General features: G+C 36.9%; 5 protein-coding genes across 6 annotated transcripts; 3 read left to right on the forward strand and 2 right to left on the reverse strand.

Moving 5' to 3' along the window:
• Positions 1–4835: 4835 nt before the first annotated feature.
• LOC126787776 (40S ribosomal protein S23-like) lies at positions 4836–6502 on the forward strand. Its single transcript, XM_050513675.1, has 4 exons — positions 4836–4928; positions 5732–5887; positions 5992–6118; positions 6203–6502. Exons 1-4 carry the CDS (start codon positions 4924–4926, stop codon positions 6341–6343), a joined length of 429 nt encoding a protein of 142 aa, XP_050369632.1. The 5' UTR covers positions 4836–4923; the 3' UTR covers positions 6344–6502.
• A 2431-nt stretch (positions 6503–8933) lies between these two features.
• On the reverse strand, positions 8934–11021 carry LOC126786095 (dof zinc finger protein DOF2.1-like). Its single transcript, XM_050511807.1, has 2 exons — positions 10608–11021; positions 8934–9999 (listed from the first exon to the last, which is right to left on the reverse strand). The coding sequence occupies exons 1-2, from the start codon at positions 10635–10637 to the stop codon at positions 9100–9102; spliced, it is 930 nt and encodes a 309-aa protein (XP_050367764.1). The 5' UTR covers positions 10638–11021; the 3' UTR covers positions 8934–9099.
• Positions 11022–32006: 20985 nt separating this feature from the next.
• LOC126789499 (arogenate dehydratase/prephenate dehydratase 2, chloroplastic) lies at positions 32007–37409 on the forward strand. Of its 2 annotated transcripts, XM_050515662.1 has the most exons (12): positions 32007–32349; positions 32450–32517; positions 33455–33547; positions 34358–34558; positions 34647–34727; positions 35097–35192; positions 35269–35346; positions 35434–35523; positions 35603–35676; positions 35836–35917; positions 36009–36083; positions 37035–37409. In XM_050515662.1, exons 1-11 carry the CDS (start codon positions 32097–32099, stop codon positions 36066–36068), a joined length of 1176 nt encoding a protein of 391 aa, XP_050371619.1. In that variant the 5' UTR covers positions 32007–32096; the 3' UTR covers positions 36069–36083; positions 37035–37409. The 2 variants fall into 2 exon arrangements, 1 of the variants encoding a protein (XP_050371619.1); XR_007671530.1 differs by lacking the exon at positions 37035–37409 and having other exon boundaries at positions 35603–35685; positions 36009–36072.
• Positions 37410–45461: 8052 nt separating this feature from the next.
• On the forward strand, positions 45462–52058 carry LOC126787358 (uncharacterized). Its single transcript, XM_050513257.1, has 3 exons — positions 45462–45543; positions 50967–51245; positions 51940–52058. The coding sequence occupies exons 1-3, from the start codon at positions 45462–45464 to the stop codon at positions 51960–51962; spliced, it is 384 nt and encodes a 127-aa protein (XP_050369214.1). The 3' UTR covers positions 51963–52058.
• A 4149-nt stretch (positions 52059–56207) lies between these two features.
• On the reverse strand, positions 56208–57328 carry LOC126787359 (histidine-containing phosphotransfer protein 1-like). Its single transcript, XM_050513258.1, has 5 exons — positions 57269–57328; positions 56981–57111; positions 56821–56886; positions 56382–56454; positions 56208–56240 (listed from the first exon to the last, which is right to left on the reverse strand). Exons 1-5 carry the CDS (start codon positions 57326–57328, stop codon positions 56208–56210), a joined length of 363 nt encoding a protein of 120 aa, XP_050369215.1.
• Between the last annotated feature and the right edge of the window lie 12259 nt (positions 57329–69587).

Below are 69587 nucleotides of genomic sequence, written 5' to 3' on the forward strand. Positions count from 1 at the left end.
GACGTATCAGACAACCACAAATGCTACACCTTATTCTCTCGTCTATGGTGTCGAAGTCATGTTACCATTAGAGAAAGAAATTCCGTCATTGAGAATCGCTTTGCAAGAAGGTCTCACAAATGAGAAATATGTCAAGTTGCGCCTGCAAGAGTTAGAAATTTGGACGAGAAGAGGCTTGATGCACAACAACACCTGGAATGCTACCATGCTCAGATGTCACACGCCTTCAATAAAGGTGTTCGACCACGGTCATTTCAAGTTGATGATTTAGTTCTTGTTGTTCGAAGACCCATCATTATGACGCACAAGTCTGGCTCCAATGGAAGTGGGATGGTCCTTATGTCGTCAGAGAAGTATACACCAATGGAGCTTACAAAATTATGGCGGAAGACGGTCTGAGGATCAGTCCCATTAACGACAAGTTCTTGAAGAAGTATCATGCTTGAAAACGTCAAAGTATGCTTCAAGTCTGCACGAGTGACGAGCCTAAACAGCATAAGACAAGAAAAAAATAGAAGAAAAAAAACAAAAACAAAAAATGATCCACGCTTGCATGAGCTTAAACTGCACAAGGCACAGAAAAAAACTCTTGAACTACGTGATGACTTGATTCCTTCTTTAGAAGGATACGTAGGCAGCTTGAGAATAACAACCTTAAGTTCAGTCACATCAAAATAATAAAAAGGGTTTGATTGAAAAAAAAAATCCTGATCATTCAAGTCAGCTATCACATCCATGTCAAATCCTTGAAGCTTTGAAACTGGCTCGCAACTTCTTTGCCTCTTCAATCTTTGATGCAGTCAGTTCTAGAATCTCTCGAATTTGGCACTTCTTCTGTTCTAGATCAACAAGTCTTGCATCGTGAAAAAGAAGGTCTGCATCTAGCGAGTCCAACGTCTGCTCTAGCTTCTGTTGTTCTTTCTTCTAGTTCTCAAGGGACTCAAGTATAGACTAACGCTGATCAAAAGTATTTTGTCGAATTTCTCGGGCTGTTGTGATCAAGAAAATTTCTATAAACGTCTAAACTTAGTTCCTTGTTGCCTGACTTTGGCGGTTAGAAGCTGGTTACTTGGCGATTCACTACGTAAGTCCACTGCGAGACGGGAGTTGAGCTGCCATAGAATGGAGCTTTAAAGGCGAATGGCCCGGTAAGAGAGTGAAATATGGTTAAGGTGGTACCATCATCTTGCTCATCTTCACCATCGTTGAGGATAGTGATTGTCCTGTCTTTGAAATTCTTGAAAGTCGTCATGTTGAATGTGATGCGTAAAGCCTAAAACGCTTTTATTGAGTGCTATCAAGTCTATGAAATGAAAGCAGTCAAGCGATTAGGTCGTTTACGTTCTTCAAACCCTTGAAAGCCGTCATGCTGAATGTGATGCGTAAAGCCTAAAACGCTTTTATTGAGTGCTGTCAAGTGTATGAAATGAAAGCAGTCAAGCGATTAGGTCATTTACGTTCTTCAAACCCCTGAAAACCGTCATGCTGAATGTGATGCGTAAAGCTTAAAACGCTTTTATTGAGTGCTGTCAAGTCTATGAATTGATAACAGTTAAGCGATTAGGTCGTTTACGTTCTTCAAACTCCTGCAAAACCGTCATGCTAAATGTGATGCGTAAAGCCTAAAACGCTTTTATTGAGTGATGTCAAGACTATGAAATGAAAGCAGTCAAGCGATTAGGTCATTTATGTTCTTCAAATCCGCCAGAAATCAACGCATTTCGAAAGTAGCCGAATGACTAGATTGACCGCGACTCTCAAATTGCTGTCAAAATCCTACAAAAAAAAAGAGGGTTAAAGTCAGACAAAAAAATCATAAGTCAAAGTCAGACTTTAAAAAAAACAATTGCACGAAAGCACAACCACACTCAATCATTCAATGATTCAATTATACAATTGAATCCACCCTCCTCGTCTGCTACTCTTCTTCTAAAACCATAACCTCCATGGCTTGACCGCACCTCCTGCCTCACTGCTACAGGTGGTGCTGCACATACAGGAATCACTGATCTTATTTGAACTGCTAGGGCAACCTTATGACTGTAAGGATTAAACCCTTGAGGGTACACGGTTCTTCTACCCAAGAGGGAACTCAAACTCGAACTCGGACTCGAACTTGCAATAATTTGTGCTTTTATTGGATTTTTAGACATTGCAAATTGCCTGCTGTACGCACAACTGGAACCAAAAACATGACTGATTGTATTTGAAAAATAGTTACTGTGTTTGGGACTATGGCCTTCCTTTTCACTATTGAACTTCTTACTGATCAAGATATCAGACTTCATACCAAGCCATTCTTCTTCATCCTTTTGGTGCTCTTCCAATGGAGGTGGAACAACCTCCGATCTACTAGGACCTCTCATTTGGATAGGAATAGGCCTATTATAATTGGAATTGTAGCACGAGGACCAAGTGTCATATTTGTTGAGCGTGGTTGTTGGCGGCTCCGCCGTCTGGTCTGGCTCATCGTCCACCGCCAAGGAGGTCTCCGCTTGCGTCGCCAGGTCTCGGAGTCACTGGCGCGGTAGGGGAGGAGCCGGAACAACAGCAGTGGCGGAGGCGGTAGGAAGAACCATAGAGAAGGCTACTAGGTGCTCGAGGCTTGAGGATTTTGAAGATGAGAGAGTTGAAACAGAGACGCATATAGTCTCACATATAGATGAGGAGATCACTGTGATCACCTGAAACTACAACTATTTGACTGAGGGAGGACTGAGTTCCATTTCCAAAGCAGATCCATGGAGTCGTGGCAAGAGTTACAAATATTTGGCTATCTCGAGATTAAATATGGGCAGTTCTCTTATTAGCAGATGTGGTGCGCCTGAGTTGCATAAAGATTCAGATGAGATGTAACGACCTTGCTAGCATTGAAATTTGAAAGTAGACTGCATGAAGTATGTCTCCAAAGCCCAAAGGATTGCGCATGAGTTATACTATCTATGGCCGAAAGAGCCACACATGTTGCTTTGCAGGCTATACAATGCTTAGGTGGTAATGCCTATGTAAATGAGTACCCAACTGGTCATCTCCTTCGAGATTGGAGCATGGACTAGTGAGATCAGAAGGATGATCATTGGCCGGGGGCTATTTAAGGAGCAATAAAAAAGGCATGAAACACATTTTCGGTTGCTGGATCGAGATATATGCTCTAACCCCGTTAGAGTTCAACCTTTCTGACAATACTTCACTCACGTATTCCAGAACACAGTATCACGTCACCCTGAGGAAAATGCTTTCAGTGTTCATGTCTAGCTTTCGGTGTTTAAACAATAGTTCCAATTACAAGAAAACATGCTCAAGTAGACAAGCATGCAGCTACATTAATGCAAGCAGGAAAAAAAAAAAACAACACTACTAAGCAATTAATGCTAGAGAAGCAATTTGTCAATAATCATCAATAAATGCCAACACTCCCAAGCAATTAATGCTAAAGAAGAAATTTGTCAATGATCATCAATAAATACCAACACTCCCAAGCAATTAATGTTAGAGAAGAAATTTGTCAACGATCATCAATAAATGCTCAAGCCATACCGAATCAACACCAAATCAATTAAATCGACGGGAAAGTCAGTAATTTCTCTTTGTGACGAACTAAATCTCGGAAGTCATAAGGAAAGATTACTACAAAATTTGCGGAGCCCCGGAAGCTAGCTCCACAAATTCTCCAAATCAAAGTGCATACTTCAAGCTGCGCTTTCGGCACGTGACGACGACATGTCTGCAACACGACTTGAAGTGGGGGCATTTGTAGACACAAGAAATTTAATGAAGTAAATCATTTTTATTAAATAATTAAATCGACCAAGAACCCGAAAAAATTGCACACGTGGCCCAAAAGTTAATAAAGTCAGTACAAATCCGAATAAAATTTGCGTTAGCACATAAACGGATGATCGTAATCGAAGCTATGTGATTCTGACTTTAATTGGAAATTGAATGTCATTGACGATCGAAATGGTAATCGGACATTTGATTAAATTAATAAATTTCTTTACGGTTATAATTAAATCAATTTGAGCGCAGTGCACCCTCAGAGACTCACAGCCGTCATACGCGCACTACGCTCAAAGAACGCATTTGTCCTCAGTGGCTCAAAGCTGTCCAAGGCACATTGCGCTCAAAGATCGCAACATTATCTTTGATGCGCACTCCAACATTCTGACACCCCACAGTTGAGAGAGTCAACATAAAGAGATGGGGGATTTTTACATTGGAAAAGAAGAGAGAAAATCACTTGAGCAAGATCACTCTCGAGAAATCCCGAAGTCTCCCAAGTCTACAAAGAATCATCATGCTACCAAATCGCTAGTTCTTCCTTAAATCCAAATCCAAATCAAACTCAAATTCTCAAGATCAAGTGCACGTCACCCTTGAGTCAAGTTACATACAGAGGAGTTCACAAAGATTGTAACCCCGCGTTTAATTATTAATAAATTAAATTTTATTTGTATACGTGTCTGCACTCTTATTTATTTTCAAATCGATCGTTCTACACTCCCTTAGTCTAAGTATATTGTACCTTACAAATACGTTACAAATGTGCTATATGTTAAAATAGTGAACTCATTAATATCCCAAGCGATACAAATGTATCTTGGGATTCGATCTCTACAAATTCATAAATTTTTCCTTTTTATTACTGAAAATAGACAACACGTACCCTGGTGACAAATCTGATTGTATCAATAATTAAGAACAAGGGTTTATTCAAAAAAAAAAAACAAGAGTAAACAACAATAAAGAGAAAATTTGACAAACAACCGATCCAATGACAAATGCAATGGCCCATTTTATAGGCCCAAACAGAGGGGTTTTATTTATAAGGGGCACACTAGGGTTTCATTCGTCGCTCTCCTGCCGCGCCGAAGCTTTCAACTTCCCCAGTCGTAGCTCGAGGCCTCTTCGCGTTCTTCAATCATGGGGTCAGTCTCCTCCTCCTCTCAGATCTCTCTCTCTCTCTCTCTCTCTCTCTCTCTCTAATTTCATCGTTTTTGAATTTCTCGTCTAGGATCTCCTTAGTCTCAGACATTGAACTGATGAGATAGTTTAAGAATGTGTAGAGGAAAAACCGCAATTGAGTTAATGAATAAGTTTCTGGAAACTAGTGCAGTTTTGCTTTGTTGAACTGCAATCTGTGATAAGTTGTTATATTTCTCTTCATCGTTTTTGTGTAGCTCAATTAGGAACTGGCTAGGTTGCTAGATTTTTCATTGTTGAAAATTTTATTCCATTGAGTTCATGTATGACATTGCAGTGTTATATAAACTTATTTTACTTGTTGAGGAACCATTCATACCAACTGTGAAGTCATGTATTTTTCATTGTTTAAAGAATTAGAACATTTTAACACTTTTGATTGACCATGTTCCTCTGTAGTTTAACATTCGGCTATTTGGTTTACTGGAATTATGTACAAAGGCGAACGCTATTAGAAACTGCTCTAATAAAAATGCAAAATGTACAAGGATTTCATAATGCATGTTTATGTGCGCAAGATAAAAAGCATTATATTTAAGGCCATATAGATTTTGGTCTTATTTTCAAAGTTTGTTTGTGGTTAGCAGCAGATCTAGACTTTATTCTGACATTTTAGGGGTTCAATGACTTGGATATCATCATTCATCTGTTGAAGGAGGAAGTATTAACCATGAATTTTGTGGGGGGTTTTGTGTTGGTTCTTGTTCTTTGAAATGATTTCTTTAACATTGCCGGCCAATATTCACAGGAAAACACGTGGAATGGGAGCAGCTCGCAAGCTGAAGAACCACCGTAGAAGGCAAAGGTGGGCTGACAAGTCATACAAGAAGTCGCATCTTGGAAACGGGTGGAAGAAGCCATTTGCCGGATCTTCCCATGCTAAAGGCATTGTCCTGGAGAAGATGTATGTCAAATAGCCTCGATTCAATTTTCTTTTTGTAATACCATTCATTTGTGTTGGAATACTTGGAGATATAGTTCTAACTGATTTTGGATATTGCTTTCCAGTGGTATTGAGGCTAAGCAGCCTAACTCTGCCATTAGAAAGTGTGCCAGAGTTCAGCTCATCAAGAATGGAAAGAAGATTGCTGCCTTTGTGCCCAATGATGGTTGCTTGAACTACATTGAGGAGAATGTGAGTATAGTCAAGAAGTTTCTCTTGTTTAACCAGTACTGAGTCTTGTATTGTTGCTTTACTGACTATTTTTTCTGCATGCAGGACGAGGTGTTGATTGCCGGATTTGGACGGAAGGGTCATGCTGTTGGTGATATTCCCGGAGTTAGGTTCAAGGTTGTGAAGGTCTCAGGTGTGTCACTCTTGGCCCTCTTCAAAGAGAAGAAAGAGAAGCCAAGATCTTAAGTGATTTTTCATCTGCTCTGTTACAAACATGTTTTGGTCTTAGATACAATTTGTGATCACTTTTAAGACCATGCTTGGTAATCAGATGCGTTTGTTTAATTCCTTGAAATTTCCATGGATGCTTAGGTTCTTAATCTATTCTGTAATGTTGTACTCTTATATCTGTCCTTTTTTTTTATCGCATCTGTGATAGTTTTTTCATTGGAAGATTAAACTTATTATCAGCTATGCTGTATCCCAAATCGGAAGTTGTGTTAATTCTTGTGCGCTGCTAAACAGTGTTGGTCAAAAGAAGTTTGCCATGGGCTCAGCTATCCTTTTTGCAATACTATCTCACTTGGTAACAAAATATTACTCGTTTAACTTCTCATTGGTTAATACGAGTTAAGTTCATATTTATAGAGGCACCGAACTTCTCAGAAATGATAGGTGTCCCAAACGTCATTACATACAATAGCAAATTATCAACTAAATCCAAGCTCATTCTTCCTGATCTTTAGTACTCATTTGTAGCTCTATAAGTACAATAAGATCTACTTTCAGCTACTGCAGATCGAAAAAGCCTCTTGTTCAGAACTTCCGTTATGATAGCCATTGTTTCCTACTACAGATTTGATTTTATATGTTGTATATGTCTTTGTTGTTAAATAGCGACAAGTGTGGCTTGTGCTATATTGTACCTCTATAGGCATAGCTAATGTTATATACCTTAGGGCATCTCCAAAAGACTAGCTACTTCAAAAAAATTTTGAATTTTTTGCTAGTTTTTTTGCTAATTTTGATCTCCAACAGAATAGTTAAAAGGTACTTAAGTTTAGATTTAGCTAAAATATATAGCTAAATTAAACTAGAGTTGAGAAAAAAAGTTTTTTATTAAATTTTCTAACTTTAAATTTATAGCTCAATTTAAATATCTGCTGGAGACCACCTCGAGCATAACTCTAAATAAGTAGCTATAGTTCATTCTTAACCATTTATAGCTACTAAGACAACTCTCACTGTTTGAGATGCACTTATGCCTATTCTTGCTTATCTTACTAGGTAAAGTCCTGTTTGATGTACATATGGTTTTCAGGCTTATGTTGGCTTTGCGTCTTCATTGTTCGTTTGTTCTTGAAACCTGGGTTCAAAAGCCTTCATTCCTTGTTATTTTAACTATGAGAAAACTGGCTTATCTGATACGGCCATAATATCACTCTAGCTGCTTACAACGCCACCCTCACCCTTAGTTCGAATTTGCATAAATCGCCTTGATTCGCATTTGTTTAAAGCCGGTTTATGCCTATTTTTCTTTTTTTTTCCCCCATTTTCTTCTCTTTTTTCCTCTTGTCATGAGCTACTCTAAAATTTACAAATTACAATTCGGATCACTGTTGATTCATTGTGAAAAGTTACTCATTTTGTAGTTCTCTACACTTTGGAAGAACGGGTCCAAACACTTTAAATATAATAAGGAAAAATGTTATACAAGATTTCTAAATAATAATAAGCACATTATAAATTAAAAATTAGACTCATCTAACTTCATCTTCTCAAATTCAAATTTATGATAAATACATGAAAATTAAATACAGAAACAAAAGACAATGTCTAATCTAATAGATTTGGTTTAGTTAAAGCATGCTAGATTATAAGTAGAGCGGACGGTGCAAGTGGGCAAACGGTTCTCCAGATAATTAGATGCACTTGGTTTCGAATACCATCTTGTGAAATACATCCTTTGGGGATGTACCATACTTAAATTACTCCAATTCGTAGGGATAACTCACCCGGCCACTATTTGTTGCAAAAAGAAATAGCAAGTCTCATCGACTAAGGCAAATAGATTGATTTCCTAATCTGAAGTTACAATCTTGGAATATCTCCAAGCACCCAACCACCAATCCATCTGGTCCAAAACTATTTGGCATGGACTGTCTTTTTCCATAGGACATATTGTCACATCCAGAATTTAGTACCATACGATATAAAATTAAAGTATGCAATTCCATATTTTCGTATATTCTATTAGTCTATTGGTAACACACCCATTGAAAATTTTGGTGCCACTTAAATTCAAATGTCAGTCCAAATTTTTCAAATTTGCCATTAAACAAACCAGACAGAGCAGATTTCCAAAACAGAAACTGCTGACTATTCTCCCACGCCTAAATCCTAACTTGGATTTGGTCTGCTACAACAAAGAAAATAGAAAAAATCCACCATGGAACTTGTGCTCATGCAGTCATGCTTCACTGAAATTTTCATCCTTGGGGAGAAGAAAACACATCAACCACCCCAATTATATTATAATTATTCCTTTGTGATTTGGCACTCCCAAATTAAAAATTCTGCAGCCTGAGAAATCTAAGAGGTAATCATAACAGAATATGTTGCTATCATCCAAAGCCTGCAGTAAACAACAAAGCAGTCAAAGAGTTCAGACTTCAGACTGCCCAAACCATGAAACATCTCTCTTCCCCTTTAAAATCTGTATGGATTTGATTCATTTGAATGAGGGACCTTGAATGAATGGGAATTCTATGGCAACCTCTGCAAGTTTCTTGTCTTGGTTAGCAAACAAACATAGATAGGGATTTCAGAAGAAGAATTAAGAAGAAGTGATCATATCATTACATATCTTAATACAAAACTTAATTAGAGGACTGCAACATTACATTTTGAGTCTCTGATGATGATAACTAAGTGAACAAATTAAATTTAAAGTACACTATGCTTTTAGTTTTGGTAATATTCTGGGTGAGTACCACTTGATTTTAAACTAGGGGAAGAAGTCCATGCCAAGATGGATTTGCAAGTCCATTCCAGCTCTCCCTTCCTGAATTATCATACTCAAGATGACCACCACCACCACCACCCATGTTTAAGCTGTGATGATCGCCATTGTTCATCTGCCATGGAAATCCCCACAAAACTTTGTTGTTGTTGGTCTCAATGTCCCTGCTCAGCTCTTGCTTCATTGTTGTGACTGTCACAGCTGTTGTGGTTGCTACATTGCTCAATTCCTCATATGGGTGCAGCCCCATTTCTCCACAAACCCCATCCACCTCACCCACCATGTTGTGATTCCCCCCATTTGATCCAAACCCATAGTACAAATTGTTCGGGTAGCCGTTGCTGTTGTGAGTTTCCAAGAACCCGGTCCGGAGAGCATCCAGAAACCCTGGCGATTGCGATGCACAAGAACTGTTCGACAAAATGTCACTCTGGGAATTGGTGGTTGGGTTTCCTAACATAGATAGGTGATTATCGAAACCCAGCTGCTCACATGACCTCTGGAGCCTAGCAAAGGCGAGGCTGAGATCACTTGAGTCGTAGGAGAGCGATGGCAGGTGCGGGTTGGAGTTGGGGGTGAGTGGTTGCTGAGGGTCTTGCGAAGATCGCTTCGATGAGGATCTCTTGTTCTTGCGGCAGCCACCGCCAACCGGAACGTTGCGCAGCGTGCCGCCTTTGGTCCAGTACCTCCTGCAGGACTTGCAGAAGTACCTGGGCTGGGTGAGGCTGTAGTTGTTGTAGTAGCAGAACTTGGTGTTGGTGGAGTCACATCTGGGGCACTTGAGGGCTTGATCTGGCTGTGGCCTTGGTTTTCTCGGGTCTGATTGCTGCTGGGATTTTGAGCAGACCAACATGTCTAGTGAATTGTGAGCTTGCATTTCCTGATAGTGGATCACAGAAGTAAATTAATAGACTACAAAATGATAATGAATTATATTCTAAACTTGGCTTTTAAGTCACAAGATTGAACACCTCATATAGTTCATGATTCATGTGTTGGAAGTCATAACTGACATAATGACATGTAATGCTCATCATCATGATATATACTCAGCCCAGAGATTCAGCTATGTTATGATCACAACACATTTAATTTCATGTTTTGTTCCTTCTTTTCATTAACAGCCAGATCCGGTTTGTAACAAGTTAGAGAAGTTACTACCAAAGTTTAATTACAAATTAGTACAAGGGATCGTTTAATCAAGTGTAAATACACATATAGACCAAAACTAGAATCTTGGGAAAATTGAAAGCTCGAGCACAAACAGAACTGGAGAAGGAGAGGGGTAATAATCATAATATTATGCGTTATAATATATAGGTTAACGAAACTCGAACATCATCACTTCCTCTTGTGGAAGATGGATAGTTCTTCAAATTGAACCAAAGAGCCAGAATCTGAATCATAAACAAAACCAGGTACAGACTAAAGAAGTGACGAGAGCTTCTCAACAAAAACGCACACAAGAAGCTTGTAATTATATCCTACCTGGTGTTGTTGTCCATTTGAAGGATCCATAAGCTCATGCACTGAGTCAAACACTCCCGCAGAATTGAAAGAGAGAATGGTAAGCTTAGTTTGTGTACCAAGCAGGAAGTGAAAGATGGAAGAGTAAAGAAGAGATCGAGTTCTGGGTTTTTAAGAAAAGTAAAAGCAGTAGTCACATGCAAAGCGAGGAGGAAATATATAAAGCAAAGCAAACCACAGGTGACTGACACAGAGAGAGAGAGACTTAGGTAAGAATTAACAAAAATGATGGGTTCTGCCGTACGGAAGATGATAATGGATATGAGAGGAGGTTTTCGAGGTTCAGGCTAGGTAGCTTGCACGCAGAGAAAGAATGAAACAAAGTTTGATGATCAGAGAGTATAGTAGAAGCAGAGGAAGAAGAAGAAGATGAAGAAGTAGCTGAGTCCCACAAGTCCCTCTTCTCTTCCGCAACGGTTTCTTTATATAATGGAGCCGAGCAAACCCCGCCAGATGATGATGATGATGATGATGCAGATAGAGAGAGTGAGAGGGGGGGGGGGCGCAAAAACTTAGCTCGCTGTGCTACGCATGTGGGTCCCTTTCTCGCGTGGATTGCAACTATTTTGCGTGGTCCCCACCGCTGACCCCTCCCGCCACTACCACCACCATTGTCGTCCCCCACCACCGCTCGCCTCCAATCCTTAGCCTACTTCGTGTTCCCAGAGAAACAAAGAATTAAGAAAATAATAAGACAAAGGAAAACAGAGATTTGGTCTAACTAATCAAAGCAAATAGGATAGAGGAAGAAGAAGAAGATGTTGGAACTTGGTTTTGGACTGTAGAGGGGGGTGACCCAGTGGAGAACTGGGTGAAATTATTTGGATTCAATGGTTGTTGTTACTGGGATTGCTGATGTGGACAGGGTGATGATGGTTGGGGACAGGGTTTGATTGGGACACAAGACAGAGGAATATTTCTTCCCACGGTTATCTTGCATTGCTTCATTCTTAATTGGTTATTATTATTCGTAGAGAAAAGCACGTCTGCAATTCTTTGCTTTGGTGTTTGCTGGGTACAGTCATGCTTCGTGGTCCATCTATGGGAACATTTTGTGACCAGTCTTAATCGTCCTCAGTGCAATACTACTACCAGTCTACCATTATTCACATCTCATCGTCTTTGTAATTGTACCAGGTTTCGGGTACCAAAACCTGGCTGTGTTTGTTCGAAGAGTTATTGGATTTGATTACTACATTATGTGCTGTAATATTTATGTATCTTCATACGTCCCAACTTATACATAAGTTGTTGTTAGGTATTTTGAGTGCAAGGGATGTAGAAATTCAATTATGTAGTGTAAATGTGACATGCATGCATGAAGCAACTAGGGTTCAATATCAAAACCTTTAGTTTGAATAAAGTACCAATTTACCGATCCCTTCGATAAAATTAGAATGATACAGAGAACTAATTGACATGAATTCCCTTCTTTAATTACTAAAAAAATTACAGTCTCTGTAGCGAACTAAATTGAAGTACAACAATGGAGTAGAACACAATCTTGTTGCAAGTAATATATCAGAAAATGAGATTCGAAGACAACTTGATGCTTCAACCAAGACAGTTATTAATATTTTCACCATTTGCTTCACTAAACGAGGAAAGTTCATAATAGCATCTTCATCAAATTAATCACTTCGTAGATGTACTGTGTTCCTACAGTGCTATGACTTAGAGACATAGACTAATCCCACTAACAACAAGATGCTTCATGCTTCTCCTAAAGTACACGTCCGATTTTCTTTCATTTTCCCGGTAAAAGAGTGCCTACTCACCCGAGAAAGCAAAGGCTAGCTAGCTTAATTAGAAATCTAATCCATCATGTACAAAGACCAAGACCAAGAACAAATTAACAATCATGATTCACATTTTGTTTTCTTGCATAAATTGGTGGCCTGTCTTCTTTTTAACTTAATTAAACATCAAAATCAACAGATGACCTAGGCAGTGTTTTCATTATCGCCAAGAAAACGAAGTGATTTTGTCGTCTTAAAAGGTCTATTACTTAATCATTCACACTATGTCATATCATCAACACCAACTTTTCCTAGTTCTCTATGTGATTAAAATTAGCACAATTAGTTAATTAGTCAATAAAAATAACAAAAATTCTATTTACATATCAAAACTAATCCGAAAATAATCACAATAAAAAATAAAATAATAACATTAAAATATATGACACATAAAATATATAAAAATGACGAATATATATAATAATTTCTTTTTTTTTCTTTCTTAATAGAATTAAGCAGCATCATTACTTTGTTATCCACATGCAACCCATTATGGGTGTCGATAGGCTCAATCAAATCGGGATCCGACGTCTCAGATTTTTGAGCTTCTTTACAAGTGTTTAAGATATTACCTTATATGGAACAAGATTCTTGGAGTAGCTAGCGGGAAACACAATGTAGCAACCACATATTTCTAGTTGCATGTTATAGTTGTCAGAAATATATGACATATATCGGGGAAAATGATAAAGAGACAATGATTGAGACCACCATGATGGATCACATTTTTGGATCCTATGAGAACTTTGTCTTAGACTCCAATAAGCCAAGAAAGATCATGAATGATCGATTAATTTAAAACAATTAACCACAGGTGAGACAAAACTTAATACTTCGAAGAAATTCGAGTGGTGTGGGCTAAATTTATGAATAATAGTGATGGAATGAATCGATCGACCGATTGTTAGGAGCTGATTTATCAAAACATGCGAGACTTCGAAATTTTTCGATAGAGGAAGAAGAGGCTAGGGTATTGGCTCTTTGTTACATCAAGAGTTCAAAACCAAATGTAATCGATGCAAAAATAGTTTGGCCAGTTTCGGTTATCGTTTGTGCGAAATTGGACACCAATATAGAACAAAATAACTAATAAACAAGGATATATCAAACTCGTACGTAAATCAATTGTCGGTTAAATTAGTATCTTCCAATATTGATACAACTCATAAATAATTTATAGCGAGATGATTAAGATGAATTATCAGAATTCACAAGTAAGAACACAGAGCACATCGGGAGCACAATAATGGTGACCAGAATTCCGTTGGGTCCTTTGCAGAGATGATGAATCAATGTGGGGACAATGGAATGATATGGGGATGGGAATTGATGGGTCAAAGTTAGTTGACTGGTCAAAATGGATCAGTCAAAGACAATAGTGGGGGGATCCAGGGCCCCAATTTTAAAGCCTGAATGAGGTGGGAAACCGTGCCGGGAAAATAATATGATAGGCCTGACTGGGACTACAGGGAGGGAATAGAGAAGAAGAAGAAGAAGAAGAAGAAGAATATCAGAGTAGGCGTCTTGTGTTGTGTCAAGTAAAGAATATTAGCATGCATTCTGGTTCTCACTGTTGGAGAGAATCCCTTGGGATTTTGGCCAACTATTCACACCTAAGATTTGGTTGGGATTTCATACTAATGCGGCATGCTACGGCTTATTAATTAGAGAAGACCACCAAATTGCAAGTGGACAAATAACTGATATCAGTGATATGCAATCCTAGCCAATCATTTGATCCAGCTATCTACATGCACCAATATCTATGCTAACACCGTTAAAACAAAAAAAGCTGCTAAATTAAGTAAAATTGTAAAACAACTCAACTCGAGTAAAAATTCAATTACATAATTAAATTAGGTAAAATCTGGGAGTTGTAAAGTTGAAAATGTTGCTGCGTAGTCGAGGAAGGTTCTCTGATACGGGCTTAATCCGATCGAATCAAGAATTGAAAGGGTAAGAAGGAACTTGGGGAATGCAGCGTTTACCCTTTTCTCCACAATTCGAATCGATATAACTCCCTCGACCTCCGGCGTTGCTACCATCACTTCCATAATTCCATTGCCGCCCGAAACCTAAAGATCATGTTGTCTGTCTCAATTGGGTCTGGCCGTCTGGGAACTAATAGTAGAGCACCATCATGGGATTTGTAATAGTGTAAAGCAACATGTGAGACAGTGTAAAACTAAAGATCACTAGTCATGGCTGCCATGGTTTGAAGTTTGAATTTATCGATTTATAACATGAGATCTGGGCTTCTGGGTTTTCACCCTCAAATCTGTAATCAAGCAATTTATCGGATATAAGGAAGTGGATAAGTGATGGGTGAAGGGTGATGAAGAATATTATGAAGATTATGGAAGAAGAGATCAAACAGAAGACGCTTACAAAGAATATTATATGCCTCTCACGAACAAGAGATACAATCCATCGAAGACTCAGATCGAGATGAATATTTGAAGACTCATATCGTAAAAATGGTAAAATTGAACTTTACTGTGAGTATTTCTTTTTTGGGGAAATTAGAAAAAAAAGTGCAATCTCACATAAGAAATTAGAAAAATGTCACTACTGTTGGAGAAGAAACGAAACAAAATAATAACAACATAATAGAACATAAAGTAACTGTTTATTGATTAATAATAAGACATATATATATATGCATTACATACCCACAATCTCGTAGGATTCAGAGTCTTAATTTATTACAGAGATACGAATATATCTCTAACTAAAAACCTAATAAGGCTAAGACACACACAAGTATAGAATAATAATTCTCCCGGAACACTCCACATTATGTCGCATGCCTAGATTGCATGGTGCACACATCGTTGCCTCGGTAAAAACCTTGTCAAGCAATTTAAAAACCTCTTGAGTGAAAAACAAAATCTTAATCGAAGGGAAAAAGAGCTTGACGCACCATCTACATTTGATAGCATCATGTGAGGTAGACTCCCCATGAAGTCTACAAAACAATTCCCCCATATTAGTGTCATAATCATGGAGTACAAAGAACAACGTATACAACATTCATTACATGCTTCTCAAACGTAATCTTGGGCTAATGATTAATTATTAATCTCACCACATATCCTTAGATCATACATGATATACATAGCCAATCTTAGATCTTAGGAAACAAGATTGCATAACAACTCAAAACAAGAGTTTGCAATGAATATCAGATTCCCAGTTAGAATAACCTTCACTCACTTCAACGGCCATAACTTCTTCGTCATAATAGGTATAAGCAAATCGTAAAATGTTCTGGAAAGTAAACACCCGTGGATTTCTAGTGACATAAAGTTTACAATCTAACTCGACCGGAGCAGTTCACAGTGCTCTGTCGAAGTTGAATGACTTGAAAATTGTCGGACAGAACTGTTATACTTTGCTAAAACGGCCATAACTCACTCAATACGATATCTATGAACAAATGATTGGTGTCCCTGGAAAGTAGACACATAGACCTTTCCAAATGTACCAAATTCACCATATTTCAATGAGCGAGCTATCTTGTATGTCTCATTGAAGTTGACATATGAAATTGGACATATTCTGATTTGTCACATTCAATGTGTCTTTCACAAAGGAATATGGGAATTGACCAATGAATGACTGATTTTAATCTGAGACGGAATTATCCGTATCATCTATGCTACCAGTGTCAACATCAACACAAACGCGTACGCTAGTGTGTATGAGCTACTGGTGGCGTTAGTATGTGAGGAATGTATTGATTCGCTAAATGTAGAACTAGACTCATGTCAATGGAACAAATTAAGTCCAATGACGATACATAGACGCATAGTTAATCACATCATGATGAAAGCAATAGTGTCCCAACAACACTTACATATATGAATCCATAACTCATTGAGTCTCTTCATCATCTATACTTAGACGGAATAAAGTCCAAAATTGGCTTTCATATGAACACATATGGATAAAAGTTCTTGCAACCGATTGTACTACGTTCTCTGGAACGTCGTAATCTGACTTCATAAGCTCTTTGTGGTCTTGAGGTATTTAATCAAATAATTAAGGTCCTTCGGGCACTTTCATATCTGTTAACATCCATTTACATATATTCTATGACCATTATCATATGCTGCAAATCACTTTCCATGGACACTACTACTGATCTAATAGGGGAAAAAAATTATGTCCATAACGAGAGAATATAACTCATTGTAGTCAATACTAGGATAATGAGACAATATTTGTGTTATAAGTCCTACAAGTATCACATGACTTCATCTTTCTCATTACACTTACAAACAATGACTAATATAACAAGTCTAGTTCAGCATGTATTCATTCTTTCCACTTCGGTCAAGTTGCTCATCTTTGGTACTTTATAACAGAATAAGAGCATAAGTGAATACATCATCAATCATGGGAGATCAATTTATTAAACACACACACGCGCGCTTTATACGATCAATTTGAGAGTTTTCTATTATTCTCTAACATCAACAAAAGGAGTATGTAGCGTCCCACAGAAACTTTGTTGATACACATGCTTAGAAAATATCTCTTGATGATGGGCGAAATACTTGTGCCTACGCACCTCGCTTCTTTCTGGTTTTTGATTCCAGAAAATAATAGTCTCCCCTCATCTAGGTAGGAACCAAGATCGAAGCTATGAACCTCACTAGTCCATCTTTGAGTTTTCCGCCCTTGTTTTATGGAGCAATACCACGGGCATTGACAACACCACAACGTACAATGGTGCCATCGCCGGCTTCCTTCCCACTGTCAGGGATGGTGCCAACGGTGCTAGGACCAGTTCAAATGAAATTCTCTGATATTCTGAAAGTTCCAACCTTACCGGCACATCACAACATTTATGTGCGATCTCGTCACTTTTGCAATATCGGTAAAATCTTTAAGCATCGAATCTTTGACTTTCTGGAGGTCGATAATGCTTTGCACTTCTTGCTAACTCAGAGCAGTGCGGGATCTTAATGAGACATAGTACCACACTACGTCAATTCCTGGCGTTAAAACCGAAATGAGAGCATTCTATATCTCCCACTAACAACGGGAAGTATGTCTCATCAAAGTGACCGTCTGCTAATATCGCAGGATAGAGATCCACAGTTATAGATTGGAAATAGCGGACAAGTGTTGGTGATTCATAAATCATAACCAACCAAAATACTTAATCGTTTCATGTAGATCTATTGAGATTACAACAAGAGAGGCACATAAACAACTTAACCAAATATGCGTTAGTGAAAAGAACGTTAGGATCATATCCAGTGACCATCTGGTACGCACTAAACGCTTGGTGAGTTGTGGGTTTGAAACGAATAAGTGTCGTTGCATGCAATATCATTACATATCCCCATGCAAAGACCGGTAGGTTGGTACCAATAACCAAGTCTGAGCTCTACTATATCGTGCAATGAATGGACATGAGAGATAATATGTTCAACGACGATCCGAGTAGACATGCAAAATGAAATAATCAAAAGTCATGAAGGTGAACTCTCCAACGGTGTCCAATCAAATAGATTTGAGAGGATGGTAGGGTGGTGAGCTCTTAGTATGATGATCATAGCTAAAACCTTTAGCAAATGCAGTGATCCTTGTGGAAAGCAAATCAACGTGTGACCAACGCGTCGATGCTGTTAACCTATACCAGAAAAATACCGAAAAATGTCTGCATTCGGTTGGATAGGGTTTACTAATGTCACCTTAAAACTTTGTATGAATGAAATGTTCTCGGTTGGAGCCTTAGCAAATGAAGGACTTCCTTGAAATCTATCAAGAGAACAAACTTTACAAAATGAGCGATGGGCATCAGAGATTACCATGGAGTCATTAGAAAACATGGGAGGCATCACAAGCTCTTATGAAGGAGGAGATGCCGCCATTGACGGCCTAAATGCCATGGAGCCGCCTCGGCCTCACCGTGTGAAGCACTGGTGAGGTGGTCCTCCAATCGCTTCGTGAACATGAAAAATAGATGATCATGTTAATTTCAAAGAACTTGAATCATCATATCTCGTTCAAAATGACAAAAAATGATCATGTCAAAACCGAGAAGACAGTTGTCAACCCATGATTCAAAGAAACTTGAGTTACATAAAACTACTGCTGCTGGAAAGCAAAGCTATGTCTGTAAGCTAACAAAGTTACTGTCAGTGAAATCTGACAGATTTATTCATCTCCATTCTTAACACAAATATCAAGATGAAAATTCATCATCGGCATATAGGGCCTTTTAAAACTTAGCAAGACACGAAAATATAAAACACAATCTCCGCACAAGATCTGTAAAACAACTACCTATCCCGTAGGACATTGTGGGTGTTTACGCAATCACCAAGACACTCGACTTCGCCGCAGGACATCATCAAAATAAATTAAGAGAGTCGACAACACAGGGAACAATTCCAAGCAATACCCCGTAGGACATTGTCAGAAACAGGATTGAAAATAAATATTACAATCTTATCAAATGTATCACATGACAACAGAACTACATTCTTCAACTTAAAAGTTAGAAAAACATGGTATTGGAGTAGTTGAATACCAAAAATTAGGGTGGTAAAAACCATCCAATTGGTGCGGGTGGTCACCAATAATAATAAAATCGTTTGAGCTATGAGACGACTTGGAGAAAAACCGGAAAATTAACTGGAAAACCATGTCAAAAGAACTTAAAACCGGGTGAAATTTGGACTGAGAAAACTTAGAAGCAAAAACTGCGGCAAATATGTCAGAAAATTTTGGCGAGAAACGACGTCCGGCGATGAATTTGAGCGTGGTTGGTACCATTGGAAAGATCTCTATCCCCTCTTTCATTTGATACCATAGCCACTCCAAACTGACTACCGTACAAGGTGCATCTACCCTCGCAAGGGGCTGCCGCCTTCCATAGTGGTGCTCCAAGTTATTCCGACGAAATCAAAGCTCAAAGCTCCTTAATTCTAGTTATTCTCTTCATTTTGAACATACTCATACCAATCTCCTTTGAATTATAACATCATTTCGTATATTTAGACATTTTATCTCGGTATGTCACACCCGCTGTCACACTACCTGTCACACTACTTATCACATCCGCTGCCACACATGTTGTCAAACTACATGTCACACCTCTCTCACAGTACCTGTCATAATCTCTGTCACACTATCTATCACACTCGTTGTCATACCCCATGTTACATTACCTATCACACTAACTGGCACACCCATGTCATACTACATGTCACAACCACGGTCACCCTACTTGTCACACTACCTGTCACAACCCTTGTCACACTACCTATCACACCCTCTGTTACACTAGGGCTCGTCCGGCCCAGCCCATTAGTGGCGTGGCCGGGCCTCAGTACATTTAAATAAGTGACGGGCCAGGCAGGATCAAGTATTTTCACAAATATGAAGATCCAATCCCGACCACCTAAAGCGGGACTTACGGGCTTATATTAGAAAAAAACATAATGCTCTTATTTAAGGGTTTGGAATAATAAAAGAACTATTAGAAAAAACTGAAGTTAGAAATAAATTCTAGTTTTGAATATTGTCGATCAACACCGATAGATGTGATCGATATATATATTTAGGGACGCAGTAAACATTTCGTCAGTTTTGAACATGGTTTGACCGTTTGTACCTATGGTCAACCAAAAAAAAAGATGTTTGACATAATAAAACTCTATTGACCGGGGTTTTGCCAAATGAGTTTCCTCATTGCGACCACGCACGATTGATAACAAAAATAGGTAATTTCAAATATGTAAACAGCTTTCGGCATTCACATCTTCGTAATAGGTCATCTCTTATGACATATTAGTGGTATTTTCGTTTTACCGGAAATTATGACGCTCAGATGAGATCCGAATTAGTTGAAGTTTTAACATAGTCTCTAAATATTAGTACCGATTACAACAACTGGTGTCGATCAATCCCTAGAGGTTTACTTCATATACTTCATATAGTTATTTCATAATGCTATAATTTTATTTTAAATCTAGTATTATTAACATATATAATATTTATGTATAATTATTACCAAAAAAGACATATTATTGATATATATTTAATATATTATATGCATGTATCATATTTTATTTATGGTGGGATTTTGGCCGGCCGGACCCACGATCTGGGTCGGGTTTCACACATCTAAACTAAGCCCGGCCCTCTACTCACGGAAGCGGGCTTTCTCGCCGGCTGGGTCGGGTAAAAGCTCATCGGGCTTACGAGCCTCCTCGGTCTTTTCGGATCCGCGGGCTAAATGATGAGGCCTATGTCACACCCGCTATCACAACTCATGTCACACTACCTATCACACTCTATGTGACACTACCTATCACACTAACTGTTACATTATTTTTCTGTGACTATATTGTGACAAGAAGAAGAAGAAGAAGAAAAAGAAGATGACGATGATGATGATGATGATGACTAGAAATAAAGAACCTTTGTTTATTGTTATGTAATCTTGAACTTCTTAAATCAACTATTACGATCTAAATATTGAAACTCATGTTGTCGTACAGAACACTACCAGTCACATTACCTATGACACTGTCTGTCACACTACCTATTACACTACATGTCACACTATATACCACACTACATGTCACAACACAAAGTTAATGTGATTAGTAGTGTGACAGGTGATAGAGCGTGAATTAAAACGTCTATAATAAATCATGTAAAACATCATCGTTGGTATAGAATAAGCAGGGATCGTTCAGTCGGGGGAATTGAAGCGAACTCTAAAGTTTTAGTGTTAACAAATAATGAGGGGTTTGAGATTGATTATTAACTACTAAAATAAAACCGAAATTACTATTTACATTATCGACTTCTTTTTAACAAACTTAAACCAAATTTACCATTACACCACATAATTACAAGTTCAAACCTATCATGTATTCTAATTCGACCAATTACATATTTTTTAGACACCAATACAATTAGAGCCTTAGGGGATCATCTAATCATGCAAGATTTCATTTAACATTTAGATTGACTTAGGACCTAATCTAAATATGCAATCGAATTCAATAACACTTAGAGTAGAAACCAAATAAGATTACATTTAAGCACCAAATCTTTATTGGAGACATGTTTCATGTGTGACGTCACTCACCATGGTTTCACATGCAAATTTCCATAATTTTTACCACTTTTAATTAACATAAACCGAACCTACTTAGGGCATGATTCGATTTGTGTCAATATGGTTGATGAATCTAGCACTCAAACACAATCTTAGGGACTGCATCCAAGCACTAAATTCATATGCACATATCTGAAAATTATCTAAAAGTATGAGAAAGATGATTAGAAGACAATAATATACACACAAAACTTCAATAATTATAAGAACATAGATTCGGCATAGTCTCAAAAACATATTAAATACAATTTGAAAATTCTAAAACAAATACAAAACCAATATTTCAACATAAACAAAACTTACAATCTTCATAGACAAATAATCGTAGATTAACACAAATAGACGAAGTCATGGAGATGAGTTGCGAGAATCACACGTTGTATGAACCTTAGAGGTATGGCTGCACTAAGTGAAACTCGGTGGAGATGATGATGGTTTTGGGGTGGACGGCTTGGCTAATTTGTGAGGGAAGTTTTTGGTGGTGTTTTGGTAGAGTTTTGGCTCTGGAATGCTAATGAGAAGTGATATTATTTGAAAGGTGAAACCATATATATATAGAGGAAAGAGGGAGGGTAGGCTTGGTTTGAACTTGCTTATTTCTTCCTATTATAATGACATGTTTTAATCCCTTAAATCATGTCATGCTTTATTCTCTTAATGATCATCTTCTAGTTTTTAGGTTGCGTATGCATGGCTCAATCTCTCTTCTTCTCACTTAATTAATCTTCACATTTATTTCTTCATTCTTCTTTTATTCTTCCTACTGCAAGGACTCCATCTCTTAATTCTCTCAACTTTTTTTATCTCTTCTATTTAATTGTTGCATGACTTGTTGATGATAGGACTCCATGTGCATGACTTCTCTTTGTTTTCCTCTAGTATCATCTCTTAAATCTAATCTGAAAATAAGAAAATAAAGTCATAAGTAAGAGATAATTAGTTTCGAAACCTAACAAGGATTCCTAGTGCAAGAAGGACTCTCAAAAATATCGTCAATGCGACCAAAACGTAGAAACATGAAGGCTCCTAATCCAATTAGGTTTCTTAGTTTTACAAGGATTCCTACTCAAACTAGGACTCTAGACCAATTTTGCATTTTTAACTCAGCACAAAAATGCATCTAATACCGCCCAAGACTCTTACTACGACTCAATTACTCAATAGTATAACAATAAGGGCTAAGAAAAGTACAAATGGAGGTTAAAACATGTTAAGAACGTCGCACAAAGTGCTCTTATCAACAGGTAAAACTGATACACACTAACTTTGGTATGTAAAGGGTAGTGTGACTATTATTGTGAATGATATTATGATTGAATCAACTTCATCGACGTACTTGGTAGCTTTTATAGAACTCGGTACTCGGTAGCTTTTCACGGAAGCCAGCAAACTGAAATTGAAAAAAAAAACTGAATTTTTGTCGTGGTCACCAAGAAGACTACTTTGGGCACCATGTCACCATCTTTAGATCTATGTTTAATTCGGCGAGCTTTGCATCACCACCAGACGCACCGATCATGACCACTACCACGATTAGCCACCAGCGCCACCATATAAGAGGCTCGTACATGAAGAGCATATCGAGGTTCTCACTCATGATGAGTATGTTAACTCTGTTCTGATCTAAATTGGATCCGGGTTATGGCCTCATGCGCCCTCAAGGACCTCACTGGTTCGTTCAAGGTCGACATGTATGTGACTCAACAACGAGGTTGTGCAGGACAACGGGATCATATCCTCTCTGTCGGCGTCGTTGTCCAAGTTTGATGCCACAATAGCTGTCATCGTCACCATATTCGCTCCCACAGGCGCCTCCTGCTTCGCCTTCTAACTTATCTGAATGACGTCGGCCTCTGCCGATGCGTCGACGTCGTGGATCTTCTCAATCTTCGTTGGAAAACCCAGGGAATACGATGGCGAGTCAGTCCATCTCAACGACTGAGTTCTGACGTCAGGATGTGGATCTGGGTTTGGGACGCCGTCATCGTGAACCAGAGATAGGAGTGAAGTTGCGCTGGAGAGTTTTAGAACACAGAAGCAAGAATTGTAATTCTTAAAATTTTTATAGGCAACGCTACAAGAGAAATAGGAATATGAATTTTTTCTAATTTTGATATCTTACTGTACTTTTTTCTAATTTCATGTATCAAATGTGACTTTTTTATAAGACACCCTTGTTTTTTTCTTTTTATTGATCAACATTAGACCAGTTAACGCTGAGATTTATTTAATGGAAAACGTGTCTTGGTGCAACATCACTTGCTGCCTGTAATAAGCTTCCATTAATTAGTTTATAGGGTAAATTCAACAGTACCCTAAGTATTGGTCATTCTAACTTTTAGTACCTCACATTTAAAAACTATCGCATTAGTACCTCAAGTTTCTATTTCAGATTAATTTTAGTTTATTCCATTAATTAACAGCGTTAGTGGCTTTATTTCCTACCAATTTTTAAAGGCATTTTCGTCAGTTTATTTTCTACTGATTTCACTTAGTTTATAGCCAACATTTTATACTATTCAAATTAACTAATTGTTATATAAGCATTTTCTTTTGCTTTTGAAACATTTAAATTCCTATGAGGCTATGATATAGTTTTTGAGCATATTATTATAACAATATGGATGTTGGTTGATGAACATATACAATATGAAATATATGCGGATTTATTCTGTAATTACAAACTTTAGCTTGTTTGTAATAATTGTGGTTTATGAAGAATGCTTATTAATTTTATAATGAAATGGTGTAAATTAATTAACTTAGTTTTTTTATATATAAAAAATAGAAGTTAAAATTGGAGGAAAATGAAAGATGAAATCGAAAAATAATGAAGTCACAAAAATGCCCTTAACAATTGGTGGGATTGAAGCCATAAACGGTGTTAATTGATGGAAGGCTGAAATAGAAACTCGAGGTACCAATGCGATAGTTTTCAAATGTGAGGTACTAAAAGTTAGAATGACTAATAGTTGGGTACCGTTTGTTGAATTCTCCCTAATTTATACTACTACATGGTTTCCAACAACTAATTTCGTAGTGAATTTGTGATGTTTGAAAATGATAGCTAGGGGGGCATGCATTGAGATCGAGGAATTACTCTACTCTTATTTTTTCAGTTAGTCACTTAGTCGTGTATATATGTATGGTTCGTGTATACTGTGCAGGCGCAAAGCGTTGCATAGTATGCGGTTGTGCAAACACCACGTGTGTCGTTTATATATGTATGGTTCGTGTATACTGTGCAGGTGCAGGCGTTGCATAGTATGCGGCAGTGCAAACACCACGTGTGTCGTTTATATATGTATGGTTCGTGTATCCTGTGCAGGCGCAGGCGTTGCATAGTATGTGGCGGTATCCACAACACACGTGGTGTTTACACCGCTGCATACTTATGTATTGTTCGTCTATTGTGCAACGTTACATAGCATTGTATGCGGCCAGATGCACAAAGTACATGATGTTTGCAACGATGCACAATAGATTTTCTTTTACTGTGTCTGTTTAGAATCAAATAAATAATCGATCATGACTTAGAATCAATTTTGATATATAAACATCATTTTGGTGGTTTTCCCATGTCATGTACGAAAACATTGTCGTTTTATAGTCACGTACAGTGTCATGTTTGATGAGAACAAGTATTTTAAACATACATTATTCGATTTGGATGGTCATGTCTTGATGGCTAAGTTAAGTAGCATGATATGCATTTCTTGTAGTTTTAGTAGTGGGACGAGTCAATTCGTCAGTAGCTATTTGGAATTGTTGTATTGTCCAGCACTAGTCGATTATGATAGAGATATATGATACAAAATCTCAAGTCCAGACGACTTCGGGTTGCCATCTACTGTGGCACCAATTATTTATGCGTATGATTTCAGTAAATCTTATTGTCAGGTAATATGGAAATATATTATCATGACTTCAGTTGATCAGATATTTAGTATATATATTCATTTGATAAGCGAACTCACTGAAGTACTTAAATATGTATTTAGATTAGTTCTTATCCATGCATGTTATAATTTAAACGTGACATGTCTGCAGGACCAATATTCCTGATTCTTGAAGGGTGCATAATAAGAGAAGCTAGTATGAATGTCCTGAAAGGCTGAAACTAATATATAATGTCACCCTTTTGCTCGATTCATCGAAAATTGACAAACTTTGTATTATTATAAAATAAAAAATGTAAATACTCGAGCATTGAAGCTTGAGTGTGAACGAAGGAAACCATAGTTAGCAAACCTTGAACCCTAGAAGTCGATTACAGTTGAAAAAGAAACAACTCAAACAAGCAGGGAGCTGATCTGCTGATATTGGTCGGTCCAGGGTGGGACCCAGGCTGATGATTCCCTGACCCCAACACGTGGCAGCCACAATGCGGCTCACCGAGACGAATATCTCAGTTCACGAGGCTCTGCGGGCTTTTCTCCTGGGCTCCACGAAAAATTCTTCCCTCTCTTCTCAAGGGATCACTTCCCCCTCGATCTGACATTTTTGTCGAGTATTTTAATAGGGACAGATGACGAAGACGAAGACGAAGACGAAGACGAAGACGAAGAGAGAGAGAGGAGGTTGGTTGGTTATAATTGCGGCACGTGGGAATGATGATGGAAGGTCACGCCGGAATATAACGGAACGGGGACACGTATACGTAATACGTAAGAGAGTTTTTGGTAACGCATTTTGGGTTGTGGCGTTCCCGTTATGAAATGCTACGTACACTTCAAGTTGAATTTATACCACACGTCAACGTATCAGTACAAACTCATTGACGTATTAATTCGTATGTATCCATGCATACGTATGTTTGCTGGACTCATGGCGGATCTCTTTGGAGGCCAGAGAGGGACACGGCCCTCCAGCAAAAATTAATTCTCCCCTTAATTAGGTTTTAATTACACAGTTAGTGATATGTTTAGTATAAATTTCCTCTCCAGCAAAAAAATTTGCCAATCCGAGATTATTTTTCAGGTTCCGCCACTGGCTGGACTCAACTCCTTAGAACTCGAATATGTTTTTTTGTTGCATCGACCAAGATGAAATGTTGTCTCGTAGTATCAGTTAATAAACTCCCACTTTTGTAAGTCGAAAGGTTATGAATTGGACGTGTTGTGTAGTACACTTTTATAATGGTAATATTTTTTTCTTTTTCCGACAAACAGAAGAGAATTTCAACATAAACTTGTAATACAATTAGGTCATCTCCAACTCAAGAATGTTAGGTGCTAATTCTTAATATTGAGGTGCTAAAGTGTTATGTTAGGTGCTAAATTTAGCACTTAACATAGCACTTTGTGTTGAGACTTTATTTTATGAAAAATATGAATTAAAATAATTTTTTAAAGGGGGAGAATTGTATTAAAACTTAACCAAGAAGGTTACAATCAAAATCAAGTACATCCAAAATTGTACACTTGGAGCCTGGTCAAGCCATGTATTAGCATACACTGAATCAAAACCTATGGATGCAAGCCTATGAGCAACAGAGTTGCAATTTTCTAAAATAATGCTGAAGATCAACAACAATATTGCTGAATTAAAATAAGTATTATTTATCATAAAATAATTTAATTATAAATAAAAAACACAATACATGTTGAAAAAAGTCTTAAAAAATTAAAATATAATTTAGAGTTACAATATTGTCATATTGGTATTGGTGTCTCAACGAAATGAAAATAAATAAATATGAAAATATCAGAATAATTTTTTAATTGAAAAAAAAAAGATTAAGTTGCTAAACATGAAAATATAATGGAAATGTATATATAACACTTTAATGTGTGTGTGTGTATATATATATATATGCATACTAAACATATTAACAACCTTAAAATATAATAAAAAGTTATAATTTAGCTCTAACAGGTTGAAGACGGTTGATATAATGAATAATGCACACTTTTAAGGTGCTAAAATTTAGCACTTTAGCTATTTTAGCACATTGGGTTGGAGATTACCTTACCCTAACAGAATCAAAGTAAAAAGCCGAAAAGGCAGAGAGAGAGAGGGAGACAGTTTGCATTTGAATTTACTTAGCTATTGTTTCTGCCACAAAGTTTCATTCACAATATTTTATGAATAATTTATAAACGTGTATATTCTAAAATGAATAATTATATGCCTATTATTCATTTTATTTTTGATCAATTTACACTGATATCCAGAAAGTGAGGCGAAATTTTTGCATGCAATTCTAGAATTCATTGCACGTACGTGTAGAGGTAATGATAATGAAATTGCACTATCTCTCTTATGCAATAAGCAGGTAAAGGCTTACAACTTACTCAAGAAACTAGAGTACTAGACCCATTAACCCAATACATTTGTCCAAAAAAAAGAAAACCAACCCAAGTTGATGAAGTTGGTGCCAGAATTGAAAACGGACATCACGCACTATGTGCGTCCCAATGTCTCCCACCTTCATTTTTTTTCTTCTACTTTTTAATTTTCAATTTACTATTATATTTCATAATTTTAGAGCGTTAAATCATTCTAGGGAAATTTTGATAGTTTGGGTATGACAATTTAATATAAGTATAACTATCTACCCAAACCTGTTAGTATTCCTGTAACTTCTTAACCTCATTGGGCCTCAACTTCTTGATAGGTCTATACCCAATGAACTCTTGGTCTAATAACACATTGATATGCACTTTCAACTCTTTAAGCTCGTTCTGCCCCATTCTATAAGGCGCATTCGACACAAGTGTTGTACCGGGTACTATATCCATACAGAAATCAACAACTCTATGAGGAGGTAAATCCGGTATCTCCTGAAACACCTCATTATACTCGGATACCACAATAATGTATGCGATAGCTACTTCCTGATCCACAAACTCCAAATGTTCCAAGACCCCTACTCTCATGGTATTATCCGACTTGAGGCAACGATAACGAAAACTGGCTCCCCGGGACTATGGAAAAACACTACCATGTCAAAGTAATTGATCAAGCATGTTGTGGCCTCAACCAATCAATTCCTAAGATCACATCATATGTGTGGTCCAGAATCACTATCAAGGAAGTAGAGAATTCTCTACCCCCAATCACAATAGGACAAGCCTTCCCTATTGTCTCAAACTCGAGAGATACTCCAAGAGGTGAAGTGATACATAAAGAGCTTCCAAGATATGTAGAAATCAACCCTAACACCTCCACTACCGAACTAGCAACAAAAGAGTGTGATGCTCCCGTATCAAACAGTACTCTTGCAAGGTAGTAAAAAATAGATAAGGTACCTTCAACTCATGTGTCCTGCTATTAACAAAGATATTTAGAAGGAAGATGAATCATCGAAGTATTATCACAATACTTCTATTTAGAGGACCAAACCTTTAGATGTGCCTCCTAACACTCTTGCGTACCCAGTGATATATCAATACCGAAGAGCATGTGATGGGGATCCGCTGCAGTCGGGTCATCGCTCCTGGATGATATTGATAGATCACCAAATACGCAACCTACGCTCTGATAACAACTGTCACGGCCCCGAAATTCGAATGATAAAAATTCGAATTCGAAGCCGTGAAAACTCTAAAATAATCTCAAATATATTGAAATCATCTTATCATAATAGTATATCGAAACTGAGTCCACAACATGACTCAGTCAACTTGAATAATACATAAACAGTTTATACCTCAGTATTATAACCAATGGAAATGTAAAATTCACTCCATCCTCACCACAAACAGAAGAAAGAAATCTTCAGAGTAAGCCCTCCGAATCTGCTAATCCCCACCTGTAGAACTATCACCTACACCATCGAATTGGTGCATCGGGATTGTAAACACAAACCCGATAAGCTTTTCAGCACGTATGAGTAAACCAACAATAAAGATACATCGCAAACAAATGAAATATGTCAAATAACATTTAAAGACAAACGTACTTATATGACACTGGGTAACCCATCTGTTACCCAAAATCATTGAAAAACATGGGTACTCATGAGACTCATGCAACTCATATGTTACCCCTCATGCAGTACACCGACAGGCACTTGGCAACCTATATAGTTACCTAAAATCATGTAAAACATGAGTACTCATGAGACCCATGTACTCATCTGTTATCCCTCATAAAGTACGGCGACTGACACTAGGCAGTCAATCTCTACCCAATATCACTAAAAAAATATGAGTACTCATGAGACCCAGGCAACTCATCTGTTATCCCTCATGCAGTACACCGGCAGACAGACTAGAGCTCTAACTGAATCGTAACTGTCACCCGGATAAGGCTTGGTTCTGATACTGCCAACACGTCCGAAGATAGAAAAAAGTCCGAAGACAGAAAAAAAACACGTCCGAAGACAGAAAACGTTTTAACAAGACTCAATGTTAAAACCACATACAATAACAATCCACACATGTTATTGGACTACAACAAAGTGACTCTTGCTCAAATAAAATAAATATAGTTGCCACAATATAATTCATTTGAAAATAATAACGTGACAGTATATAATATAGCAACCCATATATATACATCGTATTTACCATTTTATACACATATACAACCCACTATATCATATATATGTCGTAGTTCGATCTTTTAACAAAAAACGTAACTATGACTCACCGCCAAGGGTAGACTCGTCATAGTTAGATTTACTCACCTTCACCATAGTACATAATCACTAAAATCTTTTCAAAAACATTTATTAAAATAACGTTTCACTTACCCATGAACCGTAGATGATCAAGTTCACGTAATTTAAACCAAAAATATTTTTTAAATAATTTTTTATAAACTAGTGATGCATCGACTATGGTGACAACTCAAACTAAATTCAATAGTTATAACACTACTTCAATCATGATGATCATTGTGAGGTTTACTCACCTTATTTCATGCGTGCAACTTCCACGACACCGAAAGCGATTCCCTCACTTGTTTCGTCGGTCACATAATAGCATGATAAAATGCTTAGAAAATGATAAAATATCCGGTGACGATTTCATTAAAGCTAAATGATGTTCATAAAACATTGTTTGTGTTTAACTGTTCATAAACAAGGTTCATAGTTACTATCCATGAACACTATTCACAGTTACTGTTCACGCGCCACCGCCATTTTCCGATCACCACCAAATTTCACCATCACAATCTAAATGACATTCCTAACAACTTTCTAGTTCACAACAAAGTCGAAATCAAAGCTTAAAACCTTTAATTTCAGAATTTTCGAAAAATCACAAATCAAGAACCCTAGAATTGAAATTTCTTGGTTCGAGTTCTTACCTTTCGATTTAGCTCAAAACCTTTGCAGGGGTTGTTGAGGCAAGGAGTTTGAGACCGGTGGTGAAACCTAAACTCGCCGGAGCTCGCCAGTGTATTGAAGAACACAACCGGGTTACCGTCGGGTTTCCGGGTCAGCTTCCGGGCTTCGATGTGTGGAAACCGGCGTGCTACTCCACGATCCACCAACACAGAGAGGCGTGCAAGGAGGAGACGAAGCGATCTGGGCTGGCCCGGTCGCCTAAAACCGCTGGAGTCGGCCGAAAAAGCCGGATCGGGTCATAAGGAAATTTTTGACTCTAAAGGGCTTGTGTGCGGAGAAAAAGGGAGAGAAAAACAAGGGTATTACACCATTTCCTACTCATATGCCAACTCTGAGGTAGTCGGGTACTCGGGTTGACAACTGTGTTGTATCTCTATATAAAATCTATTTTTTTAAATACAAAACAAAGCGGTTATCATAAAATAATTATATTATTAATATATATATATATATATATATTTAAAATGAATTCTTAATATTTTCTTGGTCCGAGCTCATTTCCATGGAACCTTGTAATGATGACCTTAAGTTGAGATTGGTTGATAATTTTTCAGCCTATCTCATTTTTTATTTTATATTTTTATCTTAACTTAACTGTTCAATATATATATATATATATTAGCCTCATATACGTGCGATATACGTGTTTTCATTGCATGAGTTTGTAAATTTTTATTCAAATATTTACGTAATTCTATTTATCCCGATGGATATTTTTGACAAAACACATTAATTAAATATTTTGTGGTTTTATGTAATTGTCCTGATGCCTTGTGTGTGAGTGTAAGACTACAAATGGGCATATTTGAAAGTTTATATTTTGGTAATTTTTTTAGGTATTGACTTAATAGAAGTAGAAATGTATGAGTAGATCATTTATATAAAATTTTAACTAAATTAAAAATTGTGAAGTTATTCATAAGTGTAATTTACCAATTTAAACTTGAATGGTTCATTTCTGACAGATTTGATTCGACTATTAATTTGATCTAGTTTGATACTTAATGATTAGTAATTTAGTTGAAAATTTAGCTCAACATATGAGACGTTAAAATGTGATAGAAAAATGAATTGAATTTTTAACCATAAACGGAAAAGTCCTAAACTGATCCTCGTTGGAAGGGAACATTTCCATACTTTCATCTTCATATCTACCCCCGCCGATCTCTGCTTCCCCTTTCTCCGGCGCCGACTCGATGGCGGCGACTACCATTGCACGATCCGCCGCCACTCATCTCTCCCTCCCTTTCCCCTCCAAGCTCTCACCATCCGATCACTCCCCCGCAGCCACACTAAAGTTCTCCCCCAAACGGCGTCGTTCCGCCGCCGTCGTCCTCGCTTCTCTTCAGCCAGACGGGAACGGCAGGAGCCACCAATACGTCGGCGGAGCTCTCGAATTGGAAGACTCGCCGTTCGACGACGCATCGAAAGACCTGCACACTCTTCCAAGTAATCAATCAATCAATCTCTTTGCTCTGATTCAGATCCTTGTTTCTGTAAAATTCAATGCAAAATTAGGTCATTTATGATTTGGATTTGGTTGATTCAGGACCTCTGTCGTCGACTTTCGTCTCCAATCCGGTATCGGAAGGCCCGCGGCTTCGGGTTGCTTATCAGGTAGCTTCTCCATTCTCTCTGCTCAGCTTTTGAGTGTAAGCTATATACTGAATTGGACAACCAACTTTCAATTTGATCAACTAACTTTGTAGAGCTGTATTTATAAGTATGCAAGTACCTAACTTTCAAATTCTGATCCAAACAGAGGAAAAAACAGAAGACATTTTAATTTTGATGAGTTATTTTTATTTTATATTAATTTTTTGATAGGCAAGGAATTCATGATTATGTATATGCATGTGAAGTAAGTTGATCATATTGAAAGTAGGATATTACCTACATGTGAAACTTTAATCTGCAAATAGATGGGGAAACTCATACATGAAGTTTGGTAGAGGTTTGAAGAGATGAGAAAACTTAAGCTGCCTGGACTTGGGTATGTATGTAGTAGTGTAATGGGAGATGGGAACCAACAGTAGGGCTTGGACAAAGATTGTAGTTTATTTTCATTGAGCAGTTTATCAATAATTATGAGTTGTCATTTGTCAAGTGGAAATTTTGGTCGTATGGTTTTGAGTTCTGGTTAGCAATTTGACAAGAAAACCTTATTGTGTATGAACATGTTCTGTGGTGAAGTCCTTGGTTGATTGAAATCTTGACATTCATTGAGTTAGCTGCATGTTTAGCTCTAAAATGGTTAAGTAATTGTATATTTTGAGGGCTTCAGTGAGGTGTTCCTTTGATAACTAGCATGTCATTGTTTTAGCACATTGGATCAGATAGAGTTCATAATATGTAAGGTTTATGAGTTGATTTTTTTCAATTTGGGCCGCCAACTTAGATTCTTATTAGATCATTTTGATAGTATGCACATAAGAATTCGGGGAATGCAACTTTTTGGGTTAAGTTGCAGATTGGTTCAAGCACCCGTTGATGCTTAATACAATTATTTGTCTTTTTTGGTTATAGATGGCTGAATATTGACATTACATTTCAGGGTGTTCATGGAGCATACAGTGAGTCAGCTGCGCAGAAGGCATACCCAAATTGCGAAGCGGTGCCTTGCGAACAATTTGATACTGCATTTGAAGTAATTGTTTATATTGTTATTTGTTGGGTTTGATTGTATTCTTAAATTATGGTAGCATTTTATACTGTTTATGCATTTATCTTTACCTCATGAATGGTGACCCATGATGCAAGTGCAGCATGGAAATGCAATTATCATGATGTGCAAATGCGTTGTATTTCATGGATCTGAACGGTTTGAATTGCATTTTGTTTGATGAATCTAAGACAGGCTGCTTGTGGTAACATGTCCTCTTGGAGTATGATTTGAGAACTGCTTAATTTTTTTTGCTGGATTTGATTCTGTTTGTGGAAATTGATAGTAGTTCTTAAAAATTTGTCCTGCACTGAAAGAACCACCTGTTATACTGTATGTTGGTAGAGGCATGCTGTATAATTGAAGAGATGAGACCTTTTTTATGAGAAAAATGACACAGAAATGTGTTAATGTAGGGAATGAGCTGTTAGAAGACCAGCCCACTCATTGCATGCTCCATACTGCAGTGAATATGCTAGACTTATGCAATCTTTGTTTGTTGACTGAAAATACAATGGTTTAGAATCTCATTGTGCATCTCTTGTCATATTATCAGTAGCCTTAGCATCTCTTGTATTTTAGTTAATTGTATTTTCTCCTATTTTCTATGTTGCTCACCTGTGCCTGTGCCTGTGTCTGTTCAAAAGAATCTGTTTTCTTTTATTGGATAATCAGGAGACTGGTTATATGGTTGCTTTCCAAATAGGAAACCAAATAAACTGAGTTTACAGTGAATACAATGTTCTTTAGTTTAGGCAAAGTAGGGTTTATACCTTTTTGGTTCATTCACTGTAGGCTGTTGAACGGTGGCTTGTGGACAGAGCAGTTTTACCAATTGAGAATTCATTAGGTGGTAGCATCCACAGGAATTATGACCTTTTACTCCGGCATAGATTGCATATAGTAGGGGAAGTTAAACTTGCAGTTCGGCATTGCTTGCTAGCTAACCCTGGTTTGGAAATTCAAGACCTAAAAAGGGTTCTTAGCCATCCACAGGTATATTAATGCTCGCTCCCCGGTTCTCTCTTCATCTGGTATATTTACAATTTTATTATACTTTCCCTCATATCTAGTCATATTTCAGGCTCTTGCTCAGTGTGAGCACACATTGACCAGGTTTGGATTAGTCAGAGAAGCAGTGGATGATACTGCTGGCGCAGCAAAGGTAAACACCTGATTGAAGAATTTCTGGTGCCAAGTATACATGATATCTTGTATTGCTGTGTTTGTGCATGAAGTTTTCTTCATTTTTATTCTTAATTTATTTTTATGATTAACCAAGAAAAAAGTCGCTTGCTTGCAGTTATTAGGCTGAATAACTTTCAGTACTCTCACCTCTGGGGGCTCAAAATCGTACCATTTTAATTATTCCGTCAGAGGGTCTCTGATTCTATATTGTTAGGGTTTTTTGCAATGTAAATTGAGTTTTAGGCTTCAGTCTAAAACTAGAAGTTTCTGATACATTTAAATGATTGGATCACTTTAACCTATCAGGGCTTTACTATCCTTGTAGCTGACTGCTTGTAAATTGTAGCATGTTTCTTTCCACAAGCTGAAAGATGCAGGAGCAGTGGCCAGCTCTGCTGCTGCAGATATTTACGGTCTGAAGATACTTGCAGAAGATATTCAGGTATTCTTCAAAAATATTTGGTGTTATGATGAATTTTAGTATGCTGTAGTGATCACTTATACTTTTCTTTGTACAGGATGATTCTGATAATGTAACTCGGTTTTTGATTCTTGCAAGAGAACCTATCATTCCTGGCACAGATAGGCCATTTAAGGTGGTTCCTGCAAAGTTGTTGAATGCGTATTTCCACCCCTGTTCTTGAAAGATTAGTTTTACCAACACATGGTTGTTAAATGTATAGACGAGTATAGTTTTCTCACTAGAAGAAGGTCCTGGAGTTCTTTTTAAGGCACTCGCAGTGTTTGCATTGCGTCAAATCAACCTTACAAAGGTTGGTTGTGAAATTTCCAGTTCTTCTGATACTTTCATTTCGTTAACCTTTTGATAGCTTACTTTGTTTCCTTAACCAGATTGAGAGCCGTCCCTTGCGGAAGCAGCCCCTGCGAGCATCTGATGATAATAATGGTGGATGTCCAAAACCAAAGTAAATACAGTAACATCTCAAATGAATTCTACTTTCATAGTAATTATATAAACATGCCCTTGAGTGTAGTTTTGATGATAGGCCTTAATTGCCACCCCTATATAATTTTTGCATTAAATATTATAATAATCTTGCTATCATATTTTGTATTTCTTACAGATACTTTGACTATCTTTTCTATGTGGATTTTGAAACATCTATGGCTGATCACAATGCACAGAATGCCCTCAGACATCTCAGGGTTTGAATCTTTTTAAAACTAATTCTCGGTCCTATAAAAGGAATTAATATCAAACAGAGATATGAAAATGATTATTTGCTTTCTTTTGCAGGAGTTTGCTACATTCTTGCGTGTACTAGGGAGTTACCCAATGGATGCAAGCATGCCATGATTAACCTACCAATTGGTAAGAATTTGATTTCTGAAAGAGTGTCATCATAACTTTGGAATGATACAGTATGTGTACGGCGATTGCGACACAAGTCCTTATCAATGTCAAGGTTGACATGTAATGTCCTGAATGAATTGATTTCTTAAGTTTTAGTTGCACCTCTTAGTGATGCACGTTCTTTTTCAGAAACTCTTTCTTTGTTTTTTTTTTCTGGTTGACTATTGTTCAAAACAGTTGTTAATACTCTTTTGCTTGATCAGTTTTAATCATCTTATGTCATTGAAATCATTACTATTGCAAGAGTCTTGTTACAGTGTTACAACATTGTTAGGGTGTTGTGAACTTGTGATTGTGTCAAATGGCCTTCTTTGTTTGTCTGTTCTGATCCTATTTCTACTAGGGCTGTCAATTTCGACACGACCCGATAACACGACTCGAAACCCGCACGAAATGAAGCGGGTTGAACCCGCACGATTAAAAAGCGGGTCAGCGGCGGGTCAACCCACCATGACCCATTTAATAAACGGGTCAATGACGGGTTAACCCGCTAACACGAAATGAACCCGCATGACACGTTTAATAAAAGAGTCGAACTAAATTCTATATAAAATACGCGTACACAAGTTATTTAAAATGGTAATATTATATGTATATAAAGGTTTAGTAAGTTTTTTTCATTTTGATCTAGAATTTTTGGTAATACAATGAATTTTTTTATTTGATTATTGTTTTAGTTAGTTATCTTATCTAAAACGACAAATATATTTATTAAATGGGTTAAACGGGTTGGAAACGGGTAACCCGTTTAATAAATAGGTTGAGTTTGAGTTTAAATTTTTGACACGATTATTAAATGGGTTGAGTTTGAGTTTACATTTTATAACACGCGAGACACCTTATCCCGACACGAACCCAACCAGACACGATCCATTGACAGCCCTAATTTCTACTCCGCTGTTCTTGCAGAATGCAGATACGGGATATATGAAGGTTTCTTTAATATGGGTGATTTGATTTAGCTTTTGTCTATCGTTATTGTCCCGAATCAAGGAAAACAGTTAAAATCACAGTACAAGCTGTTCTACGGCTTGCTGTACCTGTTGGTTTGTCTGTCCTCCAAGTACAGTAGTTGGGTAGTAGTTTGTTAATAGAAGCTAGTTAACGTTGCAGTTGGATGCAAATCGGTTCTTCTGTTAACATTCTGTGTTCAGTTATTTAGAACTAGAAGAATTATCAAGCGTTTCTTCTGTTCTTGAAAGATTAGTCAGTCTCTTGTTGTATAATATGTTCCTATCTATTTTACCAATGGTCATTACTTCTGCCCGTTCTTGAACTCTCCATTTTCATCTTTGATGACTCAAAACTAGCTAGTACTTATTGGCGTCTGCCAAAGCTTTTGGTGTTGATCACTCCCATGATTTATGGTGGAACTATCCCCCTGATTGATTGACTAACGAAAGCACTCAAATTTGGTGCCAGGAGGTGATAATCCGATTGATCACAAGTCAAAGGTAACCAAATATTTTCATATTGGCTGATCATAAATAAAGCTTCCATACAGAGGGTGCCAGCTCGATATATAATGCACGACAGAAATACTAGTTGCTAATTGTGATGAGTTCATTACAAATTCTCAGTTCTGTTCGACGCGGGAAACTACTAGACTTATTCAATATTCGACAGAGGAAACTATTGATCGGCCGGAGAAGACTTGAATCAGCAAACAAAGCAGTGCTCGGTTTACTGCTTTTTACTCTTGAGCTTCATCATAAATTGCTTTTTCCAACTGCACAATCCAGCATGTTTTTGAAGGTTTCAAAATGAAAGAAAATTTAGAATATCAGAAGAGATTGTAGTAAACTGATGAAACAACAGAAGTCTTTGTTGGAACTACCTTAGCAATCTTATTCAGACTGTCCTCCAAGATAGAATACTCACTTTCGACCTCTTCAAAGAGTGCCTTGCACCTGAAAACAACATCCATTTTTGTTGAACAAAGTTCTATAAGAGGGAGTTAGTCTTAATCTATAAATACACTGTTTAGGGTTTGTTTACTGAAAAAATAAATGGTGATGGTTAAGGGATAGATCGATCTATCTCTTACGCTTCTCTCTGCTTCACCTCATCCTCATCACAGAGCTCAGCACGAACATCTTCCATCCAAGCCTCACTTGCATTACAGAGCTCAGCACAAGCATCTGCCATTTGAGAGCCGCCGATACTGCGATATTAACTCTCTCTTATTATTCATGATCAATATTGTGTTGTAAATTTTCTATAGAGGATATCAACAACTGAAGTCCTTTAAAATTAAAATAATGTGTACACTGCTGTTTCAAATACTAGTATAGAAAGAGTGTAAAGGCTACCTCATGCTACTTCCCTTCAGTTTATCGGCAAGATAACACCCTTGGATAGTCCACTGCAGGCTCACTCCTAGACTTATTAAAAGCAAAAGAAATGAGTTTTATACATATGAAGTTAGGGGTGGGAGTTGGTACCGAAAAAATGGTACCGAAACCGACCGTCCCATACCGAATGCCGAAAAAATCGGTAAAATGTCTTCGTCTCGTACCGAATTTAATACCGAAATTTTATAAACGGTACGGTTCGATATATGTATAATTCGTACCGAATGTATAAAATACATTAAATATATGCATTTTCCATATTTTTTTAGTTTTTTAGGTCTATATTGTACTTTTAAAGATTAAGAATGTTAATTTACATTAGCTAATAGTTATAAATAGATAGAAATACATGCAAAAATGTACAATTTTACCGAACCGAACCCATCCCGAATCGATATATACGGGTTCGGTTCGGTATTAAGTTTCAAATTTACGATATCGAACCGAAACTGAATAAATTATCAGTATCGTAGTCTCTGCTCCATCGAGGCCGAATCTCGAACCGAACCGTACCGGTCCCAGCCCTATATGAAGTATTAATTAGGAACTTGATAATAAAGATTGGAGAAATCAAAATTAATTACAGAGTTTCGGTGAGTTCTGCTATCGTAGTCTCTGCTCCATCGAGGTACGTAGCTATAGTGTTCGTAACAAATTGGGGACTTTGTTCATCTTGTAACCCTTTCAGTTCATCAAAGTAGTCATCCAGAATGCCCTGCCAGAAACAAACTAACGTTTAGATTAATGATCTTTAATCTCTATTTTGTAATAAACTCAATTACATACAAAATTGAATTGTTGTGGTGAAAAAAGTATGTGGTCTACTTAGCTGACCTGGTTTTGCAAGGAGCTGATGAGTTCCGTGAGCTTCTCGTTGAGATCCTTCTCAGCCATTGTCTTCTTCAGGTTGCAAGAGAGACGAAAGTTTCTGGCCGGAAATGACAAAAGAGGTCGATGGGATACAATTTAGTAATCGATCAAAGAGTGTGTGGGAATTGATCAAACTAACCTCTTCCGATTTTGTATATAGTGTGTCGGTGTTGTAAAATTTTCATGCAATCATAAGACATATAGGATATGATCTAGATGCGTCAAATTAGTATGATTGCTAGTTAGTAGCATGCATGAGCTTTGCATTTCTCTGGGTTTTCACATCTTGATTATGAGTATTTGGATTTGCACAAAATGTTTGACTCATGTTTCATACCAATTTTGGGGTTCAATGAAAACTTTGCCTGGATTCTCATTCTGATTGCACCTCTAAAACGATCCCTCCTCAAACATTGCTACAGTGTTACAACATATGTTGATCAACAATCTCTGTTCTTTTTTTTTTCCCTCGGACGAGTTAGAAGTAAACTTTGGTTTATTGAAGCCCTAACGCATAACTTTGCACAAAGAAAAATTTATGGTAGAGATGAAATCACAAAGAAAGAAAAATCAACTTATTAATACAAAATTAATACAGAGAAGTGTTGTAAGAGAATTACTCTCCGTAATCTTTCGGTGTATCTTGTCATAATTAGTATAAGTTAGTCTACGTAAGAAATAATATATAATATCTTATTCAACGAGATACTCAATGTAATGCATATATATAAGGTCTTCTTATCAATGAATACAAATGATGTTTCTCCCTGCGTATTACATTCTTCTGTAACACGTTGTCAGCACGTAGTTCTAACACTGAGTTCCTAGGTCTAGAACCCTAAATTTCTAGAAAAAAAATCCCTCATGTCATAAAAAAAAATAAAAATTTGGCAGAGGATGAAAGAAAAAAAAAAGCAGAAATCAAATTAGTTATGGGCACCCTTCCTTCTCCGATCTGCAACGATGCCGATCACCAGACCAGACTTGCAAGCCCAGCCCTGCGAATTGGCGGCACATGCACATGTTCATCGAACCCCTATGATGTGCAACCCAAGCATCGCCATAATCGACGACCCTTGTTGCAGCAATTGCTCGGTTCGTCAACCTCTGTCTAGTGCCAACTTTTTCTACCCAGTTCGGCATCTTAAGAAGGTCGCTTTTGTTGACGATATCCTCCAGCACTCCCCAAGCGGCCCGTAGTCTCAGGAGCCCAGAACGACGGCTGCAAAACTTGACCTAGATTTAAGGGTCCGATTGGTCGGTGCTCTCTGACCCGACCCACTGCAAAGAAGGTTTTACCTCTTATGGTAAAAGTCTAACGGTAAATCATATTTATTATTTAATAATTTACTGTTTTACAAAAAATAATAATGGTAAATCAGTAAGTTCATATATATATATATATATATAGTGAATTTTAACTAATCATGTGATTTTTTTTCATAAAACTAATCGTGAAATGATACAAAATGCAATGGTGAGTCATTTCGCCGCATATTCGTGGAAATATGGAATCAAGCATGATCGTGAAAATCAAGCAAGAGCAACGCTTATATGCTATTTATTTGGCAAAAAAACAAGTATGTTTTAACTAGCATTGCTGCTTTCATACAAATTTAAATTCATCTGAATTTTGTCTTTCATCGGGGACTTTCAACCTCCCTTTCCTTTTCAACCCGATTCTTTCGCTTCTCGGGTAGATATTAGGGGAACTCGCCACTCAATTGATAACGAGTTTTAAGAGTGGCTGGGAGTGTCGATGTTACCATCTGTAATCGTTGTGTGTAGCTACAAGTTTGAAAAAAAAAAGGACAAACATTGGTTTGTGACGAAATTTGTCGCTTATACTACATGTTTGTGACTAAAATTGTCACTCATACCATTCAGTACTTGAAGTTGTATCATATATTGATAAATAATGAATCTTCCATTTTGTTGACTGCAATATGCCCCTAAAATTTGGCTTTTTCATGTTGGATGTGTTTATGCACCTAGTCAAAATTAATTTCTTTTGGTGCAACATCGTGTCATCGAAAGACATAAACATTATAATCAAAATATACAAGAGCGAGATATGAGAAGTTTTTGAAACAAGACACTCATTATATGGAAGAACATGAGAATATAGTCTCACTATTAGGGATTACAAAAGCAATTATATATTGCGGTTATTAAAATAAAAGAATGAAGCATATGGCTTCGATTAATATTCTGAATGATTACAAATCCGTGTATTTTCTCAAGTTTTTGTGAATGTATTCACTGTACAAGTGTGACTATAGTTACTTAGTCATTACACTTTGAATTGATTTCATGGTCAAGATCTCAATACATTTGTTGGCTATAATTTTCTCATGTAGTTCAAGTAAATGAACATACGAGAATGTTTTCATGTATATATGGTTTAATTACCAAAAACAATATGTTAATGCAATGTAACACATTACATACTACATGACACTACCTAATAAGCTTATAGTTTTAATTGTGGCATAAGTCAAGCTTACACGATATTTGTGTGGCGCAATGCACACTTAAATGATCTTTAATGTTGTTATTATACATCTGTTTCGGTTCTCCATAATCTTTGGCGGATTAGGTCATCATCTATTGATTTTGATCAACACTTTGCAAACTAGCATTGCAAAACGCCGAAGGACTCCGAGCCATGAGCGTTTGCTCTCGGTTTTATTTCGAACCGACAATGCTTGTTGTACCATATTTATGCCTCATTGGCATGATGAAACGTTAATTGATCTCTTGTTATGACATGTTTCCACCTTGTTTTGGTGATGATTTGAACTGCTACATGTCATGTAATGCACTTTATATTCCACCGTTTTAAAATATGGTGATGTTTTCACAAAGTTTGAATTGAACTAACACTTGTACAAGATTAGGGGAGTGACAAACTATAACATGTTCGCGCGTTACGACCATGGCAGTATCGCCAAGATGTTTCGTCCGCCGCCCGGGTTTATCCCTAATGGCATCAAAAATTGGCCGAGAACCTATCTCGGCCCCTAGGCATCTAGCAATCCACTGCGAGGCCCCCCGCAGGACCCCGGCATGGCTCCTCGCATGGCCTTAGCAGCCCCCTCGCACAGCCTCCTCATGAACTCCTAGCCTTTTTGACTCTATTTTTTTACATTAGCAACTATTTTTGGGTATGCCTAGGCAATACCGATCTTTGCATTTGGATCTATGGTATATATGCATGTCAAAATCACTCGTGAATGACGTTTGAGGGTCTAAAACCCTCAAGTACCGTTATACAGCCATTTAGGACTATAGCAGTGTACTTGCCGAGGTATAATTTGTGATATTTACATATCTTAACGTAAGACTACTTGTCTCTATATCCTTATTTATGAATATGTTCAAGAGACATTGAGTGCATAGCTAGAAGACCTTAAAGCTATTAATGGTTTAGTTTTTAATCCATTGTGACTACGATGACTAGATCATCACATAGAATCACGAGTGGTTTAAGTTTAAATGCCTTACGGTATTATGATTCAAGTAACATGCTTTATGAATCAAGAGAGCAATTGAACCTATGAAATGATTTTTTTTGTTATAGTAGTTGTTTACGTTGATGAATTAGCAACGAAAACCATGAAATTGGTAAGACGATAAGCTACTTGAATGCAATACTTATGCCAACGTGTACCATCTAAAAACTCATTGTGAAAGAGTTCTTATGTATTGCTTATAATGAGGAGCACATCTCATGAGTCGATCTAGTGTAAATTGTTTGTTTTTCACGTTACTATGATTCAGAATAATGAATCGGTAACTCGTATAAGCTATTTCTTTTGAGTAAAAATGTTATACATAACTCTTTCAAAGTAATGGAGATGTAATCTATGCGTTGATTAGTGCATAAGCCCCCTCTATGATCCTTCATTGACTATGCTCAATCTCTAAGCCTATATTTTAGCAAAGTTTAGGAGTGGCATACACCCTCCTATGCTAAAGAGAATGAGACATAAGATGAAAGTCTAAATTGGCTTATCATGATTCACTTTGAGGCTAAAATATCTTACGGTGATACATATATCATGGTTAAACTTAAGCCATAACACATAGATGTTATGGAGCACCCAAAACAATGACAAAAGTTAAAAAGGCCTAAAATTTCAGAATTTACAGATTGCGGACTTATCATTGTGAGGACCGGTTCACCTAATTTTAGGTGGACTATTGAGGTTCTACTTGCGGCCACTAATTTCTAAAATCCAAGGCTACCTACTCACAAAATTGAAGGGCATTTGGAGACCTAGAACATGGTAAACCGCTCGACACAAGTGATCACTGACCTCTAGCAAGTATTCTGGCCAGTTCGGTGCTTTACCGACCTGCTCCGGCAGTGAGGCCAATGTTATTGGATTCCTAACACCCATGTTTACTTTCTCCTAAAAATTGGTAGCATTTGGGGTTCGAAAAGTCAGTGAACCATTAAAAGAAGTGTAAAATAGAGCTTTGGTATTAGTTGTTGATGTGTTTAGGCTTCCAACGAACCAACAATTTAAATCATAAGTTACGACTTGTAGCGTGTCTTATTTTATGGTATCCATCTATACCACCATCATTGACGTTATGGTTATAACGATTCACATGTTAGTGTTTTAAGTCTAACAATATACATGTTTGTTAACGAATTATGTTAACGGTTTGTCATCCACATATTTTATGTGCCAAATTGCGCCTCCACAAACGCATAATGATGGGTTATTTGATGTTAAATTTTGTCTTTGAATAAGACATGAACTTCCATCTATATTCGCTTATATAGACCTTAACATGCGATCTCGTTTAGTCACTTTTGGTGAGCCAGTCTCCCCATCGTTAGGGGGAGAGAAAAATAGGTTTGTTCAAGTTCAACGACTTGGTTTTATTGTGGTTTGTCCTACTATGCCTCATCATGATCCTAATAGTCCTACAAATGGAAGTGACGAGATTAGAGATACATGTTGCAGGTATGTCTGTAAGAATTGATGTCTGACAAATGGACATGTAACCACTCTTTGTTGTGGCGTGGTGACTCCACAAATGTGGTAGATGGTGTCACTAGGCTGTGGCTCTCATGTAAGTGTGGAGAAACCACTTGGTTCGATAATACTTGCTGAATGCGAGTTATGACACAACTTGATCTATGATCAATGATACTCACTCGTCTATTTTCTTGGATGATGGTTATCATTGGGGGACGTCTCAATGTCAATACTAATCCAAATAAGAGATCTCGAAGAATGACAATGTTGAATGAGTTCGATGTCGATACATACATACTTTGTTGAAGCAAAATTCCAACATTGTAGATTGACCTACATGGAAAGTGTTATCCGACATGAATTAATGGTGATGATCGACCTACGTCGCCGCCACAGCTTCCTGAAAAGCCGTAAGATCCAGTTTTAATAAAGAGATAGGTCATTGGTCAGATAATGCCAGCACTGCACATGTAAATCCTATCGGTTATATCTTTGTTAGGCGTAGTGAGAAATGGAAGAGTTTAAACTCACCTTATGGTGCAAACTCTCTAACAAAATGCCCTGGAATCAAATATGAGACGGATTGTTCTCATAATACCTTGTCAGTTAGGTGGTTTCCAAAACAACTAAATTTGCAACTTATGGTCGCATATCATCTCTGTTGGGACTAAGCTAAGAGATGTAGATAAAGATCCTGAATGGATTGGTTTTAACCTAATTCAAGTGTCTCTAGACCACAGAGCGCGTTAACTTGATAAATCTACGGATATTAAAATGAAATATGATGGACTCTTCATGAACTAAGAGCCAAATGCTGCAATTCTGAAGCTCCTTACTTAAAACTCAGGGCTCACCACCTTAACTATCCAATCAAGTCTATTAGACTGGATAATGCAGGAGAATTCATTTTGAAGACTTTCTATTGTATGGCGGGATAGATGTTGAACATCCCGTAACCCTATGTTCATTCTCCATAATGGATGAGCAGGAGCGACAATTAAACGGTTATAGCTTATATCCCCTAGTTACGCATAAGTAATATACCCATAATTGTTAGGCGATATGCAATATTGCATGCAAATATATTTAGAATGAAAGGATCTTGAGAATACTAGATGTCGAAAGTGATAACCGTTATTGATGATGTTATTTATCGGTTGGCTAAAGGCAGTATGGACGTTAAACTAATGCCTACAAGTATTTCATGAATCAGTCGAAGTCAAGAGAAGACGTGTTTCCACTGTTTGAGCGAACTTCTAATATATAAGTACGATATGTGTATGCATGTACTTGTTGTAATATACTTAACTCAACATCTCATTCAGTTTAAACTCGTAACACCAAGATTATGGCTGAGTGCACCCACATATATGTCAATGCTTGATCATAGAACGTTACGATATCAAATTCTATATCCCAACACAAAAGACACTTTAATGAATCGATGTTAGAATCTGTCCACATTTGTAGGTCAACTTCCACGAGACTTATAGGGCAGCTAGCTTGTTGGAAAATGTTGAATTTAGTACAATTGGAAAGTTCTATGTGTCTACTTTCTAGGGACATCAACCATTTGAAAATATCGGTTATATTGAATGAGTTTTAGTTATTTTAGTAAAATAGGACAGATCTATTTGGAAACTGCAGATGAGTCAACTTCGACATAGCTTGTGATCAGCTCAAAACGAACTAGGTTGTGAATCATATATCACTGGAAATCCATGAGCATTTACTTTCCAGAAAATTTTATGGTTCATCCATACCTTTGTATTGAAGAATTTATGATTGTTTAAGTGCGTGAAGATCATACCACGCGTGAATTTGATTTTCATTGTAAATCCTTGTTTTGAGTTGTTATGCAATTCTCTTTATTTTGATACATGTACGGATAAGTGTACATGTTTGATTTAAGAATGTTTGGCAAAGTTTGATATTTAAATCATAGACCCATTGCTACTTTTGAAGAATGTGAAGAGCGTTCGTATACGCTATTTATCTAAACTCCGAGATTGAGTTACCGATCATGGGGAGTTATTTTGTAGATTTTAGGGGAGTCTATATCTTCAATTGTAGTTGGTGCGTTGTGTTCTTTTTCTTTTCGACCAAGTTTTTATTTTATCTAAGAGGTTTTTGTTTTGCTTGATAAGGTTTTTACCGAGGCAACAATTATGCACTATGACACATTAGGATCGCGATACAAGGGAGAGTGTTGTAGGAGAATTACTCTCCGTAATCTTCCGGTGTATCTTGTCCTAATTAATATATGTTAGTCTAGATAATGATGAATATATAATGTAATGCATATATAATGCCTCCTTATTAATGAATAAACATGATACTTCTTATTTTGATGTGTATTATATTTTTCTTTTGTAACTAAGAAGTTAATTTATCACGATATTTCCGAGTTCAATGGTCTGTGCGGAAATCTTGTTGCTCATAAGCTTTTTGAGATGAATCACAGACTCAGATGAGCATATATACAAACTGCCAGAGCGCGTGGCAGACCTTGATCTGCCTGTTTCTTCTCTTTAGTTACAAGTTGATTCACTTGATTATGATGAAATTAATTAAGAGACGAGCTAGCCATCATCTACAATCTCTATCTCTATATATTTTCTTGAAATGGATACATAGATTACTTTTTTCTTTGAACTGATTGAAATACGTTCATGTAATATACTACTCCGGGAGCAGCATGCACATATATAGCTGTGAACATGTGACAGTGGAAGAAATGGATGTGATAAATAACACATCCAAATTTTGGGAGAGGCCGGGATTTGATCGTGAACAATGTTGTGAATAAATGGTACTACGTACTATACTGAACTAATCATTACTGGTCTATCTATGACATTAGTAAATACACTAATAATTCAAAAGGATGATATGATCGATCGCATCATTGCATGCATGATGCATGTATACAGTAGTTCTTGAGTTTGAATGTTCAAACTTGAAAGCCGTTACGTTCTTGTACTAAATTTATTTACTGAACTAATTATTGGACTTGCTATCCATCAAATGTTCCTATTGTATAATTTTAATTATCACATAATGTAATACAATATTTCAAGATGATCAATCCAATATTTTTCACAATCTGTTAACCCTGGCCTTCTCAATCACTCCGATATATATTCGGTTTTGCTTTAAGTCTTCAATTTTGGTCGCTTTCTCTCTTCGTATGGGAACATTTATTCATCGAGTTAACGATACAATGGATTTGGTATAGGAATCTTTGTAGTGCTGGCTGTATGTATATATGGAACAATAATCAAATATTAATCTATTCAGTATCCGGATCAGCACGCAGATTTCTCAATCATGGGCTTTGACCCTAATACCCACGTATATTCGTGGGAAAGCCATACAGCCACGATGCAGCGACATTTTAAGAATATGGTTGAAAAGTTGTTGGGTGTCTTGGATGATCATGGTTCGAATCTTACCATAAGCACATTCATTTTTATCATGAGTTGGTGCATGTCCGATTCAGATACTCATGTGTCCATTACGTATTGCAGCGTGTCCGAGCCGTGTCTAAAGTCAGTTCGTATGTCCTTATCGAACACACGATACGCGACCCAAATGACATCTCCGTGCTTCATAGTGTGTTTGTTACTCCTGTGACGGTTGCTTTTTAGACTTTAGCCACGAATATTTATGTAAATGTGACTCATTTTACTAAGGGATCCACCACTACAAACTTGTCTAGATATGTTTCTCACTTAATTGTGGCTTTTATAATATACTCCATTGTTTTTTAATATAAGTCGTTTTAGGTTTTGATTTTCGTTTCAATATACAAGTCGTTTTATCTTTAACTTCATAGTATTTCTTAATTTATTTCTGAGCCATAATAATGACACGGATAAAAGAGAAAAGTGATGAGTAGTAATGTACGAGCAATAGAGCCTTAAATATGGGTTAAATTGTCATTTAAAATTGTTTATTAATATGTGTGAAAACTGCTAAAACGACTTATATTAAAAAACGGAGGGAGTATATAATTAAAATTCATTCAAAGCTTTTCTTTGCTTTTTTTTATCAGAGTTTTTCTATTATGTTTCTTCAAACAATGCAGTAAGTTAATTTTTTTTTATCAATAATTAATATTTGTTCCACCTTCATGCCTGGAGGCTGGAGCTTGGTAAATGTCCATTGATATGAAGGATATCTCAGTATAGATGGACTACGTCAACTGTTATCTCATGTAATTCGTTCCTTCTACAATCATGATCATGATCAAGATCAAAAAATAATAGACTGTTAGCGAATAAAGATAATATCAGATCCAATTGAAATTGTGCAGATTTTATGAATCTCTGATCGAGCATTTGGACCATTTAATGATTTGGCTACGTTTTATCATGATTTTCACAAGATGATCAACCGTACGTAGAAATTAAATGAGCCACACACATTCATAATTGGATAATACATCTCTATGAGTTAAGCTCCAAGTCAATTAGTTGCTACTTGCTCAACATTTTAAACGATAGGTCCTTGATGAAGATTGAAGAAGACGCCTCGTCTCCCTCTTACGGAATAATTGATCAACTAGCTAGCTAGCCGGGCTGCATGCTTCCTCAAATTGGCTATGTTAGTCTACAATATACAGACATACAACTGGCATCTATACTGAATTGACCAATCCGATGGGAAATGAATGCTGTCCAAATTTTGATCGATATGACACATCTAAAGAAGTAAAGTTCAATATTCGATCTCTCATCATTAGTTATCTTCTGATTAACTAATCTACCTATAAAACGATAGTTGCCGGGCGATGTTTGCCCCTCGCTGGCAATCATTGCACGGGGCGCCTAGCTTTATATGATAAGTGATGATGAAATGTCTCACTAAAAGTCAGTGAATTTCAAGCTCACTCATTTTCCATACAATTTCATAGTTAATTAGCTTCAATAATTGTTGTGCCTGCGTTCATGAATTTTAAGTCATGGGACTCATGGCCGACTCAAAAGTTAAAACCTAGCTATTCATATAGATAGAAATAGTCATCTATATGTGGAACAAGCATATGTTTCTGGAAATAAATGGATGGAAGCAGGTCTTGAACTATAAGTCTATAACTTGGGCATTGTATAGTGTATACTGTATAGATGCCAGTTATGTATGTCTGTATATTGTAGACTAATATTTCTTTCATTAATATCTAAAATGATCGAAACCGAGAGAAACCAGAAGCGAAAAGAAACCTCAAGTTTCTTACTTATGGAATCCTGCAATTGTGATTTGTGAAAAGGAAGATGTTTATTATGCAAGGCTGCAAGCTGCAAGAATAGCTAGATGCAATCATCAGCGCCACTCTGTGTTTCATTCTGCAAACCCATGATGAGTAGTGATGAAGCTTTTTAGGGTGTGTTTACTTGCACCCAATGGGAATCATTCATGATGGTTTCATTTCTATTTCTTGTGTTTTGATTGTTTATTTGCACCCAAGGGAAAACAAAAATAATTTGAGCCCACTTGAATTTAATATTCATTCGCCTCTTCCCATTACCAGATGAGACTCATGAGAGGAAGATAGTGATTTTAATTAAGGGGTGAATGAATGTTTTAATTCCACAAATATTTCTTTCTTTTCACACGTGTGAGTATACTTCTATGTAATGTATGAGCATTTTAGTAATTAAATTAACACGGATTCTCCTTCTTAGACTTTAGTAAATACATTAATGGGAATCATTCATGTTTGTTTTTTGATATCAAGTAAACACATGAATGAGAATCACTCATTCCCTCTTTTTTTCATTTTTTCCCTCTCCTATTTTCTCTTAATCTCATTCAAGTTTAGTAGACGTATCCTTAGTTATATTAATCTAATATAATTATAAAAAAGACGCCTGAGATTAATGAAAGTAAAAGTGGCTTATATATATGTTTAGTTACTGTTATTCACTATTGTTCTGGCACGTGAAAGCCGCAACTGGACAGCAGAGAGAAGTTGCAGTGTCTTCTTCCTTTTCAACAGTGGACTAGGGTTTTGTAGGTGCAGAAGAAGAAGGAGCTGATATTGTACGTATGTGGATTATTGTAATCATTCTTCCCAATCGAATATCTTGTCTGCGTGTTTCACAACTCTCAATTTTCTTAAGGGACAGTGTCCTTTTACGATCGACTACATGTCTACATATATAATCCATTACTGATGATGTATGTCCGACTCACGAACAGTTCTCTGTTTGTTGCGGTTCTCTTTAGTTTTCCCCTACTACCGAACAAATGTCATCCAAAGAATGATGTATTAGTGCAACTGTGCAAGTACCCCTTGTTTTCCCGCGCACTATCCTTGGGCCCCCTTCCCTGGACGGCCCAAATCATTTCTGGCCCACCTCTCAGCCCTCTCGCTCTTTCTAATTCGGCGTCGTTTCTCCGCAAAACCAAAAAGACGAATAAAGATGATCGCATAACCGATTCGCCATCACTAACAAATCACAGAAGAGAGAGACCTAGCTGACCCCACCGCCATGGCCCGAAGATCCACACCGATCCTCCGCCGCCTTCTAACAAAGCCGGCCACGCAATCCTTCACGGCCCAAACCCACCCCGGCGACGGAATTGGACCGCTCGTGACCAACGCCGTCGAGCAGGTGACGGACGCGATGCACGCGCCGCTCTGCTTCGAGAAGTACGAGGTCACCGGCGACATGCCGCGGGTGCCGGAGGAGGTGATCGAGTCGATCAGAAGGAACAAGGTGTGCCTGAAAGGCGGCCTGGCGACGCCGATGGGGGCGGAGTGAGCTCGCTCAACATGCAGCTCCGGCGAGATCTCGATCTCCATGCGTCTCTTGTGAATTGCTTCAATCTGCGTGGCTTGCAGACCAAGCATGAAAACGTCGACATTGTCGTGATTAGGGAGAACACCGAGGGTGAGTACTCGGGGCTCGAGCATGAGGTCATTCCTGGAGTCGTTGAAAGCCTTAAGGTAACAACAATGCGATTACGAATTGTTTAATTGCTGATCATTATGGATTTGATCTTTGTTTTTTTTTTTTTGCAGTTTAATTTTGATACTATTACATTTTAGCAGCTAACTAGCTCAGTAATACTTGTGATTAGTTTAGTAAAATAGCAGTAGCACTTTGGAAATGGAAACATTTACAGAGGTTAAAAATTTATACTACTTTCTGCAATTTGTTGGTGCCTGGGTTTGACCAACCATGTGGCCCCATATCTGGTTAGGACCTTATTAAATGGATAGTTATGTGCTGATCGAGTTCTTTTATATAAAATTTTAAATCTGATATAGCTCCTGTTTTTCTGTTTATTTTTTCATAAATTCTCACTAAACTTTATAAAAATTTATAAACCATTGGCAGAAATGTAGAGACAATGTTTTGAAAGCTATGTCGACTATGAATTGATTTGGTTATAGTTTTGTCCTAGACGCTACAAAGTTAGGAGTATAACCGGCGTTGTTTCTTTTTAAAAATCATTGATGTTTCTATTTTCAGTTTACATTGTATCGAAGTGTTTTAGCAGTTGCAGCATGAATGTTTCCCCTTTTATGTATGAATCGATCTTTCATTTTGTTTTAGCCACTTATGCTTACTCTTTTGCTAGGTGATCACAAAGTTCTGTTCTGAGCGTATTGCTAAATATGCTTTCAAGTATGCATACCTAATCAATAGAAAGAAGGTGACTGATGTGCACAAGGCAAACATTATGAAGCTTGCAGCTACGTAGCACGGAAGATTGGCTTGACAACCGATTCCCGCATATGAAGCGGAAGCGGGAGCGAAGAGTGAGAGCTGGGGAGAGATATGAAGAAAAATCTAGATGAGAGAGAGAGAGACAGAGAGAGAGAGAAGAGGGAGAGCTGGGGAGAGATATGAAAAAAAATCTAGATGAGAGAGAGAGAGAGACAAAGAGAGAAGAGGGAGAGTTGGGGAGAGATATGAAGAAAAATCCAAATGAGATAGAGAGAGACCGAGAGAAAATTGACCTTTTATATATATATTTTTTATCAATTTCATCCCGTGATTACATGTGCCCAACACTTTTAGACTATGCAGGACATTCTTTTGTTTGAATTTTGAAAAGAAGCTTTAATATTGCTATAACCAAAGATAATCATGGTTTAGAAAATAAGTTATTAATAGTTATTCAGTTATTTCAATACTAGATAAAATAATTAAAAAATATAATATAAAATAGTATATAATATATGTTTATTATTCCGACGCTTCTAAAATGCATCCGCTTCTTAATTTAAAAAAAAACGCTTCCACGTACCGATTCCATGCAGCCTAAGCTTGCAGATGGTTTGTTTTTAGAGTCTTGGTGTGAGGTGGCTACACATTATCCAGGGATTACTTACAATGAAATAATTGTTCATAACTGCTGCATGCAACTTGTTTCAAAGCCCGAGCAGTTTGATGTTATGGTGTGCCAAGTTCTTTCATTAATATGATCATTGAAGAAGTATCACTACACTCAAGTTCTGTCTTTGATCACCTGAGAAAGTTATAGATTTGAGTCTTAATCACCCAAAAACTTAGAAGCCAAGTGGAAGATTGTCAGAAAGAGTTAGCTAAATAATCAGATCTAGATCAAGCCTTATATACCTAACAATCAGAAGCAAAGTGGAAGATTCTAAACAATTTCTTTCCAGCAGAAATTTATCAATACGGCATCGTCAATCCGTGATCTATATGTTGGCTTTTGCTTCTAAAACTTTCACCTACAAAAAACAGATAAAAGAGTTCTATTAGCTAGGGAAGTGAACCACTCTTGAATCTTGAAAAATACAACAAAGGTAACTTGACTGTGAGGGAATAAATTTTCAGCTTTGAGCCCTCTACTTACTTGACTAGATTCAATGGTTAAAGTCCAAGGTAACTTGATAGTTGACAAAGTAAAAATCACTAAAGCAAGATCAGGTTGTGTGAGAATGTGAACTACCATCTCTTCCCCACTACGACATAAACCTCCCACAACAACATGAATTGAGGGTTAAGGAAGCAACGCCTATATATTCACAAACTTAGAAATATGGAGGGGATCAATCACCAAATGAAGACTGGGATAGGTGATGGCCGAACGATCATTGGTAACAACGGTAATGAGTATCAATCCAATTTACTTTAGTTATGTCTGCTTAGATCGACACTGACTTGAGCGTCAGAGTGTCTTTTTGTTTTGCATGTACCTTTCTCCCAAAATCTATCATGATAGTTACATACGAGACTTCCCCGAAGATCAAAGGAGTGGGACTTTTGTTGGACAATCACCCTCCTAGAAATTTTATGCTCCAACAGTTGGCGCTGTGTATTGGAATTGAGCAAAGAGTCGTGAGATGTCGAGAAGCCAACGACCAAGGCGCAGACATCAAAACTAGGGCAAAAGTGAACGGGGGCGGAACGAGTACTTGGCGAACGATAAGAAAAATTCTTCACTCTCTTCGATCTACAGTTAATCAATTGATCTGCGTTTGTTTTCTAGGATTTCTGATTCATATTAAATGACCTGAGTTGCACAAGAATTCATTGGCTCAGAAACATCTGAAGGAAAAAATGCAAGAAAAGGGAATGGGAAAGAGGACGTCATTCCGCTCCACAAATGGGAACGAGTCCCCACGCTGCACATCGCCAAATGCGAGCAGCAGTCCTACCTAAGTTGAATAACTTGACGCGGCGAAGCAAAGGGAATTGAAGAGGATTAACTGCCACGTTCTTCCATTTCTAGATAAGAATTCTATATTGTTTCAAATACTGAGCATGTGCTATGCTTATTTGATTTCCGAAGTCATAAGTCCGATCCTCTTATTGATGAAATTTATAAAAACCTAATTCTAATGATTTCAAATTGAGCTAGGTCTGTAAATTGTTATTTCGTAATCGAAAGTAGGCTCTGTGTCGAAGGAAGAAGTTACAGAATGAGGTTAACTCACTGCTATTTTTAAATGTGATATAGTGATTTAAGTGCGCCTTCCCTTTGCATGCATGGTATGAGTTATACTCAAGTGGAAGATGTTAGGTTTTCATGTAGTATCTCATCTCTTGTGCATGCAATGGAAGATTTGGTTGGCGTGCGTTACCGTTGTTTGTCTGCAGGGTTGGCCTTTCTTTTTCCAAAAAACATGTACATTCTAATTTGCTTCATTGTTAAATCCATTACTGATTAATCAATCATGTGCTGATCGTATCATTCGTATGCATGTTTGGGTTATGTTCATCATTTTCAAAGTAATACTTTTTGTTTTGTGTTTTATCATTTCCCCTTGTCATGTACGTGTCTCTATGTTTTTTTTAGTGTGATATTGTGACTGTGTGTGCAGCCATATATATATATATATATCAGTCATTATCCAGAGTGAAGCTTCACTCTGAAATTACAGAGTGAAGTTTCAATTTTGGCACACTTTTCGGTCAAATTTTTTCACTATAAGTGATTCAATATTTAGGTATGCTATTCAAGATCATCTCTACAAAATTTCATCCAATTTGACAATGGTTTGAGCTTTCAAAATTGGGATTTACACGAACGGTTCACGTTGAACAGTTTTAATTCATTCATTGATTTAATCTAATTTCAATACCTTAACGATATCTGAATTAGGTGAAATTTTGTATAGATGATCTTGAATATCATACCTAAATATTGAATCGCTTATGGTGAAAAAATTTGACCGAAAAGTGTGCCAAAATTGGAACTTCACTCTGTAATTTCAGAGTGAAGCTTCACTCTGGATAGAGACTGATATATATATATATATATATATATATATATATATATATATATATATGCAACTTTACAAGTTAATAGATTAGACTGGTAACATTTGAATTCTTGTAGCATCTCATCTGTCACGTATTGCAGCATTTTGGAATGTGTCAAATATTGCATAATGTCAAGGGCTTAGCTCCCTGCCTATAGTTACAATCAAACCTCATATAGTTGAATTGCATAATAGAATCACAGTTATGTTTTACTCATTCTAGTTACTCTCTAGCTTTAAATGTGTTGCCGTATGTATATGCAGCTCTTGTAACGATCTTCAATTTTTTTTAAAAAAGAGTTAGAAGTTATAAATAGAAAGATTTTTCTAGATATATATTTTGGTTACTGAGAAATAATATATGCAGTTTTTAAGGTGTTGCTCATTGTCGGTGTGAGCACTGTTGGAAAACTAACGCTTTGTGATTGTTGTTACGCAATGGTTTCTGTATTAGAACTGCGATATTTGGTCTATTATATTTTGGCAATTGCTAAACATGTATGTTCAGCTTGTAGAGGTTCTTATTGTTTGATCTTGAGAGAGAATGCAGCTTTTTAAAGTGTTTCTCATTGTTTGTGTGAGTTCTGTATTGAGTTGTGTCAAAGATTAATATCAAGATGAGCATGCATAAGATAGCTAACCCCTTGACCTCGGATCCCTTAACCTCATGCATGGATGTGTAGGGTCGCACCATCCACACGTTTGACGCACGTAAGAATTTTCGCAAGCATAAACCCCGCCACAAAAGAAGTTCCGTGCGTAAAGCCCACCATTTTTTTGTAGTGCCGGCAAGTAGATAGTACTGACCACACATTGATGAATATATATCTCTGCTTAAAAAGCTAGACTAGATAGAAATTGACTCATCAAACTGACGTACCTACATATATAATTGATGTTCACGTACTTGGCAGTGAACTTATTGGAAAGTTCAAATTCAAAAACAAACATAAGCGTGATTACTAGTCCCCCTGATACTCAATTCAGTTGTAATCAATTCAACTTATTTCATACTCCATATAAATCATGCATGGAACATTTGCCGGCCGAAAATTAGATTGGAATCGGGCATGAACCAGCTCTCAACTTACGGTACGGTGTATGTCTGTCTTCACACCTCTTCATCAAAGATTCTGCGCTCCATCTTCATTTACAACATGTTTTCGAAAGTTGTTAATTAATATATCAAAATATAAGAAAAGCTAGCAGTTTGTAGTGAAAAAAACGTATTGAGCCAAACAAACATATACATCTAAGTCGATCGATCACTAATGTGTAAGATTACCTCAACAATGTCATTCAGACTCTCCTTCATGATCTGATATTCACGCTTAAGCACCTCTAAGCTCTCAAGGCACCTGAAAACATAAGAATGGATTTCCTAACAACCAAACTTTTTTAAGACTACGGTAACGTTGATACACTCCTGATTACTATAACTAACACTATTATATTACAATTTTCAGGAAGTTTGCATTCTCATGATTAAACTTTTGATAGTGAGGGAAGAAATTTCTTACTGTGCTTTGTTCTTTGCGCGACCTGCATAGACGAGATCACGGGAAGCTTTGTGCACCAGAGAACCACCCACACTGTAATATATCATTTAGCTTTCTTTTGATTGATACAATTATGATCTGTACATAATAATTTTCTATCTCTAGCTAGATGATCGATAAAATTTCAAATGGAACATTTAACATTCTTAGAAATATTATAGATACCTTCCCAAGTTACTTGAGTAGATTCTATCAGCAAGAAATTTCACCTGGTCATAGTCCGGCTCACTCCTATAATATTGAAGTATCCAAAATTGAACAAATATCAGCCTACATACATTATCTGTGGAAGTATAAGTGAAAAAAATTAAAGTTTATTAATTACATAAGTTTTGTGATTTCTGCTATGTCCTTGTCTGCTTGTTCAATGAATAGAGTTATAATTTTTGTAACAAACTTTGGTTCATCATCATCTTGTAAGCTTTGCACATGATCAAAGTAGTCCCCCAGAAGTCCCTGTCGATAGAGAAAAATTATACGTTAGGCCTGGTGATCGAAGGATCGATTGGATTTGGTTTCACAATACTTTAATTACTGGCAATATCTTCTTTTATTTTAGAAGTTTCAGTGTGAAAATGATAACGTGTGGGGAGAGAGTTGTTAATTAGCTAACCTTGTTTTTGCAGGACTGGATGAGTTCACTGAGCTCTTGTTTAAGATCCCTTCCAGCCATTGTCTTCTTCAATCAGTGACTCAGTCAGAGAGATGAAAGTGCTCAAAATCACAAAACACAGAAGGGATCGGATAGTTATAACTGGAGTATATAGACTACTTAATAAGAGTATAAGACTATATATGGAGTGCCTCTTATGATTTTATACAAGTTTCAGACTAGTTATTTTCATGCTACACACAGAATGCGTGTATGTGTGTTTAGTAAAGTAGAAGAATTGAATATAATAGTCGCATACATGTTCCCTGCATGTCTCTCTTCTTTCACATCTCCAGAATGAGCTCCACAGTTATAGTAGTCTAATACGATCAAACTCTGACCAAATTTGAAGCCCCAATTTTCATTCTCATACTGACGCCCCTAGCTAATTGCAGAACCAATCAAACATGTATTTTGTTGTTGTTACATGTATGTTTACTTACGGACACTACAAGAAATAGGGGCTATGGGGACATATATAATCATATCACATCATCATAAGCAATAAATGGAGACACATTATCACATATGTCCCCATTATGAATTTAGAGACATGTAAATGTTCCCATTGTGAAATTAGAGACATATAAGTGTGTCACCATTTATGTTAAACAATAGAAATAAAAGATACCAACGTACACATTTTCTACGGTATTGTACCCAATTGCATATGGGATATACAGTACTACCCTCACATTTTGATTTCCTCCTCCAATCTATCAAATAGTTTCCGATCAATGATGCTCTGTCCAGTTGCCTATCTTCGTCTCTGGCTTTCAACGTTGCGGCATCATAGCAGAGCTCGCTCGCTCGCTCTCTCTCTCTCTCTCTCTCTCTCTCTCTCTCTCTCTCTCTCTATGAATCGCTGAGACTGGGCTTCACATTCTGGGAGATTTGGTGAAGGTTGTATCTCTTCTTCCTTTGATTTGTCTTCTACATAGATTAATCTCGGTCTCCATGCTTCAATTTATTGGAATGGGTTTTCAAGTTTATTGTTGCATTTGGTTCGAGCTTCAAAGAATATGAGTACATACTATAGACTCTGATTTTCGTCAATTTCAAGTGTTTATTATGTTTTGGCAAAATTTTAAAAATAGTACATGAATTCTTCACCACTAAGAATTCCGGTGTATTAAATTCCAAAACTATCATAGTATGTGAACTATTTATCTGGGTCCATTTTCAATTCATTTACTTAACTCTCCGTTAAATTGTCTACTTTTCGTCATATTCTGAAAGACAATCTCGTCCATTATGTAGAGATAAATAAGAAACCAAAAAAACTCAGCCCTCCTCTCTCTCTCTTTACGGTGGCTTCCACAATTCCACATCTCTACTCCAAACCCAACTCCTCAACGACCCCAAGTACGACCTTACCAATCCCAAATCCTAACCACCCTCCAACCCATCCTTCCTCCTCTATGTATTCCAATTCATCTCTATACCATTAAAGATGTCTACAAAATTATATTATTTAACGTATAGCTCAAATGTAATGACCCGATTTTTCGGGATCAAATTTTATGAATTCTTAGAAATTAATAAACTTCGTAAAATTAATAAAACGCATTTGTTTCACTTCGCGACGTTGTCGAAATAAAAAACGGAACTGTATTCGGAAAACTAAATTTGAAAAAAGTTACGTTTCCGCAACGCGGGAGTCAACTTTTACTCCGTCGCTTGTTTTTGAAAACTTCCTTCACGAAAGTTGTAGAGCTCGTCGATACGAGTGCGTGGACATGTCACACGTTGTAATCGGTCATCATACGTGAAAGTTATTAGCGACGGAAGTTAGTTTCCGATTTTGAAAAAGGGTATAAAAAGGAAGTATTAAGGGTTAGGGTTTCCCTTTTCGAAAACCCTCTTTCTCTCTTCTCTCCCCGCAGCCCTCCCCCTTAGCCCGAGCCTCTCCCCCTCTCAAAGAAATCTCGTCGACGATATCTCACCTTCGGTTGGCGTGGCCCTCACCGCCGACCCCTAGGCCCTCGCCAGCTCGACTCCTCCCTCCTTCGAGCAAGACGCGACCTCTCTCGCCGCCGAGGAGCCACTTCGACAAACAGAGATTCCTTCTACAAACTCACCGCCGAAATATGGAACCATGGATCCTCTCTAATCGACGTTTGGGTGGCATATAACACGAAATCGGAAGCTTTAACGTCGGAGGAGAACTTTAGATTTTCGGAACTTCCCGGTGACTTTTTGGCCAAACCCCGGCGATCTGGGTTACAACGAAGGTATGGTTGTGATCTCCTCCCCTTGCTTGTGATTTCTCATGTTGAAGTTGTGTTGATTTGATGGTTGTGGACGGAGGTGGTGGAGCAGCGCGTGTCGCCGTCTGTAGAGGCACATGAGCGCGAGTGGAGGGACGTAGAGGCGACATGAGGCCGTAGAAGGAAAGATGGGAACGAAAGGAAGGATTTGGGCGACGGTGGGCAATCTACCCGCCGGTTTTGGAATTCGCGCGTGGGCCCCACGCGCTGTCACTGTGGGCGACGCGTGAGCGCCACGTGCGGCGGCGGCGGCTCATGAATAGTAAATTTTCAAACAATAATTTTTGTAAAAGGTGATTTTTGTACGCTGAATGTAAAAAGTAATTTACGTACAGTAAATGTAACATTATTTTACGTACAGTAAAATGTAACATTATTTTACGTACAGTAATTGTTAAATTTTATGAAAGGTAAATTAGTAATTAGTATTTACTGGATAAGTATTACATAAACAATACGTATATGAAAAGTAATACGTAAACCATACGTATATGAAGAGTAATACGTAAATAGTACGTATATGAAAAGTAATACGTAGATAGTACGTATATGAACAATAATTTACATGAACAATAATTTCGTAAAAACCAAAAAATGCTGAACAGTAAAACATTAGTACTGTTTCGGCTTTTGGGGTTTTACGTAACGTTTCTAATAACTTCTTCTTCAATCTAGGTGATCAATTAATCGAGTGAAGGAATTGTTTTCCGTATTGTGGGAGATACGCTCAGGAAACTAAGCTGAGTAAAATCTCACAGTGACGAATCTACCCTTAGCGGAGATTCATAATTACACTTAATTAAAAGAGATTGAACTATGATATGTATATGATATAGTGGGTTGTGTATGTGTATAATTAGTAAGAACCGATACATATATATGGGTTGCTATATTATATACTGTCAGATTCCCGTTTTCAAATAAGTTCTTTTATGACATTGATATTTATTTATTCGAGCATGTCACTTGGTTTGTATAATAGCATGTGAGGATTGTTTTGTACATGGTTTTAACTTGAGTTATGTTAAAACGTTTTTGTTGTCTTTGGACGTGTTGGCATGTCGGAACCTAACCTTGGCTGGGCGACAGTTATGATACAGTTAGAGCTCTAGTCTGCATGCCGGTGTACAGGCATGAGTTACCGGCTTATAAGTACCCATATTTTTTATATTGGGTAGCAAGTGGTTACCCAATATCTGGCGGCGTACTAGCATGAGGGGTAACATATGAGTACGTGAGTCTCATGAGTACCCGTATTATAAATGTATTTGGGTAAACAGAGGGGTTGCCCTATTTCTCATGAGCACGTATGTTTTCAGATATTATTGGACAACCAGATGGGCTGTCTAATGACTCATGAGTACATTTATAATTAAATGTTTTAAGTATTTTCTTTTATATTTATATGCGAGTTATATTGTTGTTTTACTCATACGAGCTGCAAAGCTTACCGAGTTTGTGTTTACCATCCCGGTGCACCTATTTGATGGTGTATGGGATAGCTCTGCATGTGTGGATTAACATAATTGACAGACTACTCTGAAGTCTTCGAAGTTCCTTTATCTATTTTGTGGTGAGGATTGTGAGGATTTTACATTTCCATTTGAAATAATGTTTGAATTTTAAATTGATTTTGAAATAATCCATTCGACTGAGTTGTACTATGAACTCATTAATGATACACTGTGACAATGAGATGATTTCGATTTATTGAGATTGTTTTTGAGTTTTCATGACTTCAATTTTCGAGTTTCATATTTAAAATTTCGGGGTCGTTACATCAAAAGTCTTCACCCCCCCCCCCCAAATCAACTCGGAGTTTCAGAGTGGCCGATGATGAGGCAGTCGAGTTCCTCTAACTGAGTTGCTAGATTAAGATAACGAGTCACCTCTGTCGTATTATTGAAGATGGTGATTGTTATTTTGAATATTGATGAAAGGTGTGGCTATTACCACCCCATAGTATACTTTGTTCACCCCATAGTCAATTGATTTATTGAAAGACTATAATGCCCTAATGTAAAATTACTGTGATAGATTGAACAACTTATTAAATTATAATTCTTTTTTGTTTATTTTACAAAACACACAAATATACATATTAAACCCTAAAACCGTAATTTTATATCAAGGATTCGTCTTCAATCTTTCTTTTTTACCCAACTAAGTTATGCTCATTCGTATATATATATATATATTGCACGTGACTATATATTATTCACAAAACATAGTTACAAGTAGTAGTAATCGCAAACTTTTTTTTAAAAGAGATTTTAAAAATAAATTTGAAATACAATGTGAAAAAATTAGAATTGAACAAAAATTATGTAGGTAAGAGAATGTGGATGAAAAACTTGCTTTGAAAATTGAAAAAAAATATTTTGGGTGAACAAAATATTATTGACAAAAGGGAAATTTGGGTATTATAATTGGTTGAACAAAGTAATTAAAAAATTAAAAAAATATAATTGGGGTGAAAAGAGAATATGGGGTAAATAAAATAGACTATAGGGTGACAATAACCGCACCCATTGATGAATTATGTGGGAATTTTGTTGGGTCTGCTTTGATGTGGGGATTATCATTGGGTTTGCCTTTGGGAAACTCTGGGGGATAGCTTTTTTTTTTTGGTTTTGGTTTTGTGGAGTTTGTGATTGTAAAAGATGATTGAGGTATCGGAGGTGGTAACTGAATGGAGTAGATAACAAAATGTCCTAAATACCTTTCAAAAGATGAATAATAACATAAGGTTGACGGTGTTAATAACATGTACCAAAAGTCTATCGATTTTTTTTTAATTCATGTACTAAATCAATGATTTTAGAACTTAAGACACCAAAATTCTCAGTAGAGAAAACTTCATGTACCATTTTTTAAATTTTGCCTCAAGTTTTTTCGGGTTGGTTTTGGTTTTTGCCAAAATGGTCTCTTTGTTCTAGAATTGGTGTATTTTGATCTTTTTGGTTTGAGTACGCCAATCTAGACTGAGTACTTGCTAATTGAACGTGTATTCTCTATTTAGTATAGAACCTGCTGCCTTTGAGATGCACTCTTGCGAGATAGAATTTTTGTATATGGATGCCCACAGACTAAAACTGTATGTCCTTGGTGTTGTGAGAGTTTATCTTTATCTTTGATTTAAAACATTAATAAACTGATCTAGAATGCATTAATAGTCAGTACTTGACAAATCTGTTATAGTCATTCAGTCCTAATATCATATATTGCTCTAAAACAAAGGTGATTCACAAGCTTTTGCTCCTACTAACTAGTTTTATTCTTTGATTATTAGTAGTGGTCCTTGGTTAGTAGTTTAAAAAATGAAATTCATTTCAACTCTATCTAAAGTTATTGGGTTCACTGGCATGATATGTTGTTGGAGGGTGTTACTTTTGAGCTTACTAAAATGTCAAGGGGGATTTTTTTGTATGAACTGGGAAACCTGTAGTCTTGTTGATCAAGCAGAGATTGTCTTGAAACATGTATACCTGGGTCCAATCTACTGAAATCGTAGAATTATGCTGAACTTTTTTGCAATGCGTGCATCAATATCTAGAGTCTAGATGATTAGAACTGTTGTCTTGTATAAGTATTTTGAACTGCTTTTTCATTCTTCTTTTATAGGTACTGTATAGGGTGGAGGCCGGTATTTCAGGTAACTAATTGATTGTATTTGAAGGTGAGGTATTTGATGTAACTAACTGATTGTATCGATACCATGTTGACATGTATTTCTTTTACAATTACCGTACGTAAAAAAAATTACATTTATCGTACGTAAATCACTTTTACATTTACCGCACGTAAAAATAAATTTTACAAATTTACTGTTTCGAAAATACTATTCACGCACCGCCACGTAAGGTGAGGTATTTGATGTAACTAACTGATTGTATCGATACCATGTTGACATGTATTTCTTTTATAATTACCGTACGTAAATAAAATTTACATTTATCGTACGTAAATCACTTTTACATTTACCGCACGTAAAAATAAATTTTACAAATTTATTGTTTCGAAAATACTATTCACGCGCCACCTTCGGCGACCGCGCCACTCACTGTGGTAGCGCGTGGGGCCCATGCTCCGAGCCTAAGACCAGCGCGTAACACGCCACCGCTGCCCCATTTCTCCTCCTCTACCTTCCCACGGCCTCACGCCGCCTCCTACCCCCTCCACGCACCCACACGCGCCGCCTAAGGCAGCGATGTTCACCCTTCCATCCCCTTCTCCGATCCTACTCTGATCTCCTCCACAAATTCACACAACAATAATCACAACATCCAATATAGTCGAAACCTCACCTACTCCCGGCCTTGGGAGCACCGGAGCTCGTCGGAGAGCTTGGACCAGTCGTGTTGGGTTCGGTGAGGTGAGGCGAGGCTTCACGGCGGCGAGATGGCTCGCGTCTTGCTCGGAGGAGGGTGGAGTCGAGCCTGCGAGGGCGTTGGTGCTGGCGGTGAGGAACACGTCCCTCGGAGGTGCGGGATCGGCGACCAATTTTCAAAGAGGGAGAGAGACTCGGGTGAGAGAGAGAGAAAGAGTGAGAGGGAGGCGAGTGAGATGGGAGAGAGAGGGGTTTCCAAAAATAGAAAGCCTAATCTGAAAAATGTCTCTTTTATACTCGTTTCCAAAATCGGAAACTAACTTCAAACATTAATAACTTTCACGTCCGACATCCGATTCAAACGCATGATGCGTCCACGAATTCGTATCGACGAGCTCTACAACTTTCGTGAAGGAAATTTTCACAACCGATCGACGGAATAAAATTCGATACTCACGTCGCGGAACGTATCGTTTTTCTAAATAAAAGTTCCGATAACGTTTCCGTTTTCGATTTCCGACGTCACAAAGCGGAACCAACACGATTAATGAATTTCACAAACTTTATAAACTTAGAAACAATTCATTAATTCATTTCCGAAAAATCGGGTTATTACAAGCCAAAACTCTATCAAAATACTACTTCAAACATCCTTCACCAAAACAACAAGCCGTTCTCCCCCATATACCAATTCCATTTCCACCGAAATCACCATTGAAGACACACCTCCAAGGTTCCTACAACGTGTGATTCTCGCAACTCTTCTTCATGGGTTCGTTCGTTTTTGATTTTTTACAATACTTTGTCTATGAAGATTGTAGTATGATGTTTGTGTGAGATTATTGTTTTGTACTAAGAATCGAAATTTTCAGATTGTTTTATTGAATTTTTGGATCTTTGATGAATTGATGGTTTCCTATAATTAATGAGTTTGTATTTCTATTGTTGTGTTATAATCATATTTCTCATACTTTTAGATAATTTTCATATATGTGCATATGAATTTAGTGCTTGGATGCAGTCCCTAAGAATGTGTTTGAGTGATAGATTCATCAACCATATCGACACAAATCGAATCATGCCCTAAGTAGGTTCGGTTTGTTTTGATTAAAAGTGGTAAAAATTCTAGAAATTTGCATGTAAAACCATGGTCGGCAACGCCATATATAAAACATGTCTCCAACAAAGATTTAGTGCTTAAATGTAATCTTGTTTGATTTCTACTATAAGTGTTATTGAATTCGATTGCATGAAAATTTAGATTAGGCCCTAAGTCAATCTAAATGTTAATTGAAATCTTGCATGATTAGATAATCACATAAGGCTCTAATTGTATTGGTGTCTAAAAAGTATGTAATTGGTCAAATTAGAATGCATGATAGGTTCTAACTTGTAATTATGTGGTGGAATGGTAAATTTGGTTTAAGTTTGTTAAAGAGAAGTCGATCATGTAAATATTAATTTAAGATTTATTTTAGTAGTTAAAAATCAATCTCAAACCCCCCATTATTTGTTAACACTAAAAGTTTAAAATTCTCTTCAATTCCTCGGACTAAACGATCTCTACTTGTTCTATACTAACAATGACATTTTACAGAGTTAATTATAGATGTTTTAATTAACGACCTATCATTGATCTATATTTGGGTGTAGCTAGTGAAATAGTAGTTTAATTTAGAAACAAAACACAAAGCAGTTGGGGAAACTTTCCGATCTGCATCAAATTTTTGAGCAGGTTACTGTGTTTTCAATCTGGGTTTATCTTTTGGGTGGTGGAAAGTTAGATAATTTTGAAGTTGAGTTTGCTCTAATTAAACAATTTTCTTCCCAATTGTGTAGTTCATATAATCTACTGGGTTGTATTGTTGCTGTTAAAATTTTTGAGAAGGTAAGAATGTCCACATTTATAGTTCAAAATTTACTTTAATTTCTCGGATAACTTTTTCCAGATTCACATTTTGAATTTTTTCGTCTTTCTTTCCATGTTATTTGGTCATATTTTGTTGCATCAAAAGTTGTGGAGAAACAGAACTACATATATCTACCTGCATTATGTTACCACATCTTTTTGTTGTGGTTGGCTATGTTGTTTACAATCTTGTTTGAGCTGTGTAATGTATTTTGTGGAAGTTGAATGATTGCAATTACCGATATCTTATGTTTTGCTCTATTATTGTGTTCTCTTTTGTAATTAGTACTCATCTTGCAGTCTTGAAACTCGCAAACATGAATTTCAACAATATAAAAGTTCCAAAATTATCGCTCTGTGGGATTGGTACTTTGCTTTCTGTGGGAATTGTTGGTGGTCTTTGTTAGGGGTGTGATTTTTGTAAGCTACATGAAATCAGCTGCGAGTATGTGGAAGCGAAGCGTTTGGAAACGCGCAAGCGTTTTTAAAAAAAATATTTTTTTTAAGTTGGTACATTTTAGAAGCGTCGAAATAATATTATATATATAAATAATTAAATATCACAATTTTTAATTAATTTGTATATTAAATAAAAATTAGTAAAACATAATAATAATTCAATTACTTACCCAAATGGGATTGGACCGAGATTATGGGATAACTATCAATTCCATTATAGCTTATATTAAAACCCTTATCAAATCCATCTTCTTTCTCTGTCTTCTCTCTTCAGCTGTTCAAACGGTCTTTCCATTTATTATATCAAATGAAGGATATGAGGAATGAAATAGTACAGAGGGATCGTAAAGACCCAGATCAATCTTGAACTAGAGAAAAGAAGAAGGCTGGCCTATGAACAAACTGAAATAAAAACGAAGCTCAACCGAAAGAACAGAAGCCATAAAGACTAGCTTCAAGGTCACTAAGCGATCTTGGCTTCCGTCTTTTCTCTCTCTGCTCTCTCGATATCCTCTCCAATTTTAGACATGTTGTAACCCTTAATTATGGTTTCTATTTGACAAAAGTTAGTTTGAAAACGGCACCCAGAATCCATACCCAAACCTCGTGCTTCCGGCATAATAGATACGTGCGCTTCCAATTAAAAATCTCACGCTTCCAATGAGCTTCCAAACCTATCTTTTTTTGGAAACATGCTTCTAGACGCTTCCAATCGATTTCAACGCGGTTCCGCTTCAGAAGTGGAAAACGTGACTGAGTCCACACTTCCATCCTACGTAGGATTTTTTACTAGAAATACGGTACCGCACCATATCACACTAGTTCAAACTTAATAGTAGAGCGCACCGCTTCATGTGGATTGGATTAGGACCATGAAAATATCAAACCGCTTATATACTGATTGAATTAAGATTAGACATTTTATAAACCGGATAAAAACCGAACCCCACCGGTTCAATATAAATGATTATTTTTATTATTTATTTAACCCTAACATGGTAATAGGGGTAATACACCAATATCTTAATAATAACAAAACCTTATATGTATTCTAACTTTTATCTTTTTTCTACCAATTATTATTTTTCTCTCTTTACTTTATTTATATTGTTTAATTTTTAATATATTTTAAGATTTACGATACATTATTATGTAGTATTACTTGGAGATTTGTGTTTTCAAAACTTGGTTAGTATTTTGGTTTGTAATATTATTCAGAGAGTTGATGATTTTGTTTATTTTAATTTCATATGTGGAAAGAAGTGATTTATCCGAAACCGCACCGAAACCATATCAGAATGTAGTTTATCTGGATATATGTTTTGACTAAACCGGAAACTAAATATAGTTTGCAAAATAACCAAATCATTTAAAGCGGATTGGATTTAGTTTTACCTCCAATCCGCATCGCACCGCACCATGCACACCCCTAGTCTTGGTGCTTATACACTTAAAAATGGTCTCTACAATGTTGAAGGAATGAGCCAGGCTATTGTGTTCAACCACAACGGAATTTCTACCTAACGGTGACATATAGCTTAAGTGTCCATATTAGGAGTAGTACTGTATTTGTACAAGAATATGATATTTGTATATTTTGTAGGTTGCCCCACTGTGTTTATTTGAGGACACATAAATTATATGTTGCATTTAGCATTATGAACACAAACAAAAGAGACATTTGTGTATGTGTCTCTATAGATCAAAGGAGACATATAAGTATGTTAGGCCATGCTTTAAGTAGTGGGATCATCTTTGGAACGTGAGTTCTGTCTCTTAAAAAATATGACAAAAATACAAAGGCGGAGATTTAATTTTATCCAAATAGAGAAAACGCGAGATTGTACAATATGGTAGTACGTGGAATAGACGAGGAAAATTTAACAAATTAAATTGGATGGTTACATCCGAATCGTTACATATGTAGTCGATTTGGCTGTTGTTGTTCATTACCCTTCTTATGATAGTTTTGCGCAAGGTATTGTAGTAATTATGTCCTTGAGCTACAAGTCGGGAATATTCGGCCAAATGAACAAAAATCTGCAGCTCTTACGATCGTCGATCGATAGGAAAGACCATAAAAAATGATTGTTCATCTATAGTGATCCGGTTTTATACCATATACGGTCGGCTGTTGTGAACAATATTTCAAAAATTAATTAATATGATTGATCGTGGTACAACAAGTTAATCTAACTAGCTAGTTGATGGCCTTCAAATTTACCACCTTCTTTCAAATGTTTGATATCTAGCTAGCCTTTTCAGTCACAATCGCATGTCCACGGTCCATGCATGCATGTCTACCCAACCTTAATATATGTTTATTATTCCAAGCTATAGTCACTTCTTCCATGCATGTCTCTAAGTTCATAGTTCATTTAGAAGTGTAATCGTCTAGCCCCTGAACATTAAAACTCTATATTCTGTACGTACGGTATACGTACATAACCCAATAGACGTATGATTTAATTTTAGGACTCCCTTTACGCCAAGGAAAATCTGTTTTAATCATTTTTAGCTAATATATATATATATATATATATATATATATATATTTATATATATCCCCTTCGAACGAGGGATTTTTTTTGTTTAAAAATGAATAGTTCATTCACCAACTTTTTATTACATTTTCACATCTCCACCGTTTAACATTTAGAGTCTAATATATAGATCACCTCTGTAAAATTTTAGCTAAAATAGTGATAATTAAGGTATCAAACTTGGTTAAAGCAATGAACTCATCAAATCTGTCAAACCCAAACCGTTCATGTTTATCAGTTTAATTTCCAGTTTTGAATGCCTAAACACCTCAATTTTGGCTGAAATTTTACAGAGACGATCTACATATTAGATTCTAAAAGTTGAATTGTGGAGATATAAAAATGTAATCGAAAAATTGGTGACTGAGCTATCTATTTTTTAAACAAAAAAAAGAATCTCTCACTAGAAGGCCATATATATATATATATATACAGTCTCTATCCAGAGTGAAGCTTCACTCTGAAATTACAGAGTGAAGTTCCAATTTTGACACACTTTTCGGTCATTTTTTTTTCACCATAAGTGATTCAATATTTAGGTATGCTATTCAAGATCATATGTACAAAATTTCATCTAATTTGGATATCGTTAAGGTATTGAAATTAGATTAAATCAATGAATGAATTAAAACGGTTCAACGTGAACCGTTCGTGTAAATCTCAATTTTGAAAACTCAAACCATTGTTAAATTGGATGAAACTTTGTAGAGATGATCTTGAATAACATACCTAAATATTGAATCGCTTATGGTGAAAAAAATGACCGAAA

The sequence above is a fragment of the Argentina anserina genome, chromosome 3, assembly GCF_933775445.1.
Source record: "Argentina anserina chromosome 3, drPotAnse1.1, whole genome shotgun sequence".
Classification (NCBI taxonomy): domain Eukaryota; kingdom Viridiplantae; phylum Streptophyta; class Magnoliopsida; order Rosales; family Rosaceae; genus Argentina; species Argentina anserina.

What these genes read in the sequence shown, in the direction of transcription:
- LOC126787776 (XM_050513675.1), top strand. An exon ending in GGCATTGTCCTGGAGAAGAT is followed by an intron (nt 5,888 to 5,991) that starts GTATGTCAAATA and finishes ATTGCTTTCCAG; the next exon opens with TGGTATTGAGGCTAAGCAGC. An exon ending in TGAACTACATTGAGGAGAAT is followed by an intron (nt 6,119 to 6,202) that starts GTGAGTATAGTC and finishes TTCTGCATGCAG; the next exon opens with GACGAGGTGTTGATTGCCGG.
- LOC126787358 (XM_050513257.1), top strand. Translation starts at nt 45,462, where the DNA reads ATGTCGAAAGTGATAACCGTTATTGATGATGTTATTTATCGGTTGGCT. An exon ending in CGTTAAACTAATGCCTACAA is followed by an intron (nt 45,544 to 50,966) that starts GTATTTCATGAA and finishes GCCGTCGAGCAG; the next exon opens with GTGACGGACGCGATGCACGC. An exon ending in GATTAGGGAGAACACCGAGG is followed by an intron (nt 51,246 to 51,939) that starts GTGAGTACTCGG and finishes CTCTTTTGCTAG; the next exon opens with GTGATCACAAAGTTCTGTTC.
- LOC126787359 (XM_050513258.1), bottom strand. Translation starts at nt 57,328, where the DNA reads ATGGCTGGAAGGGATCTTAAACAAGAGCTCAGTGAACTCATCCAGTCC. An exon ending in GCAGAAATCACAAAACTTAT is followed by an intron (nt 56,887 to 56,980) that starts GTAATTAATAAA and finishes TCAATATTATAG; the next exon opens with GAGTGAGCCGGACTATGACC. An exon ending in TACTCAAGTAACTTGGGAAG is followed by an intron (nt 56,455 to 56,820) that starts GTATCTATAATA and finishes TTATGTTTTCAG; the next exon opens with GTGCCTTGAGAGCTTAGAGG.
- LOC126786095 (XM_050511807.1), bottom strand. Translation starts at nt 10,637, where the DNA reads ATGGATCCTTCAAATGGACAACAACACCAG. An exon ending in CAAATGGACAACAACACCAG is followed by an intron (nt 10,000 to 10,607) that starts GTAGGATATAAT and finishes ATCCACTATCAG; the next exon opens with GAAATGCAAGCTCACAATTC.
- LOC126789499 (XM_050515662.1), top strand. Translation starts at nt 32,097, where the DNA reads ATGGCGGCGACTACCATTGCACGATCCGCCGCCACTCATCTCTCCCTC. An exon ending in GGGTTCTTAGCCATCCACAG is followed by an intron (nt 34,559 to 34,646) that starts GTATATTAATGC and finishes GTCATATTTCAG; the next exon opens with GCTCTTGCTCAGTGTGAGCA. An exon ending in TACTTGCAGAAGATATTCAG is followed by an intron (nt 35,193 to 35,268) that starts GTATTCTTCAAA and finishes TTCTTTGTACAG; the next exon opens with GATGATTCTGATAATGTAAC.